Source organism: Paroedura picta, chromosome 17 (genome assembly GCF_049243985.1).
Source record: "Paroedura picta isolate Pp20150507F chromosome 17, Ppicta_v3.0, whole genome shotgun sequence".
NCBI lineage: Eukaryota > Metazoa > Chordata > Lepidosauria > Squamata > Gekkonidae > Paroedura > Paroedura picta.
This window is the reverse complement of record NC_135385.1, coordinates 13,998,163-14,069,380: the sequence shown is the minus strand read 5'-3', so window position 1 is coordinate 14,069,380 and position 71,218 is coordinate 13,998,163. Positions and strand designations below refer to the sequence as shown.

The following is a 71,218-nucleotide window of genomic DNA, read 5'->3' as shown; positions in this document are numbered from 1 at the left end:
AGCGAGAGGGAAAGATTTTTGGCCGGCTTGCTAAAATAGTAGCAGGGCAGTGGCTTGTGAAGGATTTCTCGCGAAATCTTGCAGATGCCGAAAGAAAATCGCAACAAACAAGTATTTTGTTCCATTTATGTCGGCGTCCGCCATTTTCAACTTCAAGGGAAGCGGAAAATAAATAGACATTTCAAAGAGGCTTGAAGGAATGCCTTTCCTTACACAGGTCGCGTCGGGCTGGACAGGTAATCCATTGGACCTGACGGCAGAGGAAGAGACTGTGCGGTGGGAAAAGAAAGGCAGAGGAAAGAGGAAACAGCTGAGCTCAACCTTTTGCCAGCACGAGTTTGGAGGGTGAACGCTGGAGGACCAGACTGTGAACACCTATTTCCCCCCCTTAAAAAGTAGACCCATTGAACTTACGGGAGATGGACAAGATGGGTGCGGGACCCTTGTCTGAAATGCCCTGGCTGTGAGGGGAAGTGGGGCACGTTATGCAATTAAACATTGTGCTAATCTTGCAGAGGAGCTTGGGGAAAGCGCGGAGGGCTGCAGCATCTCTCTTCAATTCATCTCTTTCTCCCACCTTAAAGGCCCTTCCCAGCCTCTAACAGGCACAGAGCCGGCTTGCCCAATGTCTGCAAGTCGTGTTGTTTATCGCCTCAGGTGAGATAATTTCTCTTCAGCCCACCGTTGTCTGGCCCTGCGGGGTCCCGCTGCAGAAAGCTGAGGGGGTCACAAAAGGGCTCCTTGTTATCTCTTCAGCAATATGCTGGAACTGTTTGGCTGTGCAGTGTAGCAAGGCCTCTTTCCAAATCATAGAATCAAAGAGTTGGAAGGGTCCCTAGAGGCCATCTAGTCCAACCCCCTGCTCAACGCAGGATCAGCCCTAAGCATCCTAAAGCATCCAAGAAAAGTGTGTATCCAACCTTTGTCAGATGGAGGGATAGTTTGGAACTCTGGAAGCATCTGAGACCCTCACTTGGCTGAAAATATTTACTGGCATTCTCCTGAACTCTTAAGCATCCTCCGCATGCAAAAAACAAAACAAAACAAAAGCAATGTTGTTTTTGAATTGGAGAATGCTCAGGGACTGCCATCCTCTCTGAGGGCTGTAATTCCAGTTCCAGAGCATCAGTGTCTCTCCCAGGGAACCTTTCCCATGTGTCAGCTGCAGTTCAGAGGCCGCCCTCCTGCCTCCGCTGACACCAGCCGCTCTGAGCTGCCCACAGCCCACCCACCCCTGCCTTCAGCTTTGTCCTTGGGGTGGGGCTGGGTGGGGGCTCTGGCATTCTCCTCAAGGGTTTTCTTGTGGGGGAGGCTGTTTCTTTGGGGGTGGGTTACCTTGTTTGCATGGCAGGCCATGGTGGAGGCCGTCAAATGCAGCATATGCTGCCACCAGAGCACCCCCTCCCCTTTCCTCCTGCTGTGCTTTGCGCCAGTGTGCGTGAATGTAGGGAAATGGATAATAAAAAGTTAGCCGGAACCTGATTAGGGGTGGAGGGAAACTCGTGTTCTGCAGCTCCTGGGAGTCCGTAGATTTATCTGCCCCCGTTACAAAAGTGATTCTCTGGGATTCTTCTCGGAGCTGAAGCCAGGCTTCCCGGCAGGGCTGAGGCGAACGGGGAGAATAATCTTGCTGCATTTTGACACAACAGGCGTTAGGTTTGTGGATTTTCTGTGTGTGTGTGTCTTACATTCCCCAACGGGTCTTCACCTTAGCGTGTAGGGCTCGTTTCCCCATTTTCTGTTTAGGAACTAGAAACCTTCACCAGAAGTAGAAAGTAAGATTTTACTTTCCCAGGGACATACACGACGAAAGCAACAAATTAATTAGAAGTCTGTTTTGCCCTGGGTGCTCCCCTTTGGGTTATCTGACACTGTTTTCAGCAGGATCACAAGCGGATCCGCCAGATCCTACGAACCCTTTTGTATAGAACACTTATCAATGCAGCTCCGCCTCCAGTGAATAATAGAACAGTCTATTCCAGATGCCAGGGAAATTCCCAGCTTTTCTGTTACAACCCAGGCATCAAACCCCAAAGGTGTTGGCTTGAGATACGCCAAACTCCTCCATGGGGAACCCTTGTTAACAGAACTGTAATGGAAGACCTGGGCAGAGTCTGCACACGTAGGATAATGCACTTCCAAGCTGCTTTGGCAGCTGGATTTTCCTATGCGGAACAGGAAAATCCACTTCTAAAGTGCATTGAAAGTGCATTGTGTATTGTGTGCAGACCCTACCCTGGATGCCCCTGCTTCTATCCCATTCAATGCCTGCGTGGCTGAGAACTGGAATGGAGGCGGCTGGACATGGGGACCATTGATACACAGAGAGGAAATTGCACATTGTCCATACCAAAGACAACAGCACAAAGAAACTTTATAAGAACCAAACGAACATTTATTGATAACTATGTACAAGTGGTTATTTACTATTAACAAACAACAAACTATTTACATAAACTACAAAAACGTGCCCGGAGTCTGCGAATGCCCCTCCGCAGCCGGCGGCGTAGCCCCACCCAGCACCCCTGGGCCGCTTGCGGGGCGGCCCAGGCAATGCGGGGCGGGGCTGGTGGAGGGCCGGCTGCAGAGGGCTCCGGGCTCAGAATGATTTCCTCTATTTCTTCTTCCTCTTCCTCTTCTTTCTCCTCCTCCTCCTCTTCCTTCTCCTCCTCCTCCTCTTCTTCTTCCTCCTCCTCCTGTCCAAGCTCCTCGGACTGTGCCTGCGGGCAAAAGAGAGGGGCACCAATCAGCCTGTGATAAAGGCCAGAGAGGGGGATTCAGGGAGGGGGCCTCACGGGCAGGACGGGGGTCTGGGGGCTGAGCTGGACTTACCACAAATGTTATTCCACTAGATGACCCAGTGGATCCGTCTCCAGAGGCCCAGCTGGAGACGAACCCACTGGGAGTGGATCCGCGCTCCAGCGATAAGTCACTATCCTGTTGGAAAGGAGAGAAGAAAAAAAGCGTTAGACATTGTCCCTCTGACCCGTCAACCCCTGGGGTCCGCCCAACATAAACCCCCTGGAAAACTTACTGTGCTCCAAATGTCTTCTAGCACCAGCAGGAAGAAAAGGGGATTGGTGAATTTCCTGCCTGGGGGCAGCCTGAGGGCAAGATGCCAGGGAGGGAGGACAGGCACGGCTTCCCCTCCCCTCCCCTCCGCTGCCCTGCCTGCCCAGCCCCTTCCTGGCACCAAACGGCCCTTTCTATTCCCCCCACCCCTCTCAACTATAGGCATAAAGGTCCTACTTACGAGATTCGCCTCCATCTTTGTCCTTGTATGAAATGACGGTTGGGCCCTGGGCGCCCAATGGAAAGCCCCGTTCTGGGCCCGCATCACAATGGGTCCTGGAGCTTTCCTCTGCCGGAGAATCCGTCCCTCGGGGGGGGGGTCGCTCTGGTGACCCCAGAAGAGAAGGTGGGGGCCGAGTCAGGAAGGGACGCCAACAGCTTCGGAATTCAATGCCAGGACTCAAATATAATGTTGGTGCCCCAGTTAAAGAAGGCCAATCAAGTCTTGGGCTGTATCTACAGAGGCATCTCATCAGAATCGCAACAGGTCATGGTCCCCCTGCATGTCGCATTGGGCAGACCCTCCTGGAGTCCTGGTGCAGTTCCGGAGGCCTCCCTTCAACAAGGATGTGGTCAAAACTCAGAAGGTGCAGAAGACAGAGATGAGGAAAAGCTGAGGGGAATCAGAGTCTAGTAGCACCTTTAAGACCAGCAAAGATTTATTCAAGGCGTGAGCTTTCGAGTGCAAGCACTCTTCCTCAGACTGTTTCGAGTGCTTGCACTCGAAAGCTCACACCTTTAATAAATCTTTGTTGGTCTTATAGCTGCTACTGGACTCTGGTTTTGTTGTGCTACATCAGACCAACACGGCTACCCATTTGAATCTGGACTTTCAGCCTGGAGAAGAGGAGGTTGAGAGGGGACATGATTGCTGTCTTTAAGTAGTTGAAAGGTTGTCACTTAGAGGAGGGCAGGGAAAGGTTCCTGTTGGCAGCAGAGGAGAGGGCCTGCAGGAATGGGTCCCAACCCTATTTCCATCTAGATATCAGGGTGGGTGGGTGGAATCCACAGTCAGAGTAGTTCAACAGTGGACTGGGCTGCCTAAGGAGGTGGTGAGCTCCCCCTCACTGGGGGTCTGGAAGCAGAGGCCGGACACTTATTCTGGATGCTTTAGGCTGAACCTACATTCAAGCAGGGGGTTGGACTAGATGGCCTGGATGGCCCCTTGCAGCCTGGCATGTCCAGTGAAGGCACTGCCATCAGGAACTAGTTTGAGATGTCGATTCACCTGAACTAGGTGGGCATCACTATGCTCGAAATCCATGCACCTCCCACGTCTTTTCCTGAGCCCTACGTGTTCGTATCTTTATTTAGAAGGGGGTTCCTTTTTCTTTTCTTTTTTTAAGTAGGAAATCAAATAGGTCAAAAGCTTCTCATCAGGATTAATAGAGGAGGGGCGTTTGAATTGTTAGAAGCAGGAAGTACAACTTTCGCTCGAGAGCTGACAAAAATACGTCCTTTGGTTTCTCATTAGAAGGTCTGCATGACGTGTCCTCCGTCTTTGATTTTGATGTCTCCGTCAGACCGACCTCATTCTGACTGAGCTGTGATAATCTTTTAGAGTTCTTTCATCCCCGTGAAAGGCAGCAGCGACTGGTCGAGCCTTCTGCTCTATACAGGGCTGGAAAGCACAGAGTGCCGTTCCCCGAAGAAGAAGAAGAAGAAGAAGCAGAAGAAGAAGAAGAAGAAGCAGAAGAAGAAGAAGAAGAAGAAGAAGAAGAAGAAGAAGAAGAAGAAGAAGAGGGTTTTTCCTCAGTGGGGACCCCGAGTGGCTTGCAACATTGTCTCCCCCATTTTATCCTCACAAGTTTGTGCTGAGTCCTGGGCTGGGGGTTCAAACCTGTGTCTCCTGGGTGATCGAGGGGCGTGAGGGGTGTCCTTGGACAGTGCAGGACAAATTAGAATATTAATGGGATCATTTACAAATCTTGGGGGTGTTCAGGGTTGTGGTCAGTTCCGTATGGTTTTTCACGCCCCAGTTTGCAGCCTGCTAGGTGACCTTGGGCTAGTTACAGTCCTGTTAGAGCTGTTCTCACAGAGCAGTCCCATTAGAGCTCTCTCAGCCTCCCCTCCCTCACAGGGTGTCTGTTGTGGGGAGAGGAAAGGGAAGGTGACTGTGAGCCGCTTTGAGGCTCCTTTGGGTAGTGAAAAGCGGGGTAGAAAAACCAACTCTGCTTCTTAATGTGTATGGCCGGACGCCCTTCTCTTCCTGAAGTTGCTTTTGTTCACCGTATTTTAAATGAATATGAATTGCACAAGCCGTCTTTGGACATTTTGCCAATAAGGAAGTGAAAGCCACATATTGGACTGACTGGGGGCGTGGGGGAGATGCAAAGAAGGTTGATTATTAATTGCTAATGTTAAAAGCCATAACTTTGTAAAAGTAAAAGTTCTCGAAAAGGGTAGGGTAAACTCCAAGGGACAGAAAGGCATGCCAGAGATCATAAGGTTCCATCAGTATGAAAGATAAATTGCATATGTACGCAGGCAGGATTTGAACCCGGGTCATGCAGGAAAGGAAAAGGAGAAAACCCGCTTTGTTTTGCTGTTTGAAACTAGACTTCCGTTACCATGTTACCATTGTAGAAAAGAAAAATATAATTAGGATAAAAATGTAGATAACAGCATAGGAGACCCCTGAGTAGTGAAACAGGGGAAGGCTTAATGGCTTGGGAATCATCCTCCTTTCTCTTCTTCTCCAATTTACTTTACACAGAAGCAGATCGACAAAGATCATAGAATCATAGAATCATAGAGATGGAATCCCCCTAGAGGCCATCTAGTCCAACCCCCTGCTCAACGCAGGATCAGCCCTAAGCATCCTAAAGCATCCAAGAAAAGTGTCTCCAACCTTTGCTTGAAGACTGCCAGTGAGAGGGAGCTCACCACCTCCTTAGGCAGCCTATTCCACTGCTGAACTACTCTGACTGTGAAAACATTTTCCAGATCTCTAGCCTATATAGTTGTACTTGTAGTTTAAACCCATTACTGCGTGTCCTTTCCTCTGCAGCCAGCAGAAACAGCATCCTGCCCTCCTCCAAGTGACAACCTTTCAAACCTTAAAGAGGGCTATCATGTCCCCTCTCAACCTCCTTTTCTCCAGGCTGAACATTCCCAAGTCCCTCAACCCATCTTCATAGGGCTTGGTCCCTGTGTCTTCCTTCCTGCCATCCTTTTTTGGCCTTTAGCATGGCTGTTAGTAAGTGCATGTGATTCCTGGCAGACTTTGGGAAAGTAACCTGCAGCATATTTCCAGTTGATCATAATGGGAACATTCATTTGTCCTTTGGTATTAACTTTAATAGGCAAGACACTGGTGGGCATTCCCTCAGCTTTTAACATAATTTTGGCCTTGGTTGCTTGGAACCTGCGGCTAATTGATCAGGTGCAGCTGATCAATTAGCACAGCCAGGCTTACTGCCTTTAGGGCTGTCCGAATAGGCACAGGGGGATGATCGGCATGATCTAGGCCAGGGGTAGTCAAACTGCGGCCCTCCAGATGCCCATGGACTACAATTCGAATGCTGGCAGGGTCTCATGGGAATTGTAGTCCATGGACATCTGGAGGGCCGCAGTTTGACTCCCCCTGGCCCAGACAGTCCACCAGAATGCAGAAGACAGCCAAGGAGGGCAGACTTCACAGAACGCAGAAGAAGAGCCCGGCTTCAGGCTCGCTGTCAAACTAGACGGGGCCCAGCTGGGGCTGCTTTAAGGGAGGAAGATCGATTCCCCTGGTGCAGCCCATTGACCCCTTAGACAAGGCAGAAACAGCTCCTCAGCAGGGGTGCAATCTATGCGAAAGCCCTCCCATCGGTCTGATCCCCTGCTCCTGACCCTCCCTCCCTACAGCAAAGCTCTGCCAGTTGAATCCCCGTTCTTTGACTACCAGACTCCACAACTCTGGTAAAGGACTGGTTTTGATTCCTGACTGGGCTTTACTGGTATCTTGACCCCTGCTGGCTCCATTGACTCTCTCTTTCCAGCTCTTCCTTGGATTTTGGTTTCCTTAGTAAGTGTTAAGACCCGGACTGGACTCTGACTCTTGTTTTCATAAATATATTTTGTGGAATTGGTTAATCACAATGTTTAAACACCTGGTGGAATCTCAGAGAAAAATGGCTAAGTCCCATGGAACATGATGTAGCTTGCTGTATGTATGTATGTATGTATGTATGTATGTATGTATGTATGTATGTATGTATGTATGTATGATTTATATCCCACCACTCCTAGCAATCTGGCTCGCAGTGGGTCACACTAACCCTCCCCCAATAAAACATACAATATTATCCCATTAAAACACCCCTTTAAAAAAAACCCTATTGTGGCGACAGTCCCAAATCCCACAGAGAGGGTCAACTCGTGGGTCTACCAGATTCTAGATATTTCTTTCTTCTCTGCAAGGGTGTTTTCAGATCTTCCTGGGCTGGCCTCAACCATAGACCTGGCGCAAGAGCGCCATCTTACAGGCCCAGCAGAATGCTGAAAACTCCTGCAGGGCCCTCATCTCATCTGGGAGCTCATTCCACCAGGTCGGGGTCAGGACCGGAAAAGCCCCGGCCCTGGTCGAGGCCCAGAATCACCAGCAGGTTCCTACCCACAGAGTGCAAAGCCCTGCGGGGGGCATAGGGCAGTAGGCGGTCCCTCAGATATGGGGGTCCCAGACCACGAAGGGCCTTAAAGTTAAAAACCAAAGCCTTGAACCAGATCTGGGCTGCAACTGTTAGCCAATGCAGCTGTCTCAGAACTAGCTGAATATGGGCCCTCCAAGATGTTCCAGTGAGGACCTTCGCAGCCACATTCTGCACCATTTGCAGTTTCCGGGTCAGGGACAAGGGCAGGCCTGCATAAAGCAAGTTACAGAAGTCAGTTCTGGAAGTGACTGTCACGTGGATCACTGTGGTCAGGTGCTCAGGAGACAGGTAGGGCACTGGTAGCCTTGCCTGGCAAAGGTGTTCAAAAGCCTGGAGGGCTAATTTAGTGACCTGGTCCTCCATGGATAGTGAGGCATCAAGAGCCACTCCCAAACTCCTAGGCTGGTGTGCTGTGGTCAGTTGTGTCCCGGCTAGGGTGAGCCAATGCACCTCCTGACCTGCTTCCTTCCTACCCAACCACAGGACCTCCATCTTTGAGGGGTTGAGTTTCAGGCGACTCTGCTCTAGCCATCCAGCTACACTTCCAAAAATCTGGTGAATGGATATGGGGGGATCCCGGCCAGCTGTCCATGAGGAGATAGAGCTGGGTGGCCAGCCCCAAACTCCATACCAGTTGGGCCTGAGGGCGCATGAAGATGTTGAACAAAGTGGGGAAGAGCACCACCCCCTGGTGGACCCCACAAGGGAGTCAACGAGGGCCTGATAACTCATGCCCCACTTTCACTCTCTGGGCCCGGTTTTGGAGAAAGGAGCACAGTCACTGAAGGGCTGTACCCCAAATCCCTGCCCTAGCAAGGGGGTGCGTCAACAGCTCATGATCAACCACATCAAATGTGGCTGACAGATTCTCACATTACGAGGATAGTTGAACTGCCCCGATCCAGTTGGTGACAAAAATCATCCAACAGAGTGACCAGCTCTGTCTCCATCCCGTGGCCAGCACAGAAGCCCAACTGGGCCAAAGTTTCCTCCAAATATGCCATGAGCTGGTCCACAGCAGCCCTTTCAACCACCTTACCCAGAAACGCCAAATGCAAGGTTGTGAGTGTCCTGCATGGTGCAGGGGGTTGGACTAGATGACCCAGGCGGTCCCTTCCAATTCTGTTATTCTATGATTCTATGAAGTGGGTATCCTTTTAATACACATCCTGTTTAATACACATACGGAGCCCTGAACGGAATTAAATCTGTGCAGAAGCAAAAGGAAAGCCTAGCCAACTGGTGTTGACGTGCAGAAGGAAAGAATACACCCAAGAGAAATGCACGGTAAAAGCAGAGGGAAACACCAGTTCATAAAAGGTCTTGACCTCTTGCTAGAGCTTCTATAAATCGTAAGCCAGCTTCATGTTCTCTTTAAGTGTTTGAAAGGTTGTCCCTTGGAGGAGAGCAGGGAGTGGTTCCTGTTGGCAGCAGAGGAGAGGACCCGCAGTAATGGCTTTACACGATGTGTGGATGGGCATTGGCTAGCTATCAGGACAAAACTTTTCTCAGAGCACTTCAGTAGTGGAATCTGCCGGCTAAGGAGGTGGGGAGCTCCCCCTCACTGGCGATCCTCAAGCACTGGCTGAACAGATATTTATTCTGGATGCTGTCACCAATCCCCGGGCCGCAGAATGGTACCGGGCCGTGAAACCCTTGGTACCGGGCCCCGGGAGGGGAGGAAGGTGCCTCCCTCTCCCCCCCCCACACACACAGTGCGGCACTCGCTGCGCCAGGAGCGATCGGCCGACGAAGCGGCTGATTGGCTGAAGCCCAGGGGTCAGGGACGATCAATAGGTTGATGCCTGCAGAGCCCAAGGCCCTACAGGGCAGAAGATGGTCTCTCAGGTATGGGGTCCCAGACCGGGACGGGCCTTTAAGGTCAACGCCAAGACCTTGAACCTAATCCGGGCCCCAACTGGCAACCAATGCAGCTGCCTCAGCACAGGCTGGCTGTGGGCCCTCTATGGTGTTCTTGTGAGGATCCTAGCAGCTGCATTATGCACCAGCTGCAATTTCTGGGTCAGAGACAAGGGCAGGCCGTGTAAAGCAAGTGACAGAAATCAGTTCTGGAGGTGACTGTCACATGGATCACCATGGCTAGATGTTCAGGGCACAGGTAGGGCACTAGAGAGCCAGTTTGGTGTAGTGTTAGGAGTGCCAACTTCTAATCTGGCAAGCCGGGTTCGATTCCCCGCTCCCCCACATGCAGCCAGCTGGGTGACCTTGGGCTCCCCACGGCACTGATAATGCTGTTCTGACTGAGCAGTGATATCAGGGCTCTCTCAGCCTCACCCACCTCACAGGGTGTCTGTTGTGGGGAGAGGAAAGGGAAGGCAACTGTAAGCCGCTTTGAGAATCCTTCGGACAGAAAAAAAGGGGCATATAAGAAACAACTCTTCTTCTTCAGTAATCTCAGGGCTCTCTCAGCCCCACCCATCTAATAGGGTGTCTGTTGCTGGGACAGGAGAGAGAAGGTGACTGTAAGCCACTTTGAGAATCCTGGTAGAGAAAAGCGGCATATAAAAACTAACCTTTTCTTCTTCTTCTTCTTCTTCTTCTTCTTCTTCTTCTTCTTCTTCTTCTTCTTCTTCTTCTTCTTCTTCTTCTTCTTCTTCTTCTTCTTCTTCTTCTTCTTCTTCGTTATGCTAGGACTGGTCAGGGGGGAAAGGAAACCAGGCCGACAAAGAACTCTGTGGTTAGAGACAATCAAAATGGACACTGGCCAGAACATTCACAGCTAAAAGAAGCAGTGCAAGATCTAAAATCATGGCAGTAGTTGTGCCATGGGGTCGCCAAGAGTCGGACTCGACTGAATGGCTCACAACAACAACAACAACAACAACAACAGATTCTGATTTCAGCCCAAGGTTCTCCTAGCCCAGCATCTTGTGCCCTGGCCAAATGTTTCCAGGACTTTCAGCTGCTCAGAAATATTCGGGCTCAGAGCAAGTGTCCTGTTGAGCTTGCATGATCAGTAGTTATGTTCCCCGTGAATTGGACTTACAGCTTTTTGAAGCCCTCTAACCTGAGCTGTGTTTTGAGGCAGTGAATCCTGTCAATTAATTATATGCTGTATGAAGTACTTTCTTTGACGATCCTGAATCTATAACAGAAGTGCACATGCCTGTCCTTTACCAACCTAAAAGGCCTCCCCTCAAACAATTGAGGTCTTTCTTTGATCATTTTGAAACAAAATCAGAGTCCAGTGGCACCTTTATGACCAACAAAGATTTGATCCTTTTGGTTAGCCTTTTCTGCACCTTTTCCAGGTCCGTATCCTTTCTGAGATTGGGAGACCAGAACTGTGCACAATATTCCAAAATGTACACAGAAGAGCACAGAAATGGTTATGCGTTGTTTTTGAGGGGGGAGGGCATGGGACGAGGAGGAGAAAAGATGTTTTTTTATACCCTGCTTTCCACTACCCAAAAGAGTCTCAAAGCAGCTTACAATCGCCTTCTCTTCCTTTCCTCACAACAGCATTCTGTGAGGTAGGTGCAGCTGAGAGAGCTCTGAGAGAACTGGCCCAAGGTGTCTGTCTGTGGAGGAGGAGTGGGGAATCAAACCCAGCTCTCCAGATTAGAGGTCACTGCTTCAAATCTTGGCATGCTCTTAAACGTGTCTGGCTCTACGTTTCCTAGACTCAGATTCCCAGGCAAAGCATGTGATAACTCCCAGATGCTACAGGCATTCCCAAGAGCACCGATCAGTCCAGCAAAATCAGTCTGGCAAAGTCAGAACAATAAAACACCTGCCAGCAGAGGAGTGGTGAAAAACCCATTACACAATTAGGACACAGGTAAACAACAGGTTGAGCCTCTTGTGGCGCAGAGTGGTAAGGCAGCCGTCTGAAAGCTTTGCCCATGAGGCTGGGAGTTTGATCCCAGCAGCCGGCTCAAGGTTGACTCAGCCTTCCATCCTTCCGAGGTCGGTAAAATGAGGACCCAGCTTGCTGGGGGGTAAACGGGAATGACTGGGGAAGGCACTGGCAAACCACCCCGTATTGAGTCTGCCATGAAAACGTTAGAGGGCGTCACCCCAAGGGTCAGACATGACTCAGTGCTTGCACAGGGGATACCTTTACCTTTACCTTAAACAACAGGTTAAACAAACATCACTGAGCCAAAGCATAAAAACGTGGAACAGGCCAAAATTCATGAAACTGGTCAAGGTCAAGGAAGCAGGTACCCAAGGTCTTGATACTCCTCTTCCAAATGTGTAGATTTGATACTGTTGGGTGATGGCTTGTCCTTTCTTGTGTCTCACTGAAAGGTAAAAAAATCAAGAAGTCAAGGAACAATCCTTCCTGTTCAAACCCCAAACTCTGGAACTATTTATCAAGGAAGGCCCTTGCTAGCCCTTTCAACAAGAGCGAGAGGGAAAGATTTTTGGCCGGCTTGCTAAAATAGTAGCAGGGCAGTGGCTTGTGAAGGATTTCTCGCGAAATCTTGCAGATGCCGAAAGAAAATTGCAACAAACAAGTATTTTGTTCCATTTATGTCGGCGTCCGCCATTTTCAACTTCAAGACAAGCGGAACATAAATAGACATTTTAAAGAGGCTTGAAGGAAGGCCTTTCCTTACACAGGTTGCGTCGGGCTGGAAAGGTAATCCATTGGACCTGACGGCAGAGGAAGAGACTGTGCGGTGGGAAAAGAAAGGCAGAGGAAAGAGGAAACAGCTGAGCTCAACCTTTTGCCAGCACGAGTTTGGAGGGTGAACGCTGGAGGACCATAGTGTGAACACCCATTTCCCCCCCTTAAAAAGTAGACCCATTGAACTTACGGGAGATGGACAAGATGGGTGCGGGACCCTTGTCTGAAATGCCCTGGCTGTGAGGGGAAGTGGGGCACGTTATGCAATTAAACATTGTGCTAATCTTGCAGAGGAGCTTGGGGAAAGCGCGGAGGGCTGCAGCATCTCTCTTCAATTCATCTCTTTCTCCCACCTTAAAGGCCCTTCCCAGCCTCTAACAGGCACAGAGCCGGCTTGCCCAATGTCTGCAAGTCGTGTTGTTTATCGCCTCAGGTGAGATAATTTCTCTTCAGCCCACCGTTGTCTGGCCCTGCGGGGTCCCGCTGCAGAAAGCTGAGGGGGTCACAAAAGGGCTCCTTGTTATCTCTTCAGCAATACGCTGGAACTGTTCGGCTGTGCAGTGTAGCAAGGCCTCTTTCCAAATCATAGAATCAAAGAGTTGGATGGGTCCATAGAGGCCATCTAGTCCAACCCCCTGCTCAACGCAGGATCAGCCCTAAGCATCCTAAAGCATCCAAGAAAAGTGTGTATCCAACGTTTGCTTGAAGACTGCCAGGGAGGGGGAGCACACCACCTCCTTAGGCAGCCTATTCCACTGCTGTACTACTCTGACTGTGACAACTTTTTTCCTGATATCTAGCCTATATCGTTGTACTTGAAGTTTAAACCCATTACTGCGTGTCCTCTCCTCTGCATCCAGCAGAAACAGCATCCTGCCCTCCTCCAAGTGACAACCTTTCAAATACTTAAAGAGGGCTATCATGTCCCCTCTCAACCTCCTTTTCTCAAGGCTGGACATTCCCAAGTCCCTCAACCTATCTTCATAGGGCTTGGTCCCTTGGCCCCAGATCATCCTCGTCGCTCTCCTCTGTACCCTTTCATTTTATCTATCCCAGCTGCTATAATGGTCCCCATCTCTGGGATTATAAAGTGGAGAAGGTTTCGGTTCGTCAGTCTGTCAATTTAGACGTTCCGCAGAGATCATAGAATGATAGAATCATGGAGTTGGAAGGGGCCATACAGGCCATCTAGTCATAGAATCATAGAGTTGGAAGGGGCCACACAGGCCATCTAGTCATAGAATCATAGAGTTGGAAGGGGCCACACAGGCCATCTAGTCATAGAATCATAGAGTTGGAAGGGGCCACAGAGGCCATCTAGTCCAACCCCCTGCTCAACGCAGGATCAGCCCTAAGCATCCTAAAGCAGCCAAGGAGATGAGTCAAACCTCTTTCTGAATTCCCCGTCAGTTTGTTTACTTCATTTCTCCCCAGTGGAATCCCAAAGCCCCTTACAGGGTTTCCCCTTGACTCCATTATGTCCTCGCCACAAAGGTCTGAAGTAGGTGAGGCTGAGATGGTGGGACTGGCCCAAGGCCACCCAGCAAACCTCCGGGGCCGAGCGGGGCTTCAAACCTGGGTTTCCCAGATCCTGCTCTAACCCCACCATCGCACTGGCTCTTGGAATATATGTGTGCTGGATAGGGATGGGCCCAAACTGAACTGCGAAGCAAAAGTCGCCATGGATTTGTGTGGTGGTTTGTGAATTTTTGTTTGCGGCTTGTGGAGACAGGCTTGTGAGGGTCTACCACCATCATGAAGTTCTTCAGCCCTTCGTGTTGATTTGTGGAGGGAGCAGAAAGGAAGGGTTTAAAAGAGCTCCTGGTCCTCTTAAACCCCTCCTTTCTGCTCTATGCCAAACCCACAAAAACAGCTGAGCGACGGGGAGGCGTTTCAGCTGTTTTGTGCAGTCCCTTCAGATGGGGCTGGAGAAGGGAGCTCAATTCAGTCTCCCCAGCTGGCAGGAAGGAAGGAAGGGGTGAATGGCCTCCCAGAGGGCAAACTGCAAAAAGCCACAGACAGCAGAAGTGGAGTGCCCCCCAAGGGCACCATCTTCCCTGGCCGGCAGAAAGGGGGGGATGCAGTGCCTCCCAGGGGCATCTCCCCTTCTAGGGAGCCCTTCACCCCGTCCTTTCTGCCTGCCAGGGAAAGTCAGTGGGGCCGTGAAATGTCGTTTCAAGGCTGTCATTAGTGCTTGGCTAAAATTTGAGAATTTAAGACAACTGAGACAGTCATCTCTGTTGATGAAATCCTGGCTGGCTGGGGCTCATGGGAATTGTAGTCCACGGACACCTGGAGAGACTCAGTTTGGCCACCATGATGGAGTCTTAAAATGGGAGTTTTATACTAACAGGCAGGAAGCAAAGCAGCTGGAAGGAGGAGATGGACGGGGAATCTTGAGCGAATGAGAAGCCAGACAGGACAGAGCTTGATCTCCCCAATTCCTTTCCCACGAACACCAGGGCTGGTGTTTCCCATTTCCTGTCCTTCCAGCCAGACGCCCAGATTCCAGGTTCGTCCCCCAGCATCTCCTCTCCAAGGAGCTCCAGCAGCAGAGGGGAGGTCTCTCTGGCACAGACCTTGCAGGGGCCTTGCTGGTTTTAAGTAGGCAGATGCACAGTTTGGCTGGCTTGCTAAAATAGTAGTAGGGCAGTGGCTTGCAGATGCCGAAAGAAAATTGCAACATACAAGTATTTTGTTCCATTTATGTAGGCGTCCGCCATTTTCAACTTCAAGGGAAGCGGAAAATAAATAGACATTTTAAAGAGACTTGAAGGAAGGCCTTTCCTTACACAGGTCGCGTCGGGCTGGAAAGGTAATCCATTGGACCTGACGGCAGAGGAAGAGACTGTGTGGTGGGAAAAGAAAGGCAGAGGAAAGAGGAAACAGCTGAGCTCAACCTTTTGCCAGCACGAGTTTGGAGGGTGAACGCTGGAGGACCAGACTGTGAACACCTATTTCCCCCCCTTAAAAAGTAGACCCATTGAACTTACGGGAGATGGATAAGATGTCGTTTCAAGTCTGTCATTAGTGCTTGGCTTAGGATCCAAATGCTGAATTCTGCCCATGGGAAGAGGGATTTTTTCCTCAGGCCACAGAAGTGGCAAAAATAATGTCAGGTGCCTAAACTTAGCCCCCCTTCCTATTTCTTTTTTTTTTGGGTGGGGAGGAACCTGGAGTGAATGAATTAACAGGTGAAACCTTTCCAAGGCTAGGAAACAGTCAGGAGTGAAAGGAAGGAGGAAACCAAACAGCTAGTTTGTGAACGGGGCGTGTGATGTTCACAGAGCCATAGTTATGCACGAACTAAATAATGGTTTCAGGTTATGAGGACCCCCTGAATACACCCCCCCACACACACACACATACACGTTACCCATCTTACTTGTGGAGCCAGGCATGCTTTAAGGACTTAAGGGCCCATTCAAGAGCTGTTAAAGGGCCTGCTTTAAAGGCCCGTAGCACCAGCACCAGCAGAGCACAATTGGCTCTGTTGTTTATGCGGCATAGCAGAGCACCCTTCATGGAATCCTAGAGTTGGAAGGGACCTCCTGGGTCATCTAGTCCAACCCCTGTACCATGCAGGACACTCACATCCCTCTCGCTCATCCCCTGTCACCTGCCACCCCCCTGAACCTTCACCGAATCAACCTCTCGGTCAGATGGAGGGATAGTTTGGGACTCTGGAAGCATCTGAGACCCTCACTTGGCAGAAAATATTTACTGGCATTCTCCTGAACTCTTAAGCATCCTCCGCATGTAAAAAACAAAACAAAACAAAAGCAATGTTGTTTTGAATTGGAGAATGCTCAGGGACTGCCATCCTCTCTGAGGGCTGCAATTCCAGTTCCAGAGCATCAGTGTCTCTCCCAGGGAACCTTTCCCATGTGTCAGCTGCAGTTCAGAGGCCGCCCTCCTGCCTCCGCTGACACCAGCCGCTCTGAGCTGCCCACAGCCCACCCACCCCTGCCTTCAGCTTTGTCCTTGGGGTGGGGCTGGGTGGGGGCTCTGGCATTCTCCTCAAGGGTTTTCTTGTGGGGGAGGCTGTTTCTTTGGGGGTGGGTTACCTTGTCGCTTGGCAGGCCATGGTGGAGGCCGTCAAATGCAGCATATGCTGCCACCAGAGCACCCCCTCCCCTTTCCTCCCGCTGTGCTTTGCGCCAGTGTGCGTGAATGTAGGGAAATGGATAATAAAAAGTTAGCCGGAACCTGATTAGGGGTGGAGGGAAACTCGCGTTCTGCAGCTCCTGGGAGTCCGTAGATTTATCTGCCCCCGTTACAAAAGTGATTCTCTGGGATTCTTCTCGGAGCTGAAGCCAGGCTTCCCGGCAGGGCTGAGGCGAACGGGGAGAATAATCTTGCTGCATTTTGACAAAACAGGCGTTAGGTTTGTGGATTTTCTGTGTGTGTGTGTCTTACATTCTCCAACGGGTCTTCACCTTAGCGTGTAGGGCTCGTTTCCCCATTTTCTGTTTAGGAACTAGAAACCTTCACCAGAAGTGGAAAGTAAGATTTTACTTTCCCAGAGACATACACGACGAAAGCTAAAAATTAATTAGAAGTCTATTTTGCCCTGGGTGCTCCCCTTTGGGTTATCTGACACTGTTTTCAGCAGGATCACAAGCGGATCCGCCAGATCCTACAAACCCTTTTGTATAGAACACTTATCAATGCAGCTCCGCCTCCAGTGAATAATAGAACAGTCTATTCCAGATGCCAGGGAAATTCCCAGCTTTTCTGTCACAACCCAGACATCAAACCCCAAAGGTGATGGCTTGAGATACGCCAAACTTCTCCATGGGGAACCCTTGTTAACAGAACTGTAATGGAAGACCTGGGCAGAGTCTGCACACATAGGATAATGCACTTTCAAGCTGCTTTGGCAGCTGGATTTTCCTATGCGGAACAGGAAAATCTACTCCTAAAGTGCATTGAAAGTGCATTGTGTATTGTGTGCAGACCCTACCCTGGATGCCCCTGCTTCTATCCCATTCAATGCCTGCGTGGCTGAGAACTGGAATGGAGGCGGCTGGACATGGGGACCATTGATACACAGAGAGGAAATTGCACATTGTCCATACCACAGACAACAGCACAAAGAAACTTTATAAGAACCAAACGAACATTTATTGATAACTATGTACAAATGGTTATTTACTATTAACAAACTATTTACATAAACTACAAAAACGTGCCCGGAGTCTGCGAATGCCCCTCCGCAGCCGGCGGCGTAGCCCCACCCAGCACCCCTGGGCCGCTTGCGGGGCGACCCAGGCAATGCGGGGCGGGGCTGGTGGAGGGCCGGCTGCAGAGGGCTCCGGGCACAATGTTATTGTGTCGATTTCTTCTTCCTTCTCCTCATCTTCCTCCTCCTCCTCTTCCTTCTCCTCCTCCTCCTCTTCTGCTTCCTCCTCCTCCTGTCCAAGCTCCTCGGACTGTGCCTGCGGGCAAAAGAGAGGGGCACCAATCAGCCTGTGATAAAGGCCAGAGAGGGGGATTCAGGGAGGGGGCCTCACGGGCAGGACGGGGGTCTGGGGGCTGAGCTGGACTTACCACAGACGTTATGTCTCCAGAGGACCCAGTGGATCCGTCTCCAGAGGCCCAGCTGGAGACGAACCCACTGGGAGTGGATCCGCGCTCCAGCGAATAGTCACTATCCTGTTGGAAAGGAGAGAAGAAAAAAGCGTCAGACATTATACCTCTGACCCATCAACCCCATTTTGCCCCTGGGGTCAGCCCAGCATAAACCCCCTGGAAAACTTACCACACTCCATATATCCTCAATATCTTCTAGCACCTGCAGGAAGAAATGGGGATGGGTGAATTTCCTGCCTGGGGGCAGCCTGAGGGCAAGATGCCAGGGAGGGAGGACAGGCACGGCTTCCCCTCCCCTCCCCTCCGCTGCCCTGCCTGCCCAGCCCCTTCCTGGCACCAAACGGCCCTTTCTATTCCCCCCACCCCCCACCCCTCTCTTACGAGATTGGCCTCCATCTTGACCAGTTTCCTGGCATGAAATGACGGTTGGGCCCTGGGCGCCCCATGGAAAGCCCCGTTCTGAGCCCGCATCACAATGGGTCCTGGAGCTTTCCTCTGCCGGAGAATCCGTCCCTCGGGGGGGGGGGGTCGCTCTGGTGACCCCAGAAGAGAAGGTGGGGGCCGAGTCAGGAAGGGACGCCAACAGCTTCGGAATTCAATGCCAGGACTCAAATGTAATGTTGGTGCCCCAGTTAAAGAAGGCCAATCAAGTCTTGGGCTGTATCTACAGAGGCATCTCATCAGAATGGCAACAGGTCATGGTCCCCCTGCATGTCGCATTGGGCAGACCCTCCTGGAGTCCTGGTGCAGTTCCGGAGGCCTCCCTTCAACAAGGATGTGGTCAAACCTGAGAAGGTGCAGAAGACAGAGATGAGGAAAAGCTGAGGGGAATCAGAGTCTAGGAGCACCTTTAAGACCAACCAAGATTTATTCAAGGCGTGAGCTTTCGGGTGCACGTACTCTTCCGCAGACTATTTCGAGTGCTTGCACTCGAAAGCTCACACCTTTAATAAATCTTTGCTGGTCTTATAGCTGCTACAGGACTCTGGTTTTGTTGTGCTACATCAGACCAACACGGCTACCCATTTGAATCTGGACTTGGGAACGTTCAGCCTGGAGAAGAGGAGGTTGAGAGGGGACATGATAGCCCTCTTTAAGTAGTTGAAAGGTTGTCACTTAGAGGAGGGCAGGGAAAGGTTCCTGTTGGCAGCAGAGGAGAGGACCTGCAGGAATGGTTCCCAACCCTATTTCCATCTAGATATCAGGGTGGGTGGGTGGAATCCACAGTCAGAGTAGTTCAACAGTGGACTGGGCTGCCTAAGGAGGTGGTGAGCTCCCCCTCTGGAAGCAGAGGCCGGACACTTATCCTGGATGCTTTAGGCTGAACCTACATTCAAGCAGGGGGTTGGACTAGATGGCCTGGATGGCCCCTTGCAGCCTGGCATGTCCAGTGAAGGCACTGCCATCAGGAACTAGTTTGAGATGTCGATTCACCTGAACCAGGTGGGCATCACTATGCTCGAAATCCATGCTCCTCCCACGTCTTTTCCTGAGCCCTACGTGTTCGTATCTTTATTTAGAAGGGGGTTCCTTTTTCTTTTCTTTTTTTAAGTAGGAAATCAAATAGGTCAAAAGCTTCTCATCAGGATTAATAGAGGAGGGGCGTTTGAATTGTTCGAAGCAGGAAGTACAACTTTCGCTCGAGAGCTGACAAGAATACGTCCTTTGGTTTCTCATTAGAAGGTCTGCATGACGTGTCCTCCGTCTTTGATTCTGATGTCTCCGTCAGACCGACCTCATTCTGACTGAGCTGTGATAATCTTTTAGAGTTCTTTCATCCCCCGTGAAAGGCAGCAGCGACTGGTCGAGCCTTCTGCTCTATACAGGGCTGGAATACACATTAAGGCGCCTGTGCAGACTTGGAATTTTTTAGCACGGAGGAATTTGAATCGCAAATGAACGGCACGGGCGAAATGCCTCAGCGCCTTCGGGAGCACACCAGTTAGTCGCTTCTGACCCCTGGCCGGGAACGGGAATGTAACAACTCTGATCCGACTCCCTGTGAAAGCCACAGGGCGTGCCCGTCTGCTGAATTGTGTGTCCTTTGTGTGTGTGTGTGTGCGTGTGGAGGGTTGAAGATTAGTCCCCACCGTCCTGACTGGGGCACATGAATTAACCAGCAATCGCGCTCAAACAAATACCGCAAAATGCTTCAGGGAGATTAAGGACAGCCAGGAAGAGGGAAGAAGAAATCTGCAAGGAGAGGGAGAACTGAGGGGCGTGTTTGGCAGAACTCCAGCCGACTTCAGTCCTGGGCTCCCTGGCTCTCTTTCAGGATCAGGAGACCGGCCAGGAATCGAGTGTCCCCGTGCCGTGTGCCTTCGGGAGACGCTCACGCAGAATGGGATCCTGGGAGTTGGAGACGCTTAAGTGTCAGCACCTGCTGTTCTGCTAGCAACAGGACGCCACCTCCGCCCTGCCCCTCACCTGTGCCAGCCCCGTCCTGGGAAAGGAACGGCCGCCGGAGGGCTCAGGATGGTTTCAGCTGCGCTTTTGGGGTCTCTTCAACGTTTCAGGCAGTGCCGTATCCACCTGTTCTCCGTCTCGTAGGACTCATTTTGAACTCCATGGTTGTGGTAAGCATCGGAATCCTTCCTGTCTCTCCATTGTCTTAAAAGAGATGTTCCTTATCCTTCCCTTTCCACCAGCTCTTGTCTCATTATAGTGGTTTCTGTCCTCCTCCCTCACACAAACACAAACACATGGTTGCAGACACACAAACACACACACACACACACAGCCTTCTGTTTCAAGTGCTTATATCATGTGTTGAGCTTGCCTGGGAAATACAGTTCCTTTATCTGAGTCTCTTCCTTAGCCCAGTCAGGAAAGGTGTGCAAGTTTTAGAATGAATTTTTTACTGTTTAAATATCGCCCCCAAAGCCAGTAAGAGGATTTTTCTTATCATAGAATCATAGAATCATAGAGTTGGAAGGGGCCATACAGGCCATCTAGTCCAACCCCCTGCTCAACGGAGGATTAGCCCTAACCATCCTAAAGCATCCAAGAAAAGTATGTATCCAACGTTTGCTTGAAGACTGCCAGTGAGGGGGAGCTCACCACCTCCTTAGGCAGCCTATTCCACTGCTGAACTACTCTGACTGTGAAAAACTTTTTCCTGATATCTAGCCTATATTGTTGTACTTGAAGTTTAAACCCATTACTGCGTGTCCTCTCCTCTGCAGCCAGCAGAATCAGCATCCTGCCCTCCTCCAAGTGACAACCTTTCAAATACTTAAAGAGGGCTATCATGTCCCCTCTCAACCTCCTTTTCTCCAGGCTGGACATTCCCAAGTCCCTCAACCTATCTTCATAGGGCTTGGTCCCTTGGCCCCAGATCATCCTCGTCGCTCTCCTCTGTACCCTTTCATTTTATCTATCCCAGCTGCTATAATGGTCCCCATCTCTGGGATTATAAAGTGGAGAAGGTTTCGGTTCGTCTGTCTGTCGATTTAGACGTTCTGCAGAGATCATAGAATGATAGAATCACGGAGTTGGAAGGGGCCACACAGGCCATCTAGTCATAGAATCATAGAGTTGGAAGGGGCCACAGAGGCCATCTAGTCCAACCCCCTGCTCAACGCAGGATCAGCCCTAAGCATCCTAAAGCATCCAAGGAGATGAGTCAAACCTCTTTCTGAATTCCCCGTCTGTTTGTTTACTTCATTTCTCCCCAGTGGAATCCCAAAGCCCCTTACAGGGTTTCCCCTTGACTCCATTTTGTCCTCGCCACAAAAGTGTGAAGTAGGTGAGGCTGAGATGGTGGGACTGGCCCAAGGCCACCCAGCAAACCTCCGGGGCCGAGCGGAGCTTCAAACCTGGGTTTCCCAGAACCGGCTCTAACCCCACCATCGCACTGGCTCTTGGAATATATCTGTGCTGAATAGGGATGGGCCCAAACTGAACTGCGAAGCAAAAGTCGCCATGGATTTGTGTGGTGGTTTGTGAACTTTTGTTTGCGGCTTGTGAAGAGAGGCTTGTGAGGGTCTACCACCATCATGAACTTCTTCAGCCGTTCGTGTTGATTTGTGGAGGGAGCAGAAAGGAGGGGTTTAAAAGAGCTCCTGGTCCCCTTTAACCCCTCCTTTCTGCTCTATGCCAAACCCACAAAAACAGCTGAGCGATGGGGAGGCGTTGCAGCTGTTTTGTGCAGTCCCTTCAGATGGGGCTGGAGAAGGGAGCTCAATTCAGTCTCCCCAGCTGGCAGGAAGGAAGGAATGGGTGAATGGCCTCCCGGAGGGCAAACTGCAAAAACCCACAGACAGCAGAAGTGGAGTGCTGAAGGTGCAGAAGACAGAGATGAGAAAAATCTGAAGGGAATCAGAGTCTAGTAGCACCTTTAAGACCAGCAATGATTTATTCAAGGCATGAGCTTTCGAGTGCACGTACTCTTCCGCAGACTATTTCGAGTGCTTGCACTCGAAAGCTCACACCTTTAATAAATCTTTGTTGGTCTTATAGCTGCTACTGGACTCTGGTTTTGTTGTGCTACATCAGACCAACACGGCTACCCATTTGAATCTGGACTTGGGAACGTTCAGCCTGGAGAAGAGGAGGTTGAGAGGGGACATGATAGCCCTCTTTAAGTAGTTGAAAGGTTGTCACTTGGAGGAGGGCAGGGAAAGGTTCCTGTTGGCAGCAGAGGAGAGGGCCTGCAGGAATGGGTCCCAACCCTATTTCCATCTAGATATCAGGGTGGGTGGGTGGAATCCACAGTCAGAGTAGTTCAACAGTGGACTGGGCTGCCTAAGGAGGTGGTGAGCTCCCCCTCTGGAAGCAGAGGCCGGACACTTATCCTGGATGCTTCAGGCTGGTCCTACATTCAAGCAGGGGGTTGCACTAGATGGCCTGGATGGCCCCTTGCAGCCTTGCATGTCCAGTGAAGGCACTGCCATCAGGAACTAGTTTGAGATGTTGATTCACCTGAACTAGGTGGGCATCACTATGCTCGAAATCCATGCACCTCCCACGTCTTTTCCTGAGCCATACGTGTGCGTATCTTTATTTAGGAGGGTATCTTTATTTAGGGGGGATTAATAGAGGAGGGGTGTTTGAATTGTTAGAAGCAGGAAGTACAACTTTCGCTCGAGAGCTGACAAAAATACATCCTTTGGTTTCTCATGACGTGTCCTCCGTCTTTGATTTTGATGTCTCCGTCAGACCGACCTCATTCTGACTGAGCTGTGATAATCTTTTAGAGTTCTTTCATCCCCCGTGAAAGGCAGCAGTGACTGGTCGAGCCTTCTGCTCTGTACAGGGCTGGAAAGCACAGAGTGCCGTTCCCCGAAGAAGAAGAAGGAGAAGGAGAAGGAGAAGGAGAAGAAGAAGAAGAAGAAGAAGAGTTGGTTCTTCCAACGCCTGGCAGGCTACTGTTTTGACCTGAGCCGCCATAGTCAAATGAATTAACCAGCAATCGCGCTCAAACAAACACCGTAAAATGCTTCAGGGAGATTAAGGACAGCCAGGAAGAGGGAAGAAGAAATCTGCAAGGAGAGGGAGAACTGAGGGGCGTGTTTGACAGAACTCCAGCCAACTTCAGTCCTGGGCTCCCTGGCTCTCTTTCAGGATCAGGAGACCGGCCAGGAATCGAGTGTCCCTGTGCCGTGTGCCTTCGGGAGACGCTCACCCAGAATGGGTTCCTGGGAGTTGGAGACGCTTAAGTGTCAGCACCTGCTGTTCTGCTAGCAACAGGACGCCACCTCCGCCCTGCCCCTCACCTGTGCCAGCCCCGTCCTGGGAAAGGAACGGCCGCCGGAGGGCGCAGGATGGTTTCAGCTGCGCTTTTGTGGTCTCTTCAACGTTTCAGGCAGTGCCTTATCCACCAGTTCTCCGTCTCGGAAGACTCATCTTGAACTCCATGGTTGTGGTAAGCATCGGAATCCTTCCTGTCTCTCCATTGTCTTAAAAGAGATGTTCCTTATCCTTCCCTTTCCACCAGCTCTTGTCTCATTATAGTGGTTTCTGTCCCCCTCCCACACACACACACAAACACAAACACATGGTTGCAGACACACACACACACACAGCCTTCTGTTTCAAGTGCTTATATCATGTGTTGAGCTTGCCTGGGAAATACAGTTCCTTTATCTGAGTCTCTTCCTTAGCCCAGTCAGGAAAGGTGTGCAGGTTTTAGAATGTGGGTCTAGACAGGTTGCATTTTGGTCTGTTGTCACCACAGAAACAAACAGAGCCCTGCGATGCCTTAAAGACAAGGAGGCTCGTAGCTGAAGTGCTTGCGGGATACAGCTCATTTCAAATGGCACAACTGGGGCTTCCAGAGGAAGTTGTATTGAGGAAAACAAACATGAATTTATTTCTTCCATGTTCCACTTTTCTCCTTTTTCTTCTTTCATGTTCTCTGTCCTTCTTCCTTCCTTCTTGATTGCTAGTTTTCCTCTGTTCAGTTAGGGGGGGATGCGGCATATTTAGTTGTGGACATTTATTCACGTAGATGCTTGTACTGTGGGTTTTTCCTCAGTGGGGACCCCGAGTGGCTTGCAACATTGTCTCCCCCATTTTATCCTCACAAGTTTGTGCTGAGGCCTGGGCTGGGGATTCAAAACTGGGTCTCCTGGGCGATCGAGGGGTGTGAGGGGTGTCCATGGACAGTGCCGGACAAATTAGAATATTAATGGGATCATTTACAAATCTTGGGGGTGTCCAGGGCTGTGGTCAGTTCCTTCTCCCTGTTTCCAAGGGTCTCTGGCAACCCGTGAGGAAGGGTTGTTCCCCGGCCTCAGAATAAAAGCTCCAGGCTTGGATTTCTCTCCTGGGCCTCTGAAGCAGCACACAGCAAATAGGAAGCTGGCCTCTAAGCACTGAGGACAAGGGCCCCTCCGATGAGGGCCTGAGGTCTCTGCGTCATAAATATAAATATACCTCCATAAATAACATTTCTGGGTCCAGAATGTTGGCTGGCTATAATGTTGTCTGTTTCATTGGTGTTAGTCGATGAACACCGGGGCCACTGGCTCCCCGCCCTTCAGATACTCTTCATTTAGCAGGGATGGATCTGGCTTCAGGCTTGAACTCCTGAGAGCTACTTAATGTGTGGCCTCCTCAGCCTCAGCCTCAGCCTCAGCCTCAGCCCCTGCCTCAGCCTCAGCCTCAGCCGGCCTTCCGGGCCTGGGAGCGCCCAGCGGCCTCTGGCGGCGGCCGGGCTGGATGCGGAGGGTGGAGAGTGGCGCCCTTTCGCCTCAGAGGCTGCAGTTAGGCTGGTGGTGATAAATTTGATGATGGCAATACATTTGTTGGCCTTCGACACCGCCCTGCCCCAAAAGGGAGCGTCGCCTTCTTTGCCAGTTCTCCTCTCTTGCCAGGGGGTTAGGCTGGGAAGGGGCCATAGGGGGCATGCCTGGTGTGAAGGAAGCCCCGGTGTAATCAATGGATTTGGTCAGAAGAAGTACAAGAGTTTTGGTTCTTAGATGCCGCTTTTCTCTACCCGAAGGAGGCTCAAAGTGGCTTCCCATTCGCCTTCCCTTTCCTCTCCCCACAACAGACACCCTGTGAGGGAGGGGAGGCTGAGAGAGCCCTGAGATTACTGAAGAAGGAGAGTTGGTTCTTATAGGTTGCTTTTCCCCACCTGAAGGAGGCTCAAAGCGGCCTACAGTCGCCTTCCCTTCCTCTCCCCACAACAGACACCCTGTGGGGTGGGTGAGGCTGAGAGAGCCCTGATATTCCTGCTCGGTCAGAGCAGCTTTATCAGTGCCGTGGTGAGCTCAAGGTCGCCCAGCTGGCTGCATGTGAGGAAGGAGCAGGAAATCAAACCCGGTTCACCAGATTAGAAGTCGGTGCTCCTAACCACTACAACAAGCTCCTAACCACCCACCCGGTCCCACCTACTTTCTAAAATCAATTTGCTGTAGTAGAAAGGCGAAGCAAAGACTTGAGATCTCCGGGCTTGGATGTGGTCAGGCTCCCCTTGAAATGCCAGGTTGGCAGCCTGGGAGAGCTGCTTGCTCGGATTGCCAACCTCGAGGTTGTGTGAAGATCTCCTGGATTTAAAATTGATAACTACAGTGATCAGGAGAAAATGGTTGCTTTCAAAGGTGGACTGTGTGACATTCTATCCTGCTGTGATCCCCTCCTTCCCCAAACCATGCTTTCCGCAGGTGTTAGGTCTGACAGTGGTGCTCATGCTATTGTGGAGTGGTTGAAGTGAAGGTGGTTGATTTCTGCTTGTGTGTGTATATAGACTCTGGTGCAGTTGGCAGAAAGAGAACAAACTGTCAAATTAGGCTTAATGTCCTGCAGGTGGTGACAGTAAAAACATAGTTGTGGAGACCCTGAGACTGACCTGCCAATTCCCCTGTTGTGTTGCCTTAAGCACAGCAATAACATTTACTTGAATGGCTTGTTTGTTTATGCATATGCAGAGCGACTGTTAACAACCGAAGAGTCCAGTTACTGTGGACATGTGTGCCTAGTAAAATTGCAAGATTAATTCCCTGCAGCAAGACTGACAAGTAAACTGCTTTGGCTAATGCAATAATCGCTTGAGGGGGTAAATTTTAAGTAGATGATGAAACCAGGCATCTTTATTCACTTTGTCACTTAAGCAGAACAGGTCTTATGGAAGAAATTGTGGCAATAATATTATATTTTGCTTCTCTCCCTGGTTCTTACTCATTGTACCATTCCGTAAGACTATAATACGCCTCTTTAGCTCTTTGCTCAAGCGTTGCCCCAACGTTACGTGTAGAAGTTTGCTGTTCCTGTTTATTTATTTTATTCATTTAATGATTTATGCCCTGCCCTTTGGGGACCCAAAGCAGCTTATATTGTTGTCTTAATCATAGAATCATAGAGTTGGATTCAGAATTATCTAGTCTCCAGGATTATCTAGTCTAACCCACTGCACAATGCAGGAACTCACAGCTACCTACTCACCAACAGTGACCCCAATTTCATGCCCACCACCACCAAAAATCTCCAGAATCCAGCCTAGCCTGGAGGAAATTCACCTACCATCCCACCGTGGCAATCAGCACTTCCCTGGGTATGCCAGGAAGGACCACAAGAGACAAACACTGGCACATCCCTTCCTGCCCACTCACAATCTGCCTAAGTTCATAAAATCAGCCTTTCTGTCAGGTGACTTTCTAGCCTCCACTTAGAAACTTCCCAGGAAGGAGAACCCACCACCTCCCCAGGAAGCCTAGCTCTGCTTTCTGAGATGGCAAAGCCTTGAAGAAACACCCCATCTGACCTTTGGGACCACAGGCTGACTACCCCTGCAGGAGAGCATTCTCCCCTCCCTCAAGCCTTTCTGAGGCCTTTCCTGCTGGATCCCCCAGTTGGGGGAAATTCCAATAGGGCTGCTGCTCAGGTTTTCCCCATACTTTTTCTGCCCTCCCTCCACAGATTGTAGGACGCAGGCCTTTAGATCAGCCTGGGCCTCCTCCAACCTAAGATCATGTTGGCTTTTCTGTGGCTCGGAGGACCTGGCCAAGCGGTAGCTGTGACTGATCTGGCCCACAAGGATGCTAGAAATTTGGACATCAGGAATCTTTGAGCTGAAATGTTCTCTTCCTCCCCCGCCCCCCATGTCAGGCTTGGGTTTGGGAGCAGAGGAGCTCCTTTCAATCATAGTATCAATTGCAACAATCTCTGATAAAGAGGAAGGGGGCAGATCAGAAGATTCCTAGAGTGATTCTAGGACTTTCCAGCCAGAACACTTCCAGAAATTAGAAAAGGCGTGTTTTTTCCTTCTCTTAACTTCCAGTTGGGTACAGCAGAAAAACCTAGATGATCATCTTCAGCCCATTTTAATGCTAGAGGTTTTAGGACACCGTCCTCGGTGTGTCCATTCTGATTATGGGCTGAAGGCAGAATGTGCAGTTCCAGGCAACAGCGGTTTCTTGAAGGCATGAGAAAAAAATGTCTTCAGGTCCCTCCGCTAGAAGCTCCAGTAGTTGTCTTACATTCAGAAGCAGAGTTGCCTATGGATGTGAACAACAACGTTTAAGGATTCAGTGGATAACAACAACAACAACAACAACAACAATAATGAGACAGGGAATCCCATGAAAGCAGCCTTGCTGACAATCTGAGCCCCTGCCTTGCTCCTAAATTTCCCCAGGGCCATCATGGTTTGGGCTGACAACGTCCTTCAGGAGCCAGACATGGACACTTTGACACTTAAGAGATCAATCCTAAAGTTTGGAAGGGCTGCAGAATTTGCTGCAGAGGCATCCTAAGAGACCATGCAGTTCAATGCCGTAGCACAGGCCATCAATACAGTGGTTAGAAGAAACCTATGGCTAAAGCACTGACAGGAAGATTGTCTGTTTCAGATTTATCTGCCTTAAATGACCCTCCCCCCCCCAAGGGAGCAAAATTATTTTAGGAGCGCCTGCACCTTTGGCTACATGTCCAGATTCTATCCTGACAAACAGGATAGGAGCCAACGAAAGAAAGACCAAAACGCAAGCAGTTTTCCCACATCTAATGTAGTCTATGACCAACCAATGGGTCCTCCCCATTACCTGGAAGGGACATAGGACAGAATCTCCTCCCCCACACCAGAGCCAGTTTAAGGATTTGCAGGGTCCTAGCAGAGCACTAAAAGAGCCTCTTGTGGCGCAGAGTGTTAAGGCAGCAGACATGCAGTCTGAAGCTCTGCCCATGAGGCTGGGAGTTCGATCCCAGCAGCCGGCTCAAGGATGACTCAGCCTTTCATCCTTCCGAGGTGGGTAAAATGAGTACCCAGCTTGCTGGGGGCTAAACGGTAATGACTGGGGAAGGCACTGGCAAACCACCCCGTATTGAGTCTGCCATGAAAATGCTGGAGGGCGTCACCCCAAGGGTCAGACATGACTCGGTGCTTGCACAGGGGATACCTTTACCTTTACCTTAGCAGAGCACAACTGCAACAGGAGCATCCAGACTGGGGGTGGAGGTCTCCCCCCCCAGTGGAAAGAGGTTTCACTTCCAGTCTCCTTGAAGAGCTCCATCAGCCAAGCTCACTTTTTCCAAAGGCCCTTGTGAAGAGGGCATTAGAAGGAGCCAAGGGGGGGGGGCTCTGCCTCGACTGCTGCGGCCTCATTTGTGGCCCCGTGCAGGAGGGGGGAGGCAGGGGAGCCAATATGAAAGCAGCAGTGGGGGTGAGGCAGCATTGGACGAGAAAGGGACCAAGACTGGATGGAAGAGAAGGAAGCAAGTGTGTGTGTGCAATAATGCATTGATTTGTAGTGAATTATTGGGAGCCGCTGCGAGCCGGTCTCCGAGAGTGGCGGTCGTACAAATTGAATAAATACGTAATAATAATAAATAATAATAATGGTCTTGCTTGCCGGGTCTCTTGGCTCCACCTTCTTAGGACTGCACCTGCACAATGCAGCCACCTCCTTTACTGTAAGCAAGGGGCCCACAGCACATGCTAAATATGCTACGTAGATAAACAAACTCTGGCCCCACACCCCCCCTTCTGTGTCTCCCCACTTCCCAAGGCAGAATAGAGACACTTTCTTCTCTGTGCACATCTAGTGTGTGTGTGTGTGTGTGGGGGGGCCTTTAGAACAGCATATCCATTTGATTTATTCCATGCTACTTGTAATCCCAGTAAGATCCAGGGACTAGCAAACAATCCTAAATCAAAAAGAACTAAAGTTATGGGTAAATGCAAAGTGCAAATTCTGGTTTGAATCAGTTCACTGCATTCTACAGTGTGTTCAGCAGGATGATCACATAGTCCTTAGGCCTTTGAGATACTTACCTGTATATTCCACCTTCCAGACGGTTCTCTTTTTGATTTTCAGGGCCAGCTCTTCCAGTAGAAGGCTGTGAGAATCTCCGAGGGTGTTTACCAAGGTCCTGGAAGTCCCAATAGCCTACCTACAACAACCAGGAATCGTCCTGGACGATGTGTTCCACAGAGCCAAGGAGGTGAGCTGGGACATCAAGTCCCCTGTGCAGTCTTTTAGGCACACAGCTGCCTGGTCAGTGTGCTTTTTAAAACATTCATCTCACACCCTCCAGGGACATCGTCCACTCAGAGGCTAGGATTCAGACAAGGAAAGCCAAAATGTTTCTACCTGAAGAGAAGCAGGTAAGATTGTTGGAAGGGGTGAAAGAAACCCAGGAGAGGTTGGTGGACGTCAGGCACCAGCTGATGATGTAGTGTATAGGTCTGATTCCTTGGACCCACTTCCATGCCAGGCCTCTACAAGGGACTCTTCTTCCTTATCTGAATGACACAAAATGCACACAATGAATGACATACAACACACACACACACAAAGGGAGCATAAATGAGTCAAGATACTACCATCCCAAAGAAGTCACTAAGCTGGTGGTCTTCATGACCATATCTGACAAGGGGAGCCATTTTCCTCCAGCTTCCTTTGGGAGAGTCTTTGATTATTCCCAATAATTGGGCTTCATTTAGGAAAAGAAAGCTCTTTATTGGAGAGATAACGAACATAATATCACAGGGATTTTGCTAAGACTGGAAAATCAAACCTAACAATCCCTTATAGTGATTCCCAGGCACAACACAGGGGGGGGGGGACGAAGCAGGTCTAAGGCATTCCCACCTAAGGGCTAAGGCAGGATGGCAGGCCAGAGGATCAAAGGGGTTGTTAGGATACAGGCAATTATAAACTATCAGTAGCACGCCAGGTTTTACATTGCAAAAGCATAAATTGGCAGATGGAGCCTGTTGGAACTTGGGTGGCTAGGAGAGGAGTGTGACAAACAACCACGCCAATGGACTGGCGTGGGAGCATATCTTCCAGGGGGGGAAGTCCCATCTGATCTTCTACTAGCACAAGCACTGACTTCAACCATAGACCTGGTGGAAGAGCCCCGTTTTGCAGGCCCTGCAGAAATCTGAGAGCTCTCCCAGGGCCCATGGCAGCTCCTCCAGGAGCTCATTCCACCAGGTAGGGGCCAGGACTGAAAAGGCCCTGGCTGGCCAAGCACAGGTGTACTTCTCTGGGCCTGGGAATGACCAACAAGTTGGAACCCACAGAGCACAAAGTCCTGCGGGGAGGATAGGGTGATAAGAGGTCCCTCAGATACGTGGGGCCCAGACTGTGAAGTGTCTTAATGGTCAAAACCAAAACCTTGAAGCTGATCCAGACCACCACTGGCAACCAATGCAGCTGCTTCAGCACAGGCTGGATATGGGCCCTCTGTGGTGTTCTTGTGAGGATCCTAGCAGCTGCATAGAATAGAATAGGCTGCCTAAGGAGGTGGTGAGCTCCCCCTCACTGGCGGTCTTCAAGCAAAGGTTGGAGACACACTTTTTTTGGATGCTTTAGGATGCTTAGGGCTGATCCTGCGTTGAGCAGGGGGTTGGACTAGATGGCCTCTGTGGGCCCTTCCAAATCTATGATTCTATGATTCTATGCATTTTGCACCAGCTGCAATTTCTGGGTCAGAGACAAGGGCAGGCCCGTGTAAAGCAAGTTACAGAAATCAATTCTGGAGGTGACTGTCACATGGATCACCATGGCTAGATGTTCAGGGCACAGGTAGGGCACTAGAGAGCCAGTTTGGTGTAGTGTTAGGAGTGCCAACTTCTAATCTGGCAAGCCAGGTTCGATTCTGCACTCCCCCACATGCAGCCAGCTGGGTGACCTTGGGCTCGCCACGGCACTGATAATGCTGTTCTGACTGAGCAGTGATATCAGGGCTCTCTCAGCCTCACCCACCTCACAGAGTGTCTGTTGTGGGGAGTGGAAAGGGAAGGTGACCGTAAGCCGCTTTGAGCCTCCTTCGGGTAGAGAAAAGCGGCATATAAGAAACAACCTTCTTCTTCTTCTTCTTCTTCTTCTTCTTCTTCTTCTTCTTCTTCTTCTTCTTCTTCTTCATGCCAGGACTGGTCAGTGGGGAAAGGAAACCAGGCCGACAAAGAACTCTGTGGTTAGAGACAATCAAAATGGACACTGGCCAGAACATTCACCACTGAAAGAAGCAGTGCAAGATCTGAAATCATGGCAGTAGTTTTGCCATGGGGTCGCCAAGAGTCAGACTCAACTGAATGGCTCACAACAACAACAACAACAACAACAACAACAACAACAACAACAACAACAACAACAACAACAACAGATTCTGATTTCAGCCCAGCATCTTGTGCCCTGGCCAAATGTTTCCAGGACTTCCAGGACTGCTCAGAAATATTCGGGCTCAGAGCAAGTGTCCTGTTGAGTTTGCATGATTAGTAGTTATGTTCCCCGTGAATTGGACTTACAGCTTTTTGAAGCCCTCTAACCTTAGCTGTGTTCTGAGGCAGTGAATCCTGTCAATTAATTATATGCTGTATGAAGTACTTTCTTTGACGATCCTGAATCTATAACAGAAGTGCACATGCCTGTCCTTTACCAACCTTTTTCTATACTAGGCCTCACCTCAAACACTTAGGCCTTTCTCTGATCATTTTGAAACAAAATCAGAGTCCAGTGGCACCTTTCAGACCAACAAAGATTTGATCCTTTTGGTTAGCCTTTTCTGCACCTCTTCCAGGTCTGCATCCTTTCTGAGATTGGGAGACCAGAACTGTGCACAATATTCCAAAATGTACACAGAAGAGCACAGGAATGGTTATGCGTTGTTTTTGAGGGGGGAGGGCATGGGACGAGGAGGGGAAAAGATGTTTTTTTATACCCTGCTTGCCACTACCCAAAAGAGTCTCAAAGCAGCTTACAATCGCCTTCTCTTCCTCTCCTCACAACAGCATTCCGTGAGGTAGGTGCAGCTGAGAGAGCTCTGAGAGAACTGGCCCAAGGTGTCTGTCTGCGGAGGAGGAGTGGGGAATCAAACCCAGCTCTCCAGATTAGAGGTCACTGCTTTTAACCACCACAGCTACAATGCCTCTCATAGGATACCAGAGAAGGCCCTGCCTTAGTTGTAACTACAATTATTGTTACGTTGTTCTAGGAGGGAAGAACTGGCGAAGAGAAAGACCCATGCATTTCCTTAACTGGCAGTCCAGATACAGCCTCCCGATCAGATTAGGCAGAAATTGCACCTATAGAGTTGGGTGGACCCAACCATTCAAGTAGCCATGCTCTAGCCCAGGGGTAGTCAAACTGCGGCCCTCCAGAGGTCCATGGACTACAATTCCCATGAGCCCCTGCCAGCGAACGGTGTGGAAGTCATCAAGTCAGACTTGCAGGCAAAGAGGGAGGGCAAATTCACATACGGCATGATTAAAATGGTGAGCCGATTCCAGAGATAAATGGGGGAAATCCGCAATTTGGATTTGTTTGTGTTCGCTTGAGATTGAATTGCATGGGAAGCATCCCGAGTTCAATAAATATCTCCATGTTAAAAGAATAATGGGAAACTAGAGACTCACTTCACAACAGCAGTTAGCTGAGACCTCGCCCTTCTGCCCCCTGCCGGTCCTCTCAAGCATGGAAGCCTCTTAGGGCATCAACTTCTTCAAAGTCAAGCATTTGGCTCTACAGTCCGATGGGCAGTAGGTTCAGGATTGACAAAAGGAAATACTACTTTACGCAGGGAGTGATTAAAATGTAGAACTGGCTGCCAGAGGGTACAGAGATGGCTGCAGGAATAACCATCTTTAAAGGGGATTTGATATATTTAAGGAGGATAAGTCTGCCACGGTGACTGAGGGGGACATAAGGACAAAAGAAAGTCCAAGCAACACTGGTAATTGTGAGCAAAAAATGCCTCCATCAAGTTCCTAATAAACAGATCTGTTATAAACAAGAAATCTCTTTATTGAAGAAAACGGCGAACAGAAGCAAGGATTTTCCTTGCTGAAACTGATAAGCTATACTACAAACATGCTTTTATACTGCTCTCGTAACCTCTCCCCCCCCCCATTTCAAATCTTGGCATGCTCTTAAACGTGTCTGGCTCTAAGTTTCCTAGACTCAGATTCCCAGGCAAAGCATGTGATAACTCCCAGATGCTACAGGCATTCCCAAGAGCACCGATCAGTCTAGCAAAATCAGTCTGGCAAAGTCAGAAAAATAAAACACCTGCCAGCAGAGGAGTGGTGAAAAACCCATTACAAAATTAGGACACAGGTAAACAACAGGTTGAGCCTCTTGTGGCGCAGAGTGGTAAGGCAGCCGTCTGAAAGCTTTGCCCATGAGGCTGGGAGTTCGATCCCAGCAGCCGGCTCAAGGTTGACTCAGCCTTCCATCCTTCCGAGGTCGGTAAAATGAGGACCCAGCTTGCTGGGGGTAAACAGTAATGACTGGGGAAGGCAGTGGCAAACCACCCCGTATTGAGTCTGCCATGAAAAAGCTGGAGGGGTCACCCCAAGGGTCAGACATGACTCAGTGCTTGCACAGGGGATACCTTTACCTTTACCTTAAACAACAGGTTAAACAAACATCACTGAGCCAAAGCATAAAAAGGTGGAACAGGTCAAAATTCATGAAACTGGTCAAGATCAAGGAAGCAGGTACACAAGGTCTTGATACTCCTCTTCCAAATGAGTAGATTTGATACTGTTGGGTGATGGCTGGTCCTTTCTTGTGTCTCACTGGAAGGTGAAAAAATCAAGAAGTCAAGGAACAATCCTTCCTGTTCAAACCCCAAACTCTGGAACTATTTATCAAGGAAGGCCTCCACTAGCCCTTTCAACAGGAGCGAGAGGGAAGGATTTTTGGCCGGCTTGCTAAAATAGTAGCAGGGCAGTGGCTTGTGAAGGATTTCTCGCGAAATCTTGCAGATGCCGAAAGAAAATCGCAACATACAAGTATTTTGTTCCATTTATGTCGGCGTCTGCCATTTTCAACTTCAAGGGAAGCGGAAAATAAAGAGACATTTCAAAGAGGCTTGAAGGAAGGCCTTTCCTTACACAGGTTGCGTCGGGCTGGAAAGGTCATCCATTGGACCTGACGGCAGAGGAAGAGACTGTGCGGGGGGAAAAGAAAGGCAGAGGAAAGAGGAAACGTCTGAGCTCAACCTTTTGCCAGCACGAGTTTGGAGGGTGAACGCTGGAGGACCAGACTGTGAACACCCATTTTTCCCCCTTAAAAAGTAGACCCATTGAACTTATGGGAGATGGACAAGATGGGTGCGGGACCCTTGTCTGAAATGCCCTGGCTGTGAGGGGAAGTGGGCACATTATGCAATGAAACATTGTGCTAATCTTGCAGAGGAGCTTGGGGAAAGCGCGGAGGGCTGCAGCATCTCTCTTCAATTCATCTCTTTCTCCCACCTTAAAGGCCCTTCCCAGCCTCTAACAGGCACAAAGCCGGCTTGCCCAATGTGTGCAGGTCGTGTTGTTTATCGCCTCAGGTCAGATAATTTCTCTTCAGCCCACCGTTGTCTGGCCCTGCGGGGTCCCGCTGCAGAAAGCTGAGGGGGTCACAAAAGGGCTCCTTGTTATCTCTTCAACAATACGCTGGAACTGTTCGGCTGCACATTGTAGCAAGGCCTCTTTCCAAATCATAGAATCAAAGAGTTGGAAGGTGCCATAGAGGCCATCTAGTCCAACCCCCTGCTCAACGCAGGATCATAGAATCATAGAATCATAGAGTTGGAAGGGGCCATAGAGGCCATCTAGTCTAACCCCCTGCTCAATGCAGGATCATAGAATCATAGAATCATAGAGTTGGAAGGGGCCATAGAGGCCATCTAGTCCAACCCCCTGCTCAACGCAGGATCATAGAATCATAGAATCATAGAGTTGGAAGGGGCCATAGAGGCCATCTAGTCCAACCCCCTGCTCAACGCAGGATCAGCCCTAAGCATCCTAAAGCATCCAAGAAAAGTGTGTCTCCAACCTTTGCTTGAAGACTGCCAGGGAGGGGGAGCTCACCACCTCCTTAGGCAGCCTATTCCACTGCTGAACTACTCCAGGCTGAACATTCCCAAGTCCCTCAACCTATCATCATAGGGGTTGGTGCCTTGGCCCCAGATCATCCTCGTCGCTCTCCTCTGTACCCTTTCAATTTTATCCATCCCGTCTCCTATAATGGTCCCCATCTCTGGGATTATAAAGTGGAGAAGGTTTCGGTTCGTCTGTCTGTCCATTTAGACGTTCAGCAGAGATCATAGAATCCCAGAATCAAAGAATTGGAAGGGGCCAGACAGGCCATCTAGTCATAGAATCATGGAAGGGGCCACACAGGCCTTCTAGTCATACAATCATAGAGTTGGAAGGGGCCACAGAGGCCATCTAGTCCAACCCCCTGCTCAACGCAGGATCAGCCCTAAGCATCCTAAAGCATCCAAGAAAAGTGTGTCTCCAACCTTTGCTTGAAGACTGCCAGTGAGGGGGAGCTCACCACCTCCTTAGGCAGCCTACTCCACTGCTGAACTACTCTGACTGTGAAAATTTTTTCCTGATATCTAGCCTATATCGTTATACTTGTAGTTTAAACCCATTACTGTGTGTCCTTTCCTCTGCAGCCAACGGGAACAACATCCTGCCCTTCTCCAAGTGACAACCTTTCAAATACTTAAAGAGGGCTATCATGTCCCCTCTCAACCTCCTTTTCTCCAGGCTGGACATTCCCAAGTCCCTCAACCTATCATCATAGGGGTTGGTCCCTTGGCCCCAGATCATCCTCGTCGCTCTCCTCTGTACCCTTTCATTTTATCTATCCCGTCTCCTATAATGGTCCGCATCTCTGGGATTATAAAGTGGAGAAGGTTTTGGTTTGTCTGTCTGTCGATTTAGACATTCCGCAGAGATCATAGAATGATAGAATCACAGAGTTCAAAGGGGCCATACAGGCCATCTAGTCATAGAATCATAGAGTTGGAAGGGGCCACACAGGCCATCTAGTCATGCAATCATAGAGTTGGAAGGCGCCACAGAGGCCATCTAGTCCAACCCCCTGCTCAACGCAGGAACAGCCCTAAGCATCCTAAAGCATCCAAGGAGATGAGTCAAACCTCTCCCTGAATTCCCCGTCTGTTTGTTTACTTCATTTCTCCCCAGTGGAATCCCAAAGCCCCTTACAGGGTCTTCCTTGACTCCATTTTGTCCTCGCCACAAAGGTGTGAAGTAGGTGAGGCTGAGATGGTGGGACTGGCCCAAGGCCACCCAGCAAACCTCCGGGGCCGAGCGGGGCTTCAAACCTGGGTTTCCCAGAACCGGCTCTAACCCCACCATCGCACTGGCTCTTGGAATATATCTGTGCTGGATAGGGATGGGCCCAAACTGAACCGCGAAGCAAAACTCGCCATGGATTTGTGTGGTGGTTTGTGAACTTTTGTTTGCGGCTTGTGGAGAGAGGCTTGTGAGGGTCTACCACCATCATGAACTTCTTCAGCCGTTCGTGTTGATTTGTGGAGGGAGCAGAAAGGAGGGGTTTAAAAGAGCTCCTGGTCCCCTTTAACCCCTCCTTTCTGCTCTATGCCAAACCCACAAAAACAGCTGAGCGACGGGGAGGCGTTTCAGCTGTTTTGTGCAGTCCCTTCAGATGGGGCTGGAGAAGGGAGCTCAATTCAGTCTCCCCGGCTGGCAGGAAGGAAGGAAGGGGTGAATGGCCTCCCAGAGGGCAAACTGCAAAAAGCCACAGACAGCAGAAGTGGAGTGCCCCCCAAGGGCACTTCATCTTCCCTGGCCGGCAGAAAGGAGGGGATGCAGTGCCTCCACGGGGCATCTCCCCTTCTAGGGAGCCCTTCACCCCGTCCTTTCTGCCGGCCAGGGAAAGTCAGTGGGGCCGTGAAATGTCGTTTCAAGGCTGTCATTAGTGCTTGGCTTAGGATCCAAATGCTGAATTCTGCCCATGGGGAAAGGGATTTTTTCCTCAGACCACAGAAGTGGCAAAAATAATGTCAGGTGCCTAAACTTAGCCCCCCTTCCTATTTCTTTTTTTTTTGGGGGGGGGGAAGGAACCTGGAGTAAATGAATTAACAGGTGAAACCTTTCCAAGGCTAGGAAACAGTCAGGAGTGAAATGAAGGAGGAAACCAAACAGCTTGCTTGTGAACGGGACGTGTGATGTTCACAGAGCCAGAGTTATGCACGAACTAAATAATGGTTTCAGGTTATGAGGACCCCCTGAATACACCCCCCCACACACACACACACATACATGTTACCAATCTTACTTGTGGAGCCAGGCATGATTTAAGGATTTAAGGGCCCGTTAAAGGGCTGCTAAAGGGCCTGCTTTAAAGGCCCGTAGCACCAGCACCAGCAGAGCACAACTGGCTCTGTTGTTTATGCGGCATAGCAGAGCACCCTTCATGGAATCCTAGAGTTGGAAGGGACCTCCTGGGTCATCTAGTCCAACCCCTGTACCATGCAGGACACTCACATCCCTCTCGCTCATCCCCTGTCACCTGCCACCCCCCTGAACCTTCACCGAATCAACCTCTCGGTCAGATGGAGGGATAGTTTGGAACTCTGGAAGCATCTGAGACCCTCACTTGGCAGAAAATATTTACTGGCATTCTCCTGAACTCTTAAGCATCCTCCGCATGTAAAAAACAAAACAAAACAAAAGCAATGTTGTTTTGAATTGGAGAATGCTCAGGGACTGCCATCCTCTCTGAGGGCTGTAATTCCAGTTCCAGAGCATCAGGGTCTCTCCCAGGGAACCTTTCCCATGTGTCAGCTGCAGTTCAGAGGCCGCCCTCCTGCCTCCGCTGACACCAGCCGCTCTGAGCTGCCCACAGCCCACCCACCCCTGCCTTCAGCTTTGTCCTTGGGGTGGGGTTGGGTGGGGGCTCTGGCATTCTCCTCAAGGGTTTTCTTGTGGGGGAGGCTGTTTCTTTGGGGGTGGGTTACCTTGTCGCTTGGCAGGCCATGGTGGAGGCCGTCAAATGCAGCATATGCTGCCACCAGAGCACCCCCTCCCCTTTCCTCCTGCTGTGCTTTGCGCCAGTGTGCGTGAATGTAGGGAAATGGATAATAAAAAGTTAGCCGGAACCTGATTAGGGGTGGAGGGAAACTCGTGTTCTGCAGCTCCTGGGAGTCCGTAGATTTATCTGCCCCCGTTACAAAAGTGATTCTCTGGGATTCTTCTCGGAGCTGAAGCCAGGCTTCCCGGCAGGGCTGAGGCGAACGGGGAGAATAATCTTGCTGCATTTTGACACAACAGGCGTTAGGTTTGTGGATTTTCTGTGTGTGTGTGTCTTACATTCCCCAACGGGTCTTCACCTTAGCGTGTAGGGCTCGTTTCCCCATTTTCTGTTTAGGAACTAGAAACCTTCACCAGAAGTAGAAAGTAAGATTTTACTTTCCCAGGGACATACACGACGAAAGCAACAAATTAATTAGAAGTCTGTTTTGCCCTGGGTGCTCCCCTTTGGGTTATCTGACACTGTTTTCAGCAGGATCACAAGCGGATCCGCCAGATCCTACAAACCCTTTTGTATAGAACACTTATCAATGCAGCTCCGCCTCCAGTGAATAATAGAACAGTCTATTCCAGATGCCAGGGAAATTCCCAGCTTTTCTGTCACAACCCAGACATCAAACCCCAAAGGTGATGGCTTGAGATACGCCAAACTCCTCCATGGGGAACCCTTGTTAACAGAACTGTAATGGAAGACCTGGGCAGAGTCTGCACACGTAGGATAATGCACTTTCAAGTTGCTTTGGCAGCTGGATTTTCCTATGCGGAACAGGAAAATCTACTCCTAAAGTGCATTGAAAGTGCATTGTGTGTTGTGTGCAGACTCTACCCTGGATGCCCCTGCTTCTATCCCATTCAATGCCTGCGTGGCTGAGAACTGGAATGGAGGCGGCTGGACATGGGGACCATTGATACACAGAGAGGAAATTGCACATTGTCCATACCAAAGACAACAGCACAAAGAAACTTTATAAGAACCAAACAAACATTTATTGATAACTATGTACAAGTGGTTATTTACTATTAACAAACAACAAACTATTTACATAAACTACAAAAACGTGCCCGGAGTCTGCGAATGCCCCTCCGCAGCCGGCGGCGTAGCCCCACCCAGCACCCCTGGGCCGCTTGCGGGGCGGCCCAGGCAATGCGGGGCGGGGCTGGTGGAGGACCGGCTGCAGAGGGCTCCGGGCTCAGAATAATTTGTTCAATTTCTTCTTCCTCCTCCTCTTCTTTCTCCTCCTCCTCCTCTTCTTCCTCCTCCTCCTCCTCCTCTTCTTCCTCCTCCTCCTGCTCAACCTCCTCGGACTGTGCCTGCGGGCAAAAGAGAGGGGCACCAATCAGCCTGTGATGAAGGCCAGAGAGGGGGATTCAGGGAGGGGGCCTCACGGGCAGGACGGGGGTCTGGGGGCTGAGCTGGACTTACCACAACCGTTATGTCATCAGAGGACCCAGTGGATCCGTCTCCAGAGGCCCAGCTGGAGACGAACCCACTGGGAGTGGATCCGCGCTCCAGCGATAAGTCACTATCCTGTTGGAAAGGAGAGAAGAAAAAAAGCGTTAGACATTATCCCTCTGACCCGTCAACCCCACTGTGCCCCTGGGGTCCGCCCAACACAAACCCCCTGGAAAACTTACCACACTCCATATATCCTCAATATCTTCTAGCACCTGCAGGAAGAAATGGGGATTGGTGAATTTCCTGCCTGGGGGCAGCCTGGGGGCAAGATGCCAGGGAGGGAGGACAGGCACGGCTTCCCCTCCCCTCCCCTCTGCTGCCCTGCCTGCCCAGCCCCTTCCTGGCACCAAACAGCCCTTTCTATTCCCCCCTCCACCCACTCCTCTCTACTATAAGCATTAAGTTAAGGTCCTACTTACAAGGTCGGCCTCCATTTTCATAATCCTGGCCTCAAATGACGGTTGGGCCCTGGGCGCCCAATGGAAAGCCCCGTTCTGAGCCCGCATCACAATGGGTCCTGGAGCTTTCCTCTGCCGGAGAATCCGTCCCTCGGGGGGGGGGGTCGCTCTGGTGACCCCAGAAGAGAAGGTGGGGGCCGAGTCAGGAAGGGACGCCAACAGCTTCGGAATTCAATGCCAGGACTCAAATATAATGTTGGTGCCCCAGTTAAAGAAGGCCAATCAAGTCTTGGGCTGTATCTACAGAGGCATCTCATCAGAATGGCAACAGGTCATGGTCCCCCTGCATCTCGCATTGGGCAGACCCTCCTGGAGTCCTGGTGCAGTTCCGGAGGCCTCCCTTCAACAAGGATGTGGTCAAACCTGAGAAGGTGCAGAAGACAGAGATGAGGAAAAGCTGAGGGGAATCAGAGTCTAGGAGCACCTTTAAGATCAACCAAGATTTATTCAAGGCGTGAGCTTTCGAGTACAAGTACTCTTCCTCAGCCTATTTCGAGTGCTTGCACTCAAAAGCTCACACCTTTAATAAATCTTTGTTGGTCTTATAGCTGCTACTGGACTCTGGTTTTATTGTGCTACATCAGACCAACACGGCTACCCATTTGAATCTGGACTTGGGAACATTCAGCCTGGAGAAGAGGAGGTTGAGAGGGGACATGATGGCCCTCTTTAAGTAGTTGAAAGATTGTCACTTGGAGGAGGGCAGGGAAAGGTTCCTGTTGGCAGCAGAGGAGAGGACCTGCAGGAATGGGTCCCAACCCTATTTCCATCTAGATATCAGGGTGGGTGGGTGGGTGGAGTCCACAGTCAGAGTAGTTCAACAGTGGACTGGGCTGCCTAAGGAGGTGGTGAGATCCCCCTCACTGGTGGTCTGGAAGCAGAGGCCGGACACTTATCCTGGATGCTTTAGGCTGGTCCTACATTCAAGCAGGGGGTTGGACTAGATGGCCTGGATGGCCCCTTGTAGCCTTGCATGTCCAGTGAAGGCACTGCCATCAGGAACTAGTTTGAGATGTCGATTCACCTGAACTAGGTGGGCATCACTATGCTCGAAATCCATGCACCTCCCACGTCTTTTCCTGAGCCATACGTGTTCGTATCTTTATTTAGAAGGGGGTTCCTTTTTCTTTCTTTTTTTAAGTAGGAAATCAAATAGGTCAAAAGCTTCTCATCAGGATTAATAGAGGAGGGGCGTTTGAATTGTTAGAAGCAGGAAGTACAACTTTTGCTTGAGAGCTGACAAAAATACGTCCTTTGGTTCCTGTGCAGACTTGGAATTTTTTAGCACGGAGGAATTTGAATGGCAAATGAACGGCACGGGCGAAATGCCTCAGCGCCTTTGGGAGCACAGCAGTTAGTCGCTTCTGACCCCTGGCCGGGAACGGGAATGTAACAACTCTGATCCGACTCCCTGTGAAAGTCACAGGGCGTGCCCGTCTGCTGAATTGTGTGTCCTTTGTGTGTGTGTATGTGTGTGCGTGTGGAGGGTTGAAGATTAGTCCCCACCGTCCTGACTGGGGCACATGAATTAACCAGCAATCGCGCTCAAACAAACACCGCAAAATGCTTCAGGGAGATTAAGGACAGCCAGGAAGAGGGAAGAAAAAATCTGCAAGGAGAGGGAGAACTGAGGGGCGTGTTTGGCAGAACTCCAGCCAACTTCGGTTCTGGGCTCCCTGGCTCTCTTTCAGGATCAGGAGACCGGCCAGAGACCGAGTGTCCCCGTGCCGTGTGCCTTCGGGAGACGCTCACGCAGAATGGGTTCCTGGGAGTTGGAGACGCTTAAGTGTCAGCACCTGCTGTTCTGCTAGCAACAGGACGCCACCTCCGCCCTGCCCCTCACCTGGGCCAGCCCCGTCCTGGGAAAGGAACGGCAGCCGGAGGGCTCAGGATGGTTTCAGCTGCGCTTTTGGGGTCTCTTCAACGTTTCAGGCAGTGCCGTATCTACCAGATCTCCGTCTCGGAAGACTCATCTTGAACTCCATGGTTGTGGTAAGCATCGGAATTCTTCCTGTCTCTCCATGGTCTTAAAAGAGATGTTCCTTATCCTTCCCTTTCCACCTGCTCTTGTCTCATTGTAGTGGTTTCTGTCCCCCCCACACACACACACACAAGCACATGGTTGCAGACACACACACACACACAGCCTTCTGTTTCAAGTGCTTCTGTTCTGAAATAACAACCATCACGTGTTGAGCTTGCCTGGGAAATACAGTTCCTTTATCTGAGTCTCTTCCTTAGCCCAGTCAGGAAAGGTGTGCAAGTTTTAGAATGTGGGTCTAGACAGGTTGCATTTTGGTCTGTTGTCACCACAGAAACAAACAGAGCCCTGCGATGCCTTAAAGACAAGGAGGCTCGTAGCTGAAGTGCTTGCGGGATACAGCTCATTTCAAATGGCACAACTGGGGCTTCCAGAGGAAGTTGTATTGAGGAAAACAAACATGAATTTATTTCTTCCACGTTCCACTTTTCTCCTTTTCCTTCTTTCATGTTCTCTGTCCTTCTTCCTTCCTTCTTGATTGCTAGTTTTCCTCTGTTCTGTTAGGGGGGAATGCGGCATATTTAGTTGTGGACATTTATTCAGGTAGATGCTTGTACTGTGGGTTTTTCCTCAGTGGGGACCCCGAGTGGCTTGCAACATTGTCTCCCCCATTTTATCCTCACAAGTTTGTGCTGAGGCCTGGGCTGGGGGTTCAAAACTGGGTCTCCTGGGTGACCGAGGGGTGTGAGGGGTGTCCATGGACAGTGCAGGACAAATTAGAATATTAATGGGATCATTTACAAATCTTGGGGGTGTCCAGGGCTGTGGTCAGTTCCTTCTCCCTGTTTCCAAGGGTCTCTGGCAACCCGTGAGGAAGGGTTGTTCCCCGGCCTCAGAATAAAAGCTCCAGGCTTGGATTCCTCTCCTGGGCCTCTGAAGCAGCACACAGCAAATAGGAAGCTGGCCTCTAAGCACTGAGGACAAGGGCTCCTCCGATGAGGGCCAGAGGTCTCTGCGTCATAAATATAAATATACCTCCATAAATCACATTTCTGGGTCCAGAATGTTGGCTGGTTATAATGTTGTCTATTTCATTGGTGTTAGTAGATGGACACCGGGGCCACTGGCTCCCCGCCCTTCAGATACTCTTCATTTAGCAGGGATGGATCTGGCTTCAGGCTTGAACTCCTGAGAGCTACTTAATGTGTTGTTGTCTTCTATAGATTTGCTGCAAAAGCAGCCTTTGAAATTTCTTTCCACTGGGTTTGGAGCAGCCTCGGTGCTGAGCTAAATCATCTGTACAAAATTTTTGAAAGTGACAAAAAACTGGATGGAATTTATTCCTTCAGAAGACCGTATGGCTTTGCACGCCCCAGTTTGCAGCCTGCTAGGTGACCTTGGGCTAGTTACAGTCCTGTTAGAGCTGTTCTCACAGAGCAGTCCCATCAGAGCTCTCCCAGCCTCACGTTCCTCAGAGGGTGTCTGTTGTGGGGAATGGTGAAAAAACAACTCTGCTTCTTAATGTGTATGGCCGGACGCCCTTCTCTTCCTGAACTTGCTTTTGTTCACCGTATTTTAAATGAATATGAATTGCACAAGCCGTCTTTGGACATTTTGCCAATAAGGAAGTGAAAGCCACATATTTGACTGACCGGGGCGTGGGGGAAATGCAAAGAAGGTTGATTATTAATTGCTAATGTTAAAAGCCATAACTTTGTAAAAGTAAAAGTTCTCGAAAAGGGAAAAGTAAAATCCAAGGGACAGAAAGGCATGCCAGAGATCATATGGTTCCATCAGTATGAAAGATAAATTGCATACGTATGCAGGCAGGATTTGAACCCGGGTCATGCAGGAAAGGAAAAGGAGAAACCCCGCTTTGTTTTGCTGTTTGAAACTAGGCTTCCGTTACCATGTTACCATTGTAGAAAAGAAAAATATAATAATCAGGATAAAACTCTTGATAACAGCATAGGAGACCCTTGAGTAGTGAAACAGGGGAAGGCTTAATGGCTTGGGAAGCATCCTCCTTTCTCTTCTTCTCCAATTTACTTTACACAGAAGCAGATAGACAAAGATCATAGAATCATAGAACCATAGAGTTGGAAGGGGCCATAGAGGCCATCTAGTCCAACCCGCTGCTCAACACAGGATCAGCCCTAAGCATCCTAAAGCATCCAAGAAAAGTGTGTATCCAACCTTTGCTTGAAGACTGCCAGTGAGGGGGAGCTCACCACCTCCTTAGGCAGCCTATTGCACTGCTGAACTACTCTGACTGTGAACATTTTTTTTCCTGATCTCTAGCCTATATCGTTGTACTTGTAGTTTAAACCCATTACTGCGTGTCCTCTCCTCTGCAGCCAACGGAAACAGCCTCCTGCCCTCCTCCAAGTGACAACCTTTCAAATACTTAAAGAGGGCTATGTCCCCTCTCAACCTCCTTTTCTCCAGGCTGAACATTCCCAAGTCCCTCAACCGATCTTCACAGGGCTTGGTCCCTGTGTCTTCCTTCCTGCCATCCTTTTTTTGGCCTTTAGCATGGCTGTTAGTAAGTGCATGTGATTCCTGGCAGACTTTGGGAAAGTAACCTGCAGCATATTTCCACTTGATCATAATGTGAAAAATTGTTTGTCCTTTGGTATTAACTTTAATAGGCTAGACACTGGTGGGCATTCCCTCAGCTTTTAACATCATTTTGGACTTGGTTGCTTGGAACCTGCGGCTAATTGATCAGGTGCAGCTGATCAATGAGCACAGCCAGGCTTCCTGCCTTTAGGGCTGTCCGAATAGGCACAGGAGGATGATCAGCATGATCTAGGCCAGGGGTAGTCAAACTGCGGCCCTCCAGATGCCCATGGACTACAATTCCCAGGAGCGAACTACCCCTGGCCCAGACAGTTCACCAGCATGCAGAAGACAGCGAAGGAGGGCAGACTTCACAGAACGCCGAAGAAGGGCCCGGCTTCATGCTCGCTGTCAAACTAGACGGGGCCCAGCTGGGGCTGCTTTAAGGGAGGAAGATCGATTCCCCTGGTGCAGCCCATTGACCCCTTAGGCAAGGCAGAAACAGCTCCTCAGCAGGGGTGCAATCTATGCGAAAGCCCTCCCATCGGTCTGATCCCCTGCTCCTGACCCTCCCTCCCTACAGCAGAGCTCTGCCAGTTTAATCCCCATTTTCGGACTCCAGCTTGCGGCTCCTGGATAACAACTCTGGTAAAGGGACTGGTTTTGATTCCTGTCTCGGCTTTACTGGTATCTTGACCCCTGCTGGCTCCTTTGACTCTGTCTTTCCAGCTCTTCCTTGGAATTTGGTTTCCTCAGCAAGTGTTCAGATCCGGACTGGACTCTGACTCTGCTAAACGGCTTATGATTCAGGCTGGGCTTCCCAGCCAAGGGCATATTCCTCCAGGCTGCCGCAGGGTGCAGCCAGGTAAAAAGGTAAAAGTAAAGGTATCCCCTGTGCAAGCACCGAGTCATGTCTGACCCTTGGGGTGATGCCCTCCAGCGTTTTCATGGCAGACTCAATACGGGGTGGTTTGCCAGTGCCTTCCCCAGTCATTACCCTTTACCCCCCAGCAAGCTGGGTCCTCATTTTACCGACCTCGGAAGGATGGAAGGCTGAGTCAACCTTGAGCCGGCCGCTGGGATCGAACTCCCAGCCTCATGGGCAAAGCTTTCAGACGGCTGCCTTACCACTCTGCGCCACAAGAGGCTCTTTCAGCCAGGTAGGGCAACACAAAACCTATTTGAAGCATTGTTTTCAGAAATATATTTTGTGCAATTGGTTAATCACAATGTTTAAACACCTGGTGGAATCTCAGAGAAAAATGGCTAAGTCCCATGGAACATGATGTAGCTTGCTGTATGTATGTATGTATGTATGTATGTATGTATGTATGTATGTATGTATGTATGTATGTATGTATGATTTATATCCCACCGCTCCTAGCAAGCTGGCTCGCAGTGGGTCACACTAACCCTCCCCCAATAAAACATACAATATTATCCCATTAAAACACCCCTTTAAAAAAAACCCTATTGTGGCGACAGTCCCAAATCCCACAGAGAGGGTCAACTCCTGGGTCTACCGGATTCTGGATATTTCTTTCTTCTCTGCAAGGGGCTTTTCAGATCTTCCTGGGCTGGCCTCAACCGTAGACCTGGCGCAAGAGCGCCATCTTACAGGCCCAGCAGAATGCTGAAAACTCCTGCAGGGCCCTCATCTCATCTGGGAGCTCATTCCACCAGGTCGGGGTCAGGACCGGAAAAGCCCCAGCCCTGGTCGAGGCCCAGAATCACCAGCAGGTTCCTACCCACAGAGTGCAAAGCCCTGCGGGGGGCATAGGGCAGTAGGCGGTCCCTCAGATATGGGGGTCCCAGACCACGAAGGGCCTTAAAGTTAAAAACCAAAGCCTGGAACCAGATCTGGGCTGCAACTGTTAGCCAATGCAGCTGTCTCAGAACTAGCTGAATACGGGCCCTCCAAGATGTTCCAGTGAGGACCTTCGCAGCCACATTCTGCACCATTTGCAGTTTCCGGGTCAGGGGGAAGGGCAGGCCTGCATAAAGCAAGTTACAGAAGTCAGTTCTGGAAGTGACTGTCACGTGGATCACTGTGGTCAGGTGCTCAGGAGACAGGTAGGGCACTGGTAGCCTTGCCTGGCAAAGGTGTTCAAAAGCCTGGAGGACTAGCTTAGTGACCTGGTCCTCCATGGATAGTGAGGCATCAAGAGCCACTCCCAAACGCCTAGGCTGGTGTGCTGTGGTCAGTTGTGTCCCGGCTAGGGTGGGCAAATGCACCTCCTGACCTGCTTCCTTCCTACCCAACCACAGGACCTCCATCTTTGAGGGGTTGAGTTTCAGGCGACTCTGCTCTAACCATCCAGCTACGCTTCCAAAAATCTGGTGAATGGATATGGGGGGGATCCCGGCCAGCCGTCCATGAGGAGATAGAGCTGGGTGGCCAGCCCCAAACTCCATACCAGTTGGGCCTGAGGGCGCATGAAGATGTTGAACAAAGTGGGGAAGAGCACCACCCCCTGTGGGAACCCACAAGGGAGTCGACGAGGGCCTGATAACTGATGCCCCACTGTCACTCTCTGGGCCCGGTTTTGGAGAAAGGAGCACAGTCACTGAAGGGCTGTACCCCAAATCCCTGCCCTAGCAAGGTGGTGCGTCAACAGCTCATGATCAACCACATCAAATGTGGCTGACAGATTCTCACATTACGAGGATAGTTGAACTGCCCCGATCCAGTTGGTGACAAAAATCATCCAACAGAGTGACCAGCTGTGTCTCCATCCCGTGGCCAGCACAGAAGCCCAGCTGGTATGGATCGAGCACCAAAGTTTCCTCCAAATATGCCATGAGCTGGTCCACAGTAGCCCTTTCAACCACCTTACCCAGAAACGCCAAGTGCAAGGTTGTGAGTGCCCTGCATAGTGCAGGGGGTTGGACTAGATGACCCAGGAGATCCCTTCCAATTCTGTTATTCTATGATTCTATGAAGTGGGTATCCTTTTAATACACATCCTGTTTAATACACAAATGGAGCCCTGAACGGAATTAAATCTGTGCAGAAGCAAAAGGAAAACCTAACCAACTGGTGTTGACATGCAGAAGAAAAGAACACACCCAAGAGAAATGCACGGTAAAAGCAGAGGGAAACACCAGTTCATAAAAGGTCTTGACCTCTTGCTAGAGCTTCTGTAAATCTCCAGCCAGCATTGCTTCATGCTCTGTTTAAGTGTTTGAAAGGTTGTCCCTTGGAGGAGAGCAGGGAGTGGTTCCTGTTGGCAGCAGAGGAGAGGACCCGCAGTAATGGCTTTACACGATGTGTGGATGGGCATTGGCTAGCTATCAGGACAAAACTTTTCTCAGAGCACTTCAGTAGTGGAATCTGCCGGCTAAGGAGGTGGGGAGCTCCCCCTCACTGGCGATCCTCAAGCACTGGCTGAACAGATATTTATTCTGGATGCTGTCACCAATCCCCGGGCCGCAGAATGGTACCGGGCCGTGAAACCCTTGGTACCGGGCCACGGGAGGGGAGGAAGGTGCCTGCCTCTCCCCCCCACACACACACACAGTGCGGCACTCGCTGCGCCAGGAGCGATCGTACGACGAAGCGGCTGATTGGCTGAAGCCCAGGGGCCAGGGACGATCAATAGGTTGATGCCTACAGAGCCCAAGGCCCTACAGGGCAGAAGATGGTCTCTCAGGTATGGGCGTCCCAGACCGGGAAGGGCCTTTAAGGTCAACGCCAAGACCTTGAACCTGATCCGGGCCCCAACTGGCAACCAATGCAGCTGCCTCAGCACAGGCTGGCTATGGGCCCTCTATGGTGTTCTTGTGAGGATCCTAGCAGCTGCATTATGCACCAGCTGCAATTTCTGGGTCAGAGACAAGGGCAGTCCCGTGTAAAGCAAGTGACAGAAATCAGTTCTGGAGGTGACTGTCACATGGATCACCATGGCTAGATGTTCAGGGCACAGGTAGGGCACTAGAGAGCCCCTGCCAGTGAACGGTGTGGAAGTCATCAAGTCAGACTTGCAGGCAAAGTGGGAGGGCAAATTCACATACGGCATGATTAAAACGGTGAGCCGATTCCAGAGATAAATGGGGGAAATCAGCAATTTGGATTTGTTTGTGTTCCCTTGAGATTGAATTGCATGGGAAGCATCCCGAGTTCAATAAATATCTCCATGTTTAAAGAATAATGGGAAACTAGAGACTCACTTCCCAAGAGCAGTTAGCTGAGACCTCGCCCTTCTGCCCCCTGCTGGTCCTCTCAAGCATGGAAGCCTCTTAGGGCATCAACTTCTTCAAAGTCGAGCATTTGGCTCGACAGTCCGATGGGCAGTAGGTTCAGGATTGACAAAAGGAAGTACTACTTTACGCAGGGAGTGATGAAAATGTAGAACTGGCTGCCAGAGGGTACAGAGACGGCTGCAGGAATAACCATCTTTAAAGGGGATTTGATACATTTACGGAGGATAAGTCTGCCACGGTGACTGAGGGGAACATAAGGACAAAAGAAAGTCCGCATACGAGAAAAATTTGTTTTCATAACAATTAAGTTGTTTACTTGTTATTTGCACAATGAGAGGATACGAGCCTATTGCCGTGAATCCACAAATGCCATTTAAATGTGTGCGTAAAGGCCTCGCATATAGTTTCCGTCTGTAAAATATTAGAAGGCTCTACGGAGGCTTTTTAGTATGGAAGCAAAGCTTGGGGGGGGGCAATTTGGGACACCCTAAAGCTGACTGATTCTGCCTAAAGCTACCCAGGAAGGAGCCAGAAAGAGATGCTCCAGGTAATGATATTGTAGGGGAGATTATCTGAACATCAAAAATGCATTAATTGTCCCTGTTCTTTTATGTTAGCAAAAGCCTTTTTTCGATGGTTGAAGCTCAGTGCATTGGTAAAAGTAGCTCATGTGTTTCGTAAATATAAGGCCCAACACAGACAGTAGTTAGACAGAGTCTGTGCAAATTGACAAATTATGGGTGGGATTCCTCAGAATACTCTGCTCCCTACACAACTGTTCCCCTTGAAAAAGGGAAATTGTGCACAGTGGGAGAGCTCGGTCTGTGCTTGTTCATGGCAGATGAAGTTATTGCACATACAACGGAGTTCTGAGTAAAATGGCCCATTATTCTAGCATTATGTCTACACTTCTTATTGAAAACCACTTCAGAACTAACATTTGCATCCAAGCAACACTGGTAATTGTGAGCAAAAAATGCCTCCATCAAGTTCCTAATAAACAGATCTGTTATAAACAAGAAATCTCTTTATTGAAGAAAGCAGCGAACAGAAGCAAGGATTTTCCTTGCTGAAACTGATAAGCTAAACTCCAAACATGCTTTTATACTGCTCTCGTAACCTCTCCCCCCCCCCATTTCAAATCTTGGCATGCTCTCAAACATGTCTGGCTCTAAGTTTCCTAGACTCAGATTCCCAGGCAAAGCATGTGATAACTCCCAGATGCTACAGGCATTCCCAAGAGCACCGATCAGTCCAGCAAAATCAGTCTGGCAAAGTCAGAACAATAAAACACCTGCCAGCAGAGGAGTGGTGAAAAACCCATTAGACAATTTGGACATAGGTAAACAACAGGTTGAGCCTCTTGTGGCGCATAGTGGTAAGGCAGCCGTCTGAAAGCTGTGCCCATGAGGCTGGGAGTTCAATCCCAGCAGCCGGCTCAAGGTTGACTCAGCCTTCCATCCTTCCGAGGTCGGTAAAATGAGGACCCAGCTTGCTGGGGGGTAAACGGTAAGGATTGGGGAAGGCACTGGCAAACCACCCCGTATTGTGTCTGCCATGAAAACGTTAGAGGGCGTCACCCCAAGGGTCAGACATGACTCAGTGCTTGCACAGGGGATACCTTTACCTTTACCTTAAACAACAGGTTAAACAAACATCACTGAGCCAAAGCATAAAAACGTGGAACAGGTCAAAATTCATGAAACTGGTCAAGATCAAGGAAGCAGGTACCCAAGGTCTTGATTTGTTGTTGTTATGTGCGAAGTCGTGTCCGACCCATCGCGACCCCATGGACAATGATCCTCCAGGCCTTCCTGTCCTCTACCATTCCCCGGAGTCCATTTAAGTTTGCACCGACTGCTTCAGTGACTCCATCCAGCCACCTCATTCTCTGTCGTCCCCTTCTTCTTTTGCCCTCAATCGCTCCCAGCATTAGGCTCTTCTCCAGGGAGTCCTTCCTTCTCATGAGGTGGTATTTGAGTTTCATCTTCAGGATCTGGCCTTCTAAAGAGCAGTCAGGGTTGATCTCCTCTAGGACTGACCGGTTTGTTCGCCTTGCAGTCCAAGGGACTCGCAAGAGTCTTCTCCAGCACCAGAGTTCAAAAGCCTCAATTCTTTGACGCTCGGCCTTCCTTATGGTCCAACTCTTGCAGCCATACATTGCAACTGGGAAGACCATAGCCTTGACTAAACGCACTTTTGTTGGCAGGGTGATGTCTCTGCTTTTTAGGATGCTGTCTAGATTTGCGATAGCTTTCCTCCCCAGGAGCAAGCGTCTTTTAATTTCTTTGCTGCAGTCCCCATCTGCAGTGATCTTGGAGCCCAGGAAAATAAAATCTGTCACTATCTCCATTTCTTCCCCATCTATTTGCCAGGAATTGAGAGGGCCGGATGCCTGATCTTTGTTTTCTTGATGTTGAGTTTCAAGCCAACTTTTGCACTCTCCTCCTTTACCCGCATCAACAGGCTCTTTAGTTCCTCTTCACTTTCTGCCATTAGAGTGGTATCATCTGCATATCTGAGGTTGTTGATATTTCTCCCTGCAATCTTGATCCCAATTTGTGACTCCTTTAATCCCGCATTTCTCATGATGTGCTCTGCATACAAGTTAAATAGGCAAGGCGACAGTATACAGCCTTGCCGAACTCCTTTCTCAATTTTGAACCAGTCAGTGATTCCATGTTCAGTTCTCACTGTTGCTTCTTGACCTGCATATAAATTTCTCAAGAGACAAATAAGATGCTCTGGTATTCCCATCTCTTTAAGAACATGCCACAATTTGTTGTGCTCCACACAATCAAAGGCTTTAGCATAGTCAATGAAGCAGAAGTAGACGTTCTTCTGGTACTCCCTAGCTTTCTCCATGATCCAGCGTATGTTGGCAATTTGATCTCTAGTTCCTCTGCCTCTTCGAAATCCTGCCTGTACTTCTGGAAGTTCTCAGTCCACATATTGCTGGAGCCTAGCTTGTAGGATTTTGAGCATAACTTTGCTAGCATGAGAAATTAGGGCAATGGTGCGGTAGTTTGAACATTCTTTGGCATTGCCCTTCTTTGGGATTGGAATGTAAACTGACCTTTTCCAATCCTGTGGCCATTGTTGAGTTTTCCAAATTTGCTGGCATATTGAGTGTAGCACTTTTACTGCATCATCCTTTAAGATTTTGAATAGTTCAACTGGAATGCTGTCACCACCACTAGCTTTATTATTGCTCAGACTTCCTAAGGCCCATTTGACTTCACATTCCAGGATGTCTGGCTCCAGGTCAGTAACTACCCCACTGTGGTCATCAGGGATGTTAAGCTCGCTCTTGTATAGTTGTTCTGTATAATTTTGCCACCTTTGTTTAATCTCTTCTGCTTCTGTGAGGTCCCTACCATTTTGGTCCCTTATCATACCCAACTTTGCATGAAACGTTCTCTTCATATCTCCAATTTTCTTGAAAAGATCTCTTGTCCTCCCCATTCTATTGTTTTCTTCTATTTGTTTGCACTGTTCATTTAAGAAGGCATTCTTATCTCTTCTAGCTTTTCTCTGGAATTCTGCATTCAGTTGGGTGTATCTTTCTCTTTCTCCCTTGCTTTTCACTTCCCTTCTCTCCTTCGCTATTTGTAAAGCTTCCTCAGACAGCCAGTTTGATTTCTTGCATTTCTTTTTCTTTGGGATGGTTTTAGTTGCTACCTCTTGTACAATGTTGCGAACCTCCGTCCATAGTTCTTCAGGCACTCTGTCTATCAGATCTAATTCCTTAAATCTATTTGTCACCTCTACTGTGTATTCGTCGGGGATATGATTTAGTTCATACCTGAGTGGCCTAGTGCGTTTCCCTACTTTCTTCAATTTAAGCCTAAATTTTGCAACAAGAAGCTCATGATCTGAACCACAATCAGCTCCTGGTCTTGTTTTTATTGACTGGATAGAACTTTTCCATCTTTGGCTGCAGAGCACATAGTCAATCTGATTTCTGTGTTGACCGTCTGGTGATGTCCATGTGTAGAGTCGTCTCTTGGGTTGTTGGAAAAGAGTGTTTGCTATGACCATTGTATTCTCTTGACAAAATTCTACCAGCCTGTGCCCTGCTTCATTTTGTACTCCAAGGCCAAACTTGCCTGTTATCCCAGTTATCTTTTGGTTTCCTACTTTAGCATTCCAATCCCCCATGATGATAAGCACATCATTTTTTGGTGTTGCTTCTAGAAGGTGTTGTAGGACTTCATAGAACTGATCAACTTCATCCTCTTCAGCAGCAGTGGTTGGGGCATAGACCTGGATCACTGTGATGTTGAATGGTTTGCCTTGGATTCGAACTGAGATCATTCTGTCATTTTGGGGATTGTATCCCAAGACTGCTTTTCCTACTCTCTTATTGATTATGAAGGCTACTCCATTTCTTCTGCGAGATTCTTGTCCACAGTAGTATACCTGATTGTCATCTGAATTAAATTCACCCATTCCTGTCCATTTTAGTTCACTGATTCCTAAAATGTCGATGTTCAGTCTTGTCATTTCTTGTTTGACCACGTCCAGCTTACCTTGATTCATGGATCTGACGTTCCAGGTTCCTATGGAATAAAAATCTTTACAGCATCGGACTGTCTTTTCGCCACCAGTTACTTCCACAACTGAGCGTCCTTTCGGCTTTGGCCCAGCCGCTTCATTCATTCTGGCGCTACTTGTACTAGCCGTCTGCTCATCCCCAGTAGCATATTGGACACCTTCCGACCTGAGGGGCTCATCTTCCGGCGTCATATCGTTATGCCTATTGGAACTGTCCATAGAGTTTTCATGGCAAAGCTACTGGAGTGGTTTGCCATTTCCTTCTCCAGTGGATCACCTTTTGTCAGAGCTCTCAGCTATGACCTGTCCGTCTTGGGTGGCCCTGCACGGCATAGCTCATAGCTTCACTGAACTACGCAAGCCCCCTTGCCACAACAAGGCAGCGATCCTTGAAGGGGGAAGGTCTTGATACTCCTCTTCCAAATGTGTAGATTTGATACTGTTGGGTGATGGCTTGTCCTTTCTTGTGTCTCACTGGAAGGTAAAAAAATCAAGAAGTCAAGGAACAATCCTTCCTGTTCAAACCCCAAACTCTGGAACTATTTATCAAGGAAGGCCTCCACTAACCCTTTCAACAGGAGCGAGAGGGAAAGATTTTTGGCCGGCTTGCTAAAATAGTAGCAGGGCAGTGGCTTGTGAAGGATTTCTTGCGAAATCTTGCAGATGCCGAAATAAAATCGCAACATACAAGTATTTTGTTCCATTTATGTCGACGTCTGCCATTTTCAACTTCAAGGGAAGTAGAACATAAATAGACATTTTAAAGGGGCTTGAAGGAAGGCCTTTCCTTACACAGGTTGCGTCGGGCTGGAAAGGTAATCCATTGGACCTGACGGCAGAGGAAGAGACTGTGCGGGGGGAAAAGAAAGGCAGAGGAAAGAGGAAACGTCTGAGCTCAACCTTTTGCCAGCACGAGTTTGGAGGGTGAACGCTGGAGGACCAGACTGTGAACACCCATTTCCCCCCCTTAAAAAGTAGACCCATTGAACTTACGGGAGATGGACAAGATGGGTGCGGGACCCTTGTCTGAAATGCCCTGGCTGGGAGGGGAAGTGGGCACATTATGCAATTAAACATTGTGCTAATCTTGCAGAGGAGCTTGGGGAAAGCGCGGAGGGCTGCAGCATCTCTCTTCAATTCATCTCTTTCTCCCACCTTGAAGGCCCTTCCCAGCCTCTAACAGGGACAAAGCCGGCTTGCCCAATGTCTGCAAGTCGTGTTGTTTATCGCCTCAGGTCAGATAATTTCTCTTCAGCCCACCGTTGTCTGGCCCTGCGGGGTCCCGCTGCAGAAAGCTGAGGGGGTCACAAAAGGGCTCCTGGTTATCTCTTCAGCAATACGCTGGAACTGTTCGGCTGCACAGTGTAGCAAGGCCTCTTTCCAAATCATAGAATCAAAGAGTTGGAAGGGGCCATAGAGGCCATCTAGTCCAACCCCCTGCTCAACGCAGGATCATAGAATCATAGATTCATAGAGTTGGAAGGGGCCATAGAGGCCATCTAGTCCAACCCCCTGCTCAACGCAGGATCATAGAATCATAGATTCATAGAGTTGGAAGGGGCCATAGAGGCCATCTAGTCCAACCCCCTGCTCAACGCAGGATCAACCCTAAGCATCCTAAAGCATCCAAGAAAAGTGTGTATCCAACGTTTGCTTGAAGACTGCCAGGGAGGGGGAGCACACCACCTCCTTAGGCAGCCTATGCCACTGCTGAACTACTCTGACTGTGACAACTTTTTTCCTGATCTCTAGCCTATATCGTTGTACTTGAAGTTTAAACCCATTACTGCGTGTCCTCTCCTCTGCATCCAGCAGAAACAGCATCCTGCCCTCCTCCAAGTGACAACCTTTCAAATACTTAAAGAGGGCTATCATGTCCCCTCTCAACCTCCTTTTCTCCAGGCTGGACATTCCCAAGTCCCTCAACCTATCTTCATAGGGCTTGGTCCCTTGGCCCCAGATCATCCTCATCGCTCTCCTCTGTACCCTTTCATTTTATCTATCCCAGCTGCTATAATGGTCCCCATCTCTGGGATTATAAAGTGGAGAAGGTTTCGGTTCGTCTGTCTGTCGATTTAGACGTTCCGCAGAGATCATAGAATGATAGAATCATGGAGTTGGAAGGGGCCATACAGGCCATCTAGTCATAGAATCATAGAGTTGGAAGGGGCCACACAGGCCATCTAGTCATAGAATCATAGAGTTGGAAGGGGCCACAGAGGCCATCTAGTCCAACCCCCTGATCAACGCAGGATCAGCCCTAAGCATCCTAAAGCATCCAAGGAGATGCGTCAAACCTCTCCCTGAATTCCCCGTCTGTTTGTTTACTTCATTTCTCCCCAGTGGAATCCCAAAGCACCTTACAGGGTCCTCCTTGCCTCCATTTTGTCCTCTCCACAAAGCTGTGAAGTAGGTGAGGCTGAGATGGTGGGACTGGCCCAAGGCCACCCAGCAAACCTCCGGGGCCGAGCGGGGCTTCAAACCTGGGTTTCCCAGAACCGGCTCTAACCAAACCATCGCACTGGCTCTTGGAATATATCTGTGCTGGATAGGGATGGGCCCAAACTGAACTGCGAAGCAAAAGTCGCCATGGATTTGTGTGGTGGTTTGTGAACTTTTGTTTGCGGCTTGTGGAGAGAGGCTTGTGAGGGTCTACCACCATCATGAACTTCTTCAGCCGTTCGTGTTGATTTGTGGAGGGAGCAGAAAGGAGGGGTTTAAAAGAGCTCCTGGTCCCCTTAAACCCCTCCTTTCTGCTCTATGCCAAACCCACAAAAACAGCTGAGCGACGGGGAGGCGTTTCAGCTGTTTTGTGCAGTCCCTTCAGATGGGGCTGGAGAAGGGAGCTCAATTCAGTCTCCCCAGCTGGCAGGAAGGAAGGAAGGGGTGAATGGCCTCCCAGAGGGCAAACTGCAAAAAGCCACAGACAGCAGAAGTGGAGTGCCCCCCAAGGGCACCATCTTCCCTGGCCGGCAGAAAGGGGGGGATGCAGTGCCTCCCAGGGGCATCTCCCCTTCTAGGGAGCCCTTCACCCCGTCCTTTCTGCAGGCCAGGGAAAGTCAGTGGGGCCGTGAAATGTCGTTTCAAGGCTGTCATTAGTGCTTGGCTTAGGATCCAAATGCTGAATTCTGCCCATGGGAAAAGGGATTTTTTCCTCAGACCACAGAAGTGGCAAAAATAATGTCAGGTGCCTAAACTTAGCCCCCCTTCCTATTTCTTTTTTTTGGGGGTGGGGAGGAACCTGGAGTAAATGAATTAACAGGTGAAACCTTTCCAAGGCTAGGAAACAGTCAGCAGTGAAAGGAAGGAGGAAACCAAACAGCTCGCTTGTGAACGGGACGTGTGATGTTCACAGAGCCATAGTTATGCAGGAACTAAATAATGGTTTCAGGTTATGAGGACCCCCTGAATACACCCCCCCCCCACACACACACACACACACACACACATGTTACCAATCTTACTTGTGGAGCCAGGCATGCTTTAAGTACTTAAGGGCCCATTCAAGAGCTGTTAAAGGGCCTGCTTTAAAGGCCCGTAGCACCAGCACCAGCAGAGCACAACTGGCTCTGTTGTTTATGTGGCATAGCAGAGCACCCTTCATAGAATCCTAGAGTTGGAAGGGACCTCCTGGGTCATCTAGTCCAACCCCCTGCTCAGGCAGTGGCCTTCGTTTGCAGGGGCTCTGAGCTGGCTGGGAACCCCAGGGTCATCTAGTCCAACCCCTCTGCTGCCCAGTTTGCAGTCAGGAGGAGAAATGCAGGCCTCCCTCGTCCCCCGAGCGAAGTTCTGGAGGTCGTCACCCCAAGGGCCAGACATGACTCGGTGCTTGCACAGGGGATACCTTTACCTTTAAGGGGGTGGTCAGAAGGGAATTAGGGTCTGGGCACGGAATTGGGGTCACCATGGGTGGGCAGGGAGTTGTGAGTTTCCTGCGTTCTGCAGGGGGTTGGACTAGATGACCTTGGAGGTACCTCCCAACTCTGTGGTCCTACCATCCCTGAAGCGCTGTGATTTTCAGCCCTGCCTTTTTAGCCTTCCAAGAGCTTAACAGAAGCGTTTCCAAAAAGGGCCGACCAGCTTTCCTGTTCTCACCTTGTTGTTATAATAATTTTGTATTGTTTTGGGGGGTTTGGAACTAGGGTCGCTGTATGTGGGCAGGGAGTGGTGAATGTCCTGCTTTCTGCAGGGGGTTGGACTAGATGACCCTGGAGGTCCCTTCCCACTCCAGGATTCTACGATTCTTCAGCCAAGAAGGCCAAAAACCACACTCTATACGTCAGGTTAAACAATTTACACACCCTCTTCCTCCTAAACCCCCTTCCCCGGGATGCAGCCTAGAAGAAAACACAAAGATGCTTTATAATAAGAACAAAACTTTATAATAAAATAGTACTATTTACAAAATCTGCAAGTGGCCAAGAGCCGCCGGAGGCCCCTCCGCAGCCGGCGGCGTAGCCCCACCCAGCACCCCTGGGCCGCTTGCGGGGCGGCCCAGGCAATGCGGGGTGGGGCTGGTGGAGGGCCGGCTGCAGAGGGCTCCGGGCTCAGAATAATTTGTTCAATTTCTTCTTCCTCCTCCTCTTCTTTCTCCTCCTCCTCTTCCTTCTCCTCCTCTTCCTTCTCCTCCTCCTCCTTCTCTTCCTCCTCCTCCTGTCCAAGCTCCTCGGACTGTGCCTGCGGGCAAAAGAGAGGGGCACCAATCAGCCTGTGATAAAGGCCAGAGAGGGGGATTCAGGGAGGGGGCCTCACGGGCAGGACGGGGGTCTGGGGGCTGAGCTGGACTTACCACAAATGTTATTCCACTAGATGACCCAGTGGATCCGTCTCCAGAGGCCCAGCTGGAGACGAACCCACTGGGAGTGGATCCGCGCTCCAGCGATAAGTCACTATCCTGTTGGAAAGGAGAGAAGAAAAAAAGCGTTAGACATTATCCCTCTGACCCGTCAACCCCACTGTGCCCCTGGGGTCCGCCCAACATAAACCCCCTAGAAAACTTACCACACTCCATATATCTTCGATATCTTCTAGCACCTGCAGGAAGAAATGGGGATTGGTGAATTTCCTGCCTGGGGGCAGCCTGGGGGCAAGATGCCAGGGAGGGAGGACAGGCACGGCTTCCCCTCCCCTCCCCTCCGCTGCCCTGCCTGCCCAGCCCCTTCCTGGCACCAAACGGCCCTTTCTATTCCCCCCTCCCCCCACCCCTCTCAACTATAGGCATAAAGGTCCTACTTACAAGATCAGCCTCCATTTTTTCTCTTTTCCTGGCCTCAAATGACGGTTGGGCCCTGGGCGACCAATGGAAAGCCCCGTTCTGAGCCCGCATCACAATGGGTCCTGGAGCTTTCCTCTGCCGGAGAATCCGTCCCTCGGGGGGGGGGTCGCTCTGGGGACCCCAGAAGAGAAGGTGGGGGCCGAGTCAGGAAGGGACTCCAACAGCTTCGGAATTCAATGCCAGGACTCAAATGTAATGTTGGTGCCCCAGTTAAAGAAGGCCAATCCAGTCTCGGGCTGTATCTACAGAGGCATCTCATCAGAATGGCAACAGGTCATGGTCCCCCTGCATGTCGCATTGGGCAGACCCTCCTGGAGTCCTGGTGCAGTTCCGGAGGCCTCCCTTCAACAAGGATGTGGTCAAACCTGAGAAGGTGCAGAAGACAGAGATGAGGAAAAGCTGAGGGGAATCAGAGTCTAGGAGCACCTTTAAGATCAACCAAGATTTATTCAAGGCGTGAGCTTTCGAGTGCAAGCACTCTTCCTCAGACTATTTCGAGTGCTTGCACTCGAAAGCTCACACCTTTAATAAATCTTTGTTGGTCTTATAGCTGCTATTGGACTCTGGTTTTGTTGTGCTACATCAGACCAACACGGCTACCCATTTGAATCTGGACTTGGGAACATTCAGCCTGGAGAAGAGGAGGTTGAGAGGGGACATGATTGCTGTCTTTAAGTAGTTGAAAGGTTGTCACTTGGAGGAGGGCAGGGAAAGGTTCCTGTTGGCAGCGGAGGAGAGGGCCTGCAGGAATGGGTCCCAACCCTATTTCCATCTAGATATTAGGGTGGGTGGGTGGAGTCCACAGTCAGAGTAGTTCAACAGTGGACTGGGCTGCCTAAGGAGGTGGTGAGCTCCCCCTCACTGGTGGTCTGGAAGCAGAGGCCGGCCACTTATCCTGGATGCTTCAGGCTGGTCCTACATTCAAGCAGGGGGTTGGACTAGATGGCCTGGATGGCCCCTTGTAGCCTTGCATGTCCAGTGAAGGCACTGCCATCAGGAACTAGTTTGAGATGTCGATTCACCTGAACTAGGTGGGCATCACTATGCTCATAATCCATGCACCTCCCACGTCTTTTCCTGAGCCATACGTGTTCGTATCTTTATTTAGAAGGGGGTTCCTTTTTCTTTCTTTTTTTAAGTATGAAATCAAATAGGTCAAAAGCTTCTCATCAGGATTAATAGAGGAGGGGCGTTTGAATTGTTAGAAGCAGGAAGTACAACTTTCGCTCGAGAGCTGACAAAAATACGTCCTTTGGTTCCTGTGCAGACTTGGAATTTTTTAGCACGGAGGAATTTGAATCGCAAAAGAACGGCACGGGCTAAATGCCTCAGCGCCTTTGGGAGCACAGCAGTTAGTCGCTTCTGACCCCTGGCCGGGCACGGGAATGTAACAACTCTGATCCGACTCCCTGTGAAAGTCACAGGGCGTGCCCGTCTGCTGAATTATGTGTCCTTTGTGTGTATGTGTTGTTACACAATTCATTGGCTATCAGTCTGGAATGAAGGCATATCATTTTCAAGAGGGACAAACTGGAGTGAGGTTCAGCCGTTCTGCTTCATTCAATGAGCAGAATAACTGGTCTCACATACAGAGTCCTGAAATGGCTATGCTGCCAGTCACTCCAGATGCTGGTGAAACAAATCACAATGACCAGGGAGGTCAAATGCCTGGTCCATCTCAGCAGATGCAGGCAAGCTCAGAGACTAAGCCAAGTGTCAGAGCAACTCTTAGAAAGACTGCAGGGGTTCCACCAAACCGCTTGCAGTATCAGACTCTGGGAACTCCAGTGATAAACTTTGTTGGCACACAGGAGCCAGAGAGTTTCAAGGAAATTCTGAGTTTTGCAGAACCAGAAAGGGGCGCCTGGCTAGGAGCCATGCAGGCGGAATTTGACTCACTGATAAACAACGAGGTATTTACAGAGGCAGAATTGCCTGAAGGAAAAAAGCCTATATCTTGTAAATGGGTTTATCGTCTGAAGCAAAAGGCAGACGGTTCTTCACAGGCAAAAGCTAGGCTTGTGGTGAGAGGTTTTACACAAAAATTGCAGAACTGATGAGAATGTATCTGATGTATTCACAAAGCCTGTATGTATAAACAAACATGAACAGTTTAGTAGCATGTTAGGACTTCACTCTGTTATCTGAGGAGGGGTGTTGGTATAATGTACCAAGTGACAGCTAACAGCGTGAAGGTGATCAAACTGATCTAACTGACAGGTACTGATCATGTGAGAAGTGTCAGGTGCACAGGAATGACACAGCACAAATGCTTCTATTGGCTGGATAGAAAGCTGATGCAACATTAGAGAAGGTTGCATGTACATAGGTTGTGTATATAAGGAATGATGGGAAAGCTGTTCTTCCCTCTCTGAAATGCCATTGTGCGCGCAGCACTCTGCTGGATAACATGTAAATATTCTGTACATAAAATAACTGCTAAGGAACCTACAAACCTGTGTTGCTTGTGTTCTTCTGTCACATCGAAGTGACACACCACTACAACGGCTTCCGCTTCACAGCAACGCTAACACTAACCACCCACCCAGTCCCACCTACTTTCTAAAATCAATTTGCAGTAGTAGAAAGGCGAAGCAAAGACTTGAGATCTCCGGGCTTGGATGTGGTCAGGCTCCCCTTGAAAAGCCAGGTTTGCAGCCTGGGAGAGCTGCTTGCTCGGATTTCCAACCTCGAGGTTGTGTGGATTTAAAATTGATGTCCTGACTACAGTGATCAGGAGAAAATGGTCGCTTTCAGAGGTGGACTGTGTGACATTCTATCCTGCTGTGATCCCTTCCTTCCCCAGACCATGCTTTCCGCAGGCTTCATCTCCAGGAATTTCTCAGCCTGGGTTGGCAACAATGTTTGACACAGGCCTCACCTTAGAAAACCAGGTGGCTACGGTGACTTTGGCGTGCCTTCTCCCATCTTGAGCTGATGTGTCAGCTGCATCCATCCTGCTAGTGCAGCTGGACTGCAAGTCAGGGCAAGCATATGACCTTAATACTACATGAATCACACTCGCTACTGATCTGCCCCTCAGTCCAGTTCAAGGCATTAAGTTCTGTCTTTTAAAGTCCTACTTGGCTTGGGGCCAGGGTCTCTGAACAATTGTCTTCTTCCCTGCTTTCCTGACCAGGATTAAGATTGCAAGGAGAGGCCCTCTGACTCTCCCAAAAACCAAAGCTCGGCTTTTGTATACAGGAGAGAGGGCTTCTTCAGTGGCAGCCCCAGTATTACGGAACAACCTCCAGAGGGAGGCTCACCTGTCCACCTGTCCACCTGTCAGCCTTCAGGAGACAGTGGAAGACACATTTCGGACTGCATTAGCAGCCCTAACTGGAGTTTTTAATGTGTGACCATTTACGTGTTTTTATAACTCTTTTATTTATATTTTGGGTTTTTTAAATATTGTATTTATATTGGAAGGTGCCTTGAGATCAGCCCTGACTGCTCCTTAGAAGGCCAGATCCTGAAGATGAAACTCAAATACTTTGGCCACCTCATGAGAAGGAAGGACTCCCTGGAGAAGAGCCTAATGCTGGGAGCGATCGAGGGCAAAAGAAGAAGGGGACGACAGAGAATGAGGTGGATGGATGGAGTCACTGAAGCAGTCGGGGCAAACTTAAATGGACTCTGGGGAATGGGAGAGGACAGGAAGGCCTGGAGGATCATTGTCCAGGGCGTTGCGATGGGTCGGACACGACTTTGCACATAACAAGACAAGCCTTGAGATCTGCAAGGGAGAAAGACGACTAATAAAATGTTTTAAATAAATTAATAATGGACATTTACGTGTTAAAAACGTAGCATTTTAATGAAATGGAAATTTAGTGGCTCCTTAAAAATCGCTAAAGAATTCTCGTTAAGGCGTTTGGGTGTCGGAGCTCAGTTCAGCAGTTAAAGAAAAGTCTGATTTAGCCCCGGGAGTGGTAATTTGGAGCAGAAGTCATCCTTCTGAGAGTGGTGAGGTTTTATGTCGGTGGGATGCCCACAGGACATACAGTGGTGCTCATGCTGTTGTGGAATGGCTGAAGTGAAGGTGGTTGATGGATTTCTGCTTGTGGGTGTGTTGAGAATCTGGTGCAGTTGGCAGAAAGAGAACAAACTGTCAAATTAGGTTTAATGTCTTACAGGTGGTGACAGTAAAAACATAGTTGTGGAGACCAGGCCCTGAGACTGACCTGCCAGTTTCCCTGTTGTGTTGCCTTAAGCACTGGAATGGCTTGTTTGTTTATGCATATGCAGAGCGACTGTTAGCAATCGAAGATTCCAGTGACTGTGGACGTGTGGGCCTAGTAAAACTGCAAGATTAACTCCCTGCAGCAAGACTGACAAGTAAATTGCTTTGGCTAATGCAATAATCGCTTGAGGGGGTAAATTTTAAGTAGATGATGAAACCAGGCATCTTTATTCAGTTTGTCCCTTAAGCAGAACAGGTCTTATGGAAGAAATTGTGGCAGTAATATTATATTTTGCTTCTCTCCCTGGTTCTTACTCATTGTACCATTCCATAAGACTATAATACGACTCTTTAGCTCTTTGCTCAAGCCTTGCCCCAACGTTATGTGTAGAAGTTTGCTGTTCCTGTTTATTTATTTTATTCGTTTACTTGATTTATGCCCTGCCCTTTGGGGACCCAAAGCAGCTTATATTGTTCTCTTAATCATAGAATCATAGAGTTGGATTCAGGATTATCTAGTCTCTCGTCTCCAGGATTATCTAGTCTAACCCCCTGCACAATGCAGGAACTCACAGCTACCTGCTCACCGACAGTGACCCCAATTTCATGCCCACCACCACCAAAAATCTCCAGAGTCCAGCCTAGCCTCGAGGAAATTCACCCACCATCCCACAGTGGTGATCAGCACTTCCCTGGGTATGCCAGGAAGGACCACAAGAGACAAACACTGGCACATCCCTTCCTGCCCACTCACAATCTGCCTAAATTCATAAAATCAGACTTTCTGTCAGGTGACTCTCTAGCCTCCACTTAGAAACTTCCCAGGAAGGAGAACCCTCCACCTCCCAAGGAAGCCTGGCTCTGCTTTCTGAGATGGCAAAGCCTTGAAGAAACACCCCATCTGACCTTTGGGACCACAGGTTGACTACCCCTGCAGGAGAGCATTCTCCCCTCCCTCAAGCCTTTCTGAGGCCTTTCCTGCTGGATCCCCCAGTTGGGGGAAATTCCAATAGGGCTGCTGCTCAGGTTTTCCCCATACTTTTTCTGCCCTCCCTCCACAGATTGTAGGACGCAGGCCTTTAGATCAGCCTGGGCCACCTCCAACCTAAGATCATGTTGGCTTTTCTGTGGCTCGGAGGACCTGGCCAAGCGGTAGCTGTGACTGATCTGGCCCACAAGGATGCTAGAAATTTGGACATCAGGAATCTTTGAGCTGAAATGTTCTCTTCCTCCCCCGCCCCCCATGTCAGGCTTGGGTTTGGGAGCAGAGGAGCTCCTTTCAATCATAGTACCAATTGCAACAATCTCTGATAAAGAGGAAGGGGGCAAATCAGAAGATTCCTAGAGTGATTCTAGGACTTTCCAGCCAGAACATTTCCAGAAATTAGAAAAGGCGTGTTTTTTCCTTCACTTAACTTCCAGTTGGGTACAGCAGAAAAACCTAGATGATCATCTTCAGCCAATTTTAATGCTAGAGGTTTTAGGACAACGTCCTCGGTGTGTCCATTCTGATTATGGGCTGAAGGCAGAATGTGCAGTTCCAGGCAACAGCGGTTTCTTGAAGGCATGAGAAAAAACCGTCTCCAGGTCCCTCCGCTAGAAGCTCCAGTAGTTGTCTTACATTCAGAAGCAGAGTTGCCTATGGATGTGAACAACAACGTTTAAGGATTCAGTGGATAACAACAACAACAACAACAACAACAATAATGAGACAGGGAATCCCATGAAAGCAGCCTTGCTGACAATCTGAGCCCCTGCCTTGCTCCTAAATTTCCCCAGGGCCATCATGGTTTGGGCTGACAACATCCTTCAGGAGCCAGACATGGACACTTTGACGCTTAAGAGATCAATCCTAAAGTTTGAAAGGGCTGCAGAATTTGCTGCAGAGGCATCCCAAGAGACCATGCAGTTCGATGCCGTAGCACAGGCCATCAGTACAGTGGTTAGAAGAAACCTATGGCTAAAGCACTGACAGGAAGATTGTCTGTTTCAGATTTATCTGCCTTAAATGACCCTCCCCCCCCCCAAGGGAGCAAAATTATTTTAGGAGCGCCTGCACCTTTGGCTACATGTCCAGATTCTATCCTGACAAACAGGATAGGAGCCAACGAAACAAAGACCAAAACGCAAGCAGTTTTCCCACATCTGATGTAGTCTATGACCAACCAATGGGTACTCTCCATTACCTGGAAGGGACACAGGACAGAACTTCCTCCCCCACACCAGAGCCAGTTTAAGGATTTGCAGGGTCCTAGCAGAGCACAAAAAAGAGCCTCTTGTGGTGCAGAGTGTTAAGGCAGCAGACATGCAGTCTGAAGCTCTGCCCATGAGGCTGGGAGTTCGATCCCAGCAGCCGGCTCAAGGTGGACTCAGCCTTCCATCCTTCCGAGGTCGGTAAAATGAGGACCCAGCTTGCTGGGGGGTAAACGGTAATGACTGGGGAAGGCACTGGCAAACCACCCCGTACTGAGTCTGCCATGAAAACGCTGGAGGGCGTCACCCCAAGGGTCAGACATGACTCAGTGCTTGCACAGGGGATACCTTGACCTTTACCTTAGCAGAGCACAACTGCAACAGGAGCATCCAGACTGGGGGTGGAGGTCCCCCCCCCTCAGTGGAAAGAGGTTTCACTTCAAGTCCCCTTGAAGAGCTCCATCAGCCAAGCTCACCTTTGATTTCTTCCATTTGATTTCTTCCATGCTACTTGTAATCCCAGTAAGATCCAGGGACTAGCAAACAATCCTAAATCAAAAAGAACTAAAGTTATGGGTAAATGCAAAGTGCAAATTCTGGTTTGAATCAGTTCACTGCATTCTACAGTGTGTTCAGCAGGATGATCACATAGTCCTTAGGCCTTTCAGATACTTACCTGTATATTCCACCTTCCAGACGGTTCTCTTTTTGATTTTCAGGGCCAGCTCTTCCAGTAGAAGGCTGTTAGAATCTCCGAGGGTGTTTACCAAGGCCCTGGAAGTCCCAATAGCCTACCTACAACAACCAGGAATCCTCCTGGATGATGTTTTCCACAGAGCCAATGAGGTGAGCTGGGACATCAAGTCCCCTGTGCAGTCTTTTAGGCACACAGCTGCCTGGTCAGTGTGCTTTTTAAAACATTCATCTCACACCCTCCAGGGACATCGTCCACTCAGAGGCTAGGATTCAGACAAGGAAAGCCAAAATGTTTCTACCTGAAGAGATGCAGGTAAGATTGTTGGAAGGGGTGAAAGAAACCCAGGAGAGGTTGGTGGACCTCAGGCACCAGCTGATGATGTAGTCTATAGGTCAGATTCCTTGGACCCACTTCCATGCCAGGCCTCTACAATGGACTCTTCTTCCTTAACTGAATGACACAAAATGCACACAGTGAATGACATACAACACACACACACACAAAGGGAGCACAAATAAGTCAAGATACTACCATCCCAAAGAAGTCACTAAGCTGGTGGTCTTCATGACCATATCTGACAAGGGGAGCCATTTTCCTCCAGCTTCCTTTGGGAGAGTCTTTGATTATTCCCAATAATTGGGCTTCATTTAGGAAAAGAAAGCTCTTTATTGGAGAAATAACGAACATAATATCACAGGGATTTTGCTAAGACTGGAAAATCAAACCTAACAATCCCTTATAGTGATTCCCAGGCACAACACAGGGGGGGAGGGACGAAGCAGGTCTAAGGCATTCCCACCTAAGGGCTAAGGCAGGATGGCAGGCCAGAGGATCAAAGGGGTAGTTAGTGTACAGGCAATTATAAACGCCAGTTTTTGCATTGCAAAAGCATAAATCGGATTTTGACATCTTTACCTGCAGAAGCGTCTGGGGAACACACTGCAAGGATCAGATTGTCGAAGGCAGACGGAGCCTGTTGGAACTTGTGTGGCTAGGAGAGGAGTGTGACAACCAACCACGCCAATGGACCGGAGTAGGAGCATATCTTCCGGGGGGGGAAGTCCCATCTGATCTTCTACTAGCACAAGCATTGACTTCAACCATAGACCTGGTGGAAGAGCCCCGTTTTGCAGGCCCTGCAGGAATCTGAGAGCTCTCCCAGGGCCCATGGCAGCTCCCCCAGGAGCTCATTCCACCAGGTAGGGGCCAGGACTGAAAAGGCCCTGGCTGGCCAAGCACAGGTGTCCTTCTCTGGGCCTGGGAATGACCAACGTTGGAACCCACAGAGCACAAAGTCCTGCGGGGAGGATAGGTGATAAGAGGTCCCTCAGATACGTGGGACCCTGACTGTGAAGTGTCTTAATGGTCAAAACCAAAACCTTGAAGCTGATCCAGAACGCAACTGGCAACCAATGCAGCTGCTTCAGCACAGGCTGGATATGGGCCCTCTATGGTGTTCTTGTGAGGATCCTAGTAGCTGCATAGAATAGAATAGGCTGCCTAAGGAAGTGGTGAGCTCCCCCTCACTGGCAGTCTTCAAGCAAAGGTTGGAGACACACTTTTCTTGGATTGTTTAGGATGCTTAGGGCTGATCCTGCGTAGAGCAGGGGGTTGGAGTAGATAGCCTCTTTGGCGCCTTCCAACTCTATGATTCTATGATTCTATGCATTTTGCACCAGCTGCAATTTCTGGGTCAGAGACAAGGGCAGGCCCGTGTAAAGCAAGTTACAGAAATCAATTCTAGAGGTTACTGTCACATGGATCACCATGGCTAGATGTTCAGGGCACAGGTAGGGCACTAGAGAGCCAGTTTGGTGTAGTGTTAGGAGTGCCAACTTCTAATCTGGCAAGCCGGGTTCGATTCTGCACTCCCCCACATGCAGCCAGCACTGATAATGCTGTTCTGACCCACCTCATAGTTGTCTGTTGCTGGGACAGGAAAGAGAAGGTGACTATAAGCCACTGAGAATCCTTCGGGTAGAGAAAAGCGGCATATAAAAACTAACCTCTTCTTCTTCTTCCTTCTTCTTCTTCTTCTTCTTGTTCTTCTTGTTCTTCTTCTTCTTCTTCTTCTTCTTCTTCTTCGTTATGCTAGGACTGGTCAGGGGGGAAAGGAAACCAGGCTGACAAAGAACACAGTGGTTAGATACAATCAAAATGGACACTGGCCAGAACATTCCCAACTGAAAGAAGCAGTGCAAGATCTGAAATCCTGGCAGTAATTGTGCCATGGGGTCGCCAAGAGTTGGACTCGACTGAATGGCTCACAACAACAACAACAACAACAGCAACAACAACAGATTCTGATTTCAGCCCAAGGTTCTCCTAGCCCAGCATCTTGTGCCCTGGCCAAATGTTTCCAGGACTTCCAGGACTGCTCAGAAATATTCGGGCTCAGAGCAAGTGTCCTCTTGAGCTTGCATGATCAGTAGTTATGTTCCCCGTGAATTGGACTTACAGCTTTTTGAAGCCCTCTAACCTTAGCTGTAAGAGCCTCTTGTGGTGCAGAGTGTTAAGGCAGCAGACATGCAGTCTGAAGCTCTGCCCATGAGGCTGGGAGTTCAATCCCAGCAACCGTCTCAAGGTTGACTCAGCCTTCCATCCTTCCGAGATCGGGAAAATGAGTACCCAGCTTGCTGGGGGGTAAAACGGTAATGACTGGGGAAGGCACTGGCAAACCACCCCGTATTGAGTCTGCCATGAAAACGCTGGAGGGCGTCACCCCAAGGGTCAGACATGACTCGGTGCTTTGCAAAGGGGATACCTTTACCTTTAACCTTAGCTGTGTTTTGAGGCAGTGAATCTTTAAGACCAGCAAAGATTTGATCCTTTTGGTTAGCCTTTTCTGCACCTTTTCCAGGTCTGTATCCTTTCTGAGATTGGGAGACCAGAACTGTGCACAATAATCCAAAATGTACACAGAAGAGCACAGAAATGGTTATGCGTTGTTTTTGAGGGGGGAGGGCATGGGACGAGGAGGAGAAAAGATGTTTTTTTATACCCTGCTTTCCACTACCCAAAAGAGTCTCAAAGCAGCTTACACTCGCCTTCTCTTCCTCCCCTCACAACAGCATTCTGTTAGGTAGGTGCAGCTGAGAGAGCTCTGAGAGAACTGGCCCAAGGTGTCTGTCTGTGGAGGAGGAGTGGGGAATCAAACCCAGCTCTCCAGATTAGAGGTCACTGCTTTTAACCACCACACCTACAATGCCTCTCATACGATACCAGAGAAGGCCCTGCCTTAGTTGTAACTACAATTATTGTTACGTTGTTCTAGGAGGGGAGAACTGGCGAAGAGAAAGACCCATGCATTTCCTTAACTGGCAGGCCAGATACAGCCTGCCGATCAGAATAGGCAGAAATTGCACCTATAGAGTTGGGTGGACCCAACCATTCAAGTAGCCATGCTCTAGCCCAGGGGTAGTCAAACTGTGGCCCTCCAGAGGTCCATGGACTACAATTCCCATGAGCCCCTGCCAGGGAACGGTGTGGAAGTCATCAAGTCAGACTTGCAGGCAAAGTGGGAGGGCAAATTCACATATGGCATGATTAAAATGGTGAGCCGGTTCCAGAGATAAATGGGGGAAATCAGCAATTTGGATTTGTTTGTGTTCCCTTGAGATTGAATTGCATGGGAAGCATCCCGAGTTCAATAAATATCTCCATGTGAAAAGAATAATGGGAAACTAGAGACTCACTTCCCAAGAGCAGTTAGCTGAGACCTCGCCCTTCTGCCCCCTGCTGGTCCTCTCAAGCATGGAAGCCTCTTAGGGCATCAACTTCTTCAAAGTCGAGCATTTGGCTCGACAGTCTGATGGGCAGTAGGTTCAGGATTGACAAAAGGAAATACTACTTTACGCAGGGAGTGATGAAAATGTAGAACTGGCTGCCAGAGGGTGCAGAGACGGCTGCAGGAATAACCATCTTTAAAGGGAATTTGATACATTTATGGAGGATAAGTCTGCCACGGTGACTGAGGGGAACATAAGGACAAAAGAAAGTCCGCATACAAGAATAATTTGTTTTCATAACAATTAAAGTTGTTTACTTGTTATTTGCACCATGAGAGGATACGAGCCTATTGCCGTGAATCCACAAATGCCATTTAAATGTGTGCGTAAAGGCCTCGCATATAGTTTCCGTCTGTAAAATATTAGAAGGCTCTACGGAGGCTTTTTAGTATGGAAGCAAAGCTTGGGGGGGGGCAATTTGGAACACCCTAAAGCTGACTGATTCTGCCTAAAGCTACCCAGGAAGGAGCCAGAAAGAGATGCTCCAGGTAATGATATTGTAGGGGAGATTATCTGAACATCAAAAATGCATTAATTGTCCCTGTTCTTTTATGTTAGCAAAAGCCTTTTTTCGATGGTTGAAGCTCAGTGCATTGGTAAAAGTAGCTCATGTGTTTCGTAAATATAAGGCCCAACACAGACAGTAGTTAGACAGAGTCTGTGCAAATTGACAAATTATGGGTGGGATTCCTCAGAATACTCTGCTCCCTACACAACTGTTCCCCTTGAAAAAGGGAAATTGTGCACAGTGGGAGAGCTCGGTCTGTGCTTGTTCATGGCAGATGAAGTTATTGCACATACAACGGAGTTCTGAGTAAAATGGCCCATTATTCTAGCATTATGTCTACACTTCTTATTGAAAACCACTTCAGAACTAACATTTGCATCCAAGCAACACTGGTAATTGTGAGCAAAAAATGCCTCCATCAAGTTCCTAATAAACAGATCTGTTATAAACAAGAAATCTTCAGCCGTTCGTGTTGATTTGTGGAGGGAGCAGAAAGGAGGGGTTTAAAAGAGCTCCTGGTCCCCTTAAACCCCTCCTTTCTGCTCTATGCCAAACCCACAAAAACAGCTGAGTGACGGGGAGGCGTTTCAGCTGTTTTGTGCAGTCCCTTCAGATGGGGCTGGAGAAGGGAGCTCAATTCAGTCTCCCCAGCTGGCAGGAAGGAAGGAAGGGGTGAATGGCCTCCCAGAGGGCAAACTGCAAAA

General features: G+C 49.5%; 2 long non-coding RNA genes across 2 annotated transcripts; both read left to right on the top strand.

The window, feature by feature from the left end:
* The first annotated feature begins 23,284 nt into the window (after window positions 1–23,284).
* On the top strand, window positions 23,285–29,947 carry LOC143827095 (uncharacterized). Its single transcript, XR_013227183.1, has 3 exons — window positions 23,285–23,764; window positions 29,658–29,784; window positions 29,878–29,947. It is a non-coding gene; the product is annotated as an uncharacterized LOC143827095 (long non-coding RNA).
* Window positions 29,948–42,084: 12,137 nt separating this feature from the next.
* Window positions 42,085–70,958, top strand: LOC143827044 (uncharacterized). The gene is made up of 4 exons (XR_013227171.1): window positions 42,085–42,559; window positions 66,241–66,367; window positions 66,461–66,530; window positions 67,140–70,958. It is a non-coding gene; the product is annotated as an uncharacterized LOC143827044 (long non-coding RNA).
* The last annotated feature ends 260 nt before the right edge of the window (window positions 70,959–71,218 follow it).